The 72,089-nt window shown below is 44.7% G+C and overlaps 1 protein-coding gene across 1 annotated transcript; it reads left to right on the plus strand.

The window, feature by feature from the left end:
- The first annotated feature begins 7,935 nt into the window (after window positions 1-7,935).
- Window positions 7,936-52,851, plus strand: Ubl3 (ubiquitin-like 3). The gene is given in 5 exon segments (NM_001015030.1): window positions 7,936-8,749; window positions 45,672-45,780; window positions 48,189-48,275; window positions 50,903-50,980; window positions 51,245-52,851. Coding segments are annotated over 5 exon segments (354 nt in total). The 5' UTR covers window positions 7,936-8,722; the 3' UTR covers window positions 51,298-52,851.
- Window positions 52,852-72,089: the final 19,238 nt, after the last annotated feature.

The following is a 72,089-nucleotide window of genomic DNA, read 5'->3' on the forward strand; positions in this document are numbered from 1 at the left end:
AAAAAGTAGCCAGTGCTCATAACCAGTGAACCACCTCTCCATCCCCAAATATGTGTTTCGACTCAACGGCCCAAACATATGTTTTTCTACTTTTAATTTTCTGTTTTCCTTTTAAAAAATATTAATAGATGAATAAAACTAGTAAGTTACCCAGCATCCCCATCTGGTAAATGTTGGTCAGGTTTGAAGGTTGGATCTACACTCTGACTCATGATATTCTCTTGTTTGTCTGTCTGTGTGTCTGTCTGTCTAAGCTCACTCCAGGTCCTTTCTTCTCTGTGGCATCAAGTCAAAGGGTGGCATCCTGATCAATTAATCATCTGTGAATCTTGCCAGAAAGATGACCCTGTAATCTGATGGGCAGGCTCCTGGCAGTCAGACCAGATGCTAAGTGAGAAGGTAATCAGCTCTTTCTATGACGGCCCCGTGAGCCAGCGAGGACCGGTTCTTTCCTGAAGTTTCTGTCAGTGTGCTGGAGAAGGTGCACGCTAACTATGTTATTCAGTTTAGGACACATGGTCGTGAAATCCACACTCGTGGGCTCTTGCCCAACAGGCCTGACTCAAGAACTGAATCAACCATGACGGATAGGCCACGCTTTGGTTGTATCCACTTCCCAACTGTCATGGTCTCTTTGTCAATGGCAAACCTCCAAGAACAGGCTGGAGGGTTGGAGAAACATATCATTGATTCTCGATGCAGCTCTTTTAAATATTAAAACAATTTCAGTAGCTTTACTGATGTATCCGTTCACTCGAGCTCAAGCCAGCTTCAAACTTGAAACCCTCCAATCTTAGCCTCCCCAGCACTGGGGTTGCAGAAGGATATCGCCAGACTTAGAACTTGGCAGTCCCCCTTGGTGAATGAAAGACAATAAAATCTGAATGTGCGGAATAATGATGGATGACAATTCTATCAATAAAAAATAAAGTTAAAACACCCACAAAACTACATGCCACAACTGGGCTGGAGTTTACTGGGTTTCAAGAGAAACACAATTAGAACATTAGTACTAAGGAGAATTTAGTTGCCTGCACTGAGCAGGATATGCTGCTTACACAGAACTGGAGAATGTCTTGAATAGATTTGGCATTAACATTTTTTTTCATGAAATAACCCTATAATTGTGCTATGACAACGAACACCAGAAATACTGATCATTGTGTCTTATGATGTTGATTCAGTGGTGAGTTCTATACTCCAGAGCATATTTGTCATGATTTCATGTAAAGCTGTGCAGTAACTCAACAATTCCACAACACCATAGGGGGCCTTCTGTCTTTGTTTCTCAGACCATCTGAGAGAGAACGTGGCTGCGTCCGAAGAAGTCTTCCCTTCCTCCTTAGTTAAGAAAGAGGAAGATGGGAATGATGTCATCTCTAATCTTTCTTCCTCCATCAACAACTGCTCCTTTGATGATCCCGCAGTGTAGGCACGCCAGGAAGAAGTGCATTGTGGGACACTGGTACAGGACAGAACACAAGCCATCCTCTTGGAGTGCCTCCTGGTTCTTGGACCACCCATTATGTGTTTGTAAAGGTGTCTGTGGCTGCATCCCAGTGGACAAGGAAGAAGCTCTTTGTTCTCCCCTCCACGCTGTATCTAACTACCAAGACATTGACTAAACTAAGTTGGTGTCCCAAAATGCTTCCCACCCTCCTTGCTTGAGAGTCCAGTAAGAGATACAGACTAGATGAAAATTAAAGCCTTCATGTCATGAGGGCATGAGCGCCTTTGTGGGAATAAGCCCTGGGCGCCTGAGAGCAGAAAGGGAGTGAGGCAGAGAACCCTGAGGTACTTAACATTCAGGCATGAGAAAAACAAGCTGGTCGGGAAGGGAATACATGTGCTGAGTACTCAAGCACAAGGGGTTCATGGAGAAGTGGCTGAAACACTCCCTTGCCCCAGTGGCTGCTGGGAGTTGGAGTTGCACCAGGGTTAGGGGAGGCTAGAGGAAGGAGGCAAATCACCAGGGCCTTGGTGATTCAAATGAGCTGGTTGGGTCTATTCTCGGAGAGTAATGGAAGACATCAAAAAGCTTTGATGGGGGTAAAGGACTGGGTTTTCATAATAGCATGAAAAAGGGCTTCCAAAACTCAGAGAACCTCTTGCCTATATGTCTAATCTTAGGTCATTGCATAAGCATGATAGGATTTGACTCTTATGCTGGCTTGAGTCAATGAGAGACTAAAGGATGTTACATGACTAGAGACTTCCTTGGCCCCAGTGTCTTGATCTGAGCCTGAGTTCTGGGCACATGTAGACTGGATCCCCTTGAGCAAGCTCAGGTGGAGGTGACCAAGACCATTTTGCAAGCTCAGATCCTCCCAAGCTCATGGCATGTGATATGTCCACTGGGTCCCCTCACCCCAAGGCACTGAGGAAGCCTTTCTCTGCTCCTCAGGGCATTGCCCTACTAGCTGATCATTTTGTAAAAAACCAAAGGCATAGTGAGGTGACTACTTAAAGGAGTATCTCACAGAAGGAGATATTTTTTCCCCTTTGCTTTTATTTTGTTTTATCTGTATATGTAAGCACATGTATATAGATGCCACAGGGCAATACCAGGTATTTTCCTTAACCACCCTTCGCCTTTTTTCAAATTTAAAGTGTGTGTGTGTGTGTGTGTGTGTGTGTGTGTGTGTGTGTATCTCTGTGTGTGTGTCTATGTCTGTGTCTGTGTGTGACTGGGTGTATGTGTGGGTGTGATGTGAAAGCATGAGTGTGTGTATGTGTGTCTGCATGTGTGGACATGTATTTGTGTACATTTGTGTGATATGAAGAGTGTGTGCATGTTTGTGTGCATGTGGGCATATGTGTATATGTGTGTGTGTATCTGTGTGATATGTGAAAGTGTATGAGTGCGCATGCACGTTCTTACAGTCTGGTGCCTGTAGGCCAGGGCCTGCATGTAGCAATCAGAGCGTTCCCAGGCCGTGCTCATCTTCCCACCTTTCTAGAGGAATGGTTCTCGGTCAGGGGTTGTGGCTCCTCTGTGGGTTGAATGGCCCTTTCACAGGGGTTGCCCAAGACCAACAAAAACACAGATATTTATGTTATGATTCACAACAATAGCAAAGTTACAATTAGGAGGAAGCAACGAAAATAATTGGAAGGTCACTGCAATGTGAGGAACTGAATGAAAGGGCTGCTGCATTAGGAAGGCTGAGAACACCATCTTAAACCATCTTATATAGACCAGGCTAGCCAGCTAGTGACCTCCCAGGCTTCCACCGAGTCTTCCACAGAGGCTTAAACCCCTATACCTGGCTTTTCCATGGGTTCTGAGGCTCTGAACTCATGTCCTTAACCTTTGTGGGAAACGCTTTGTCCCACAGAGCCATCTCCTTATCTCTCCACCTTAGTTTTTGAGACAGAATCTCTCATGACTTCGGAGATCTCCCATTGGCTACTGTAGCTGGCTTGAGAGCCTGAGCTCTCCTTTCCTCCCTTGGTCCCAGGGTCACATGACCATGTGGCTTTTTAATGTGAGAGCTGGTGCCGTAACTCAGGTCCTGCAGCTGCCTTACTGACTTCTCCATTGTATAAACCGAGTATTTCTTTAGTTCCGAGTGGGTATCTGGGTTTGGTGGGCGCATCCAGAAGGGTTCTAGCTCCTGGTGTCTTAGAACAGGCAGTTGACCAGAGACATGAGCTGGTGGGAACAGAACTGGGAGGGGTTATTAGACACACCATGACCTTTTGGAAACTTTTATTGATATGATTTACATATTGAGATTTAAAAAATATATTTACTTTATATGTATATAAAAAACACATATTTACTATTTATTTTATTGAGATATGATTTATATATCCAGGGATAGCAAGGGTTGGAGCAGGCCCAAGCAAGGACATTTAGAAACTCTCAGCTCTGCTGTATGAGGTGTTTTTACATCGGCTAACAGAGGCTTTGGGGGCCGTTGGCATGGCGAAAGCTTTTCCACGCACCCTCTGTTCACCTAACTCTGTGTGTTGCTTCACGAGTCACGTGTCTAGTTAGTGATCTTAAACCCCCACCCAGGGGTGTGTGCAGCTTATCACCTGACCCGTATCACAAGGCACAGGTCACCTTCAGACAATCTGGAGTATCTCTGTCACTGTACCAGTGGCCCCTGCCATTTCTAGTCGGCCTTGGCTGGCAGGTTTTTCTCCTATGCTAATTTTGTAGCCTGCATGTCAGGCCTTCCGGTCCTCATTCTCCACCCTGTTCTCTGGCCTCACTTTCATCCAGTTTGCTTGGGAAGACGCTTAAAGGATAAGTGTGAGGAGAGACGTGCTTTAGACTCTATACAAGGCACCTACCTGTGATCTTTTGGAAACTTTTATTGAGATATTTACATATCAAGGTTTTTACATATTTGCTTTATATATATATATATAGATATATAGATATATTATTTATTTTATCGAGATATGATTTATACATCCAGCCAGTTCTTAGTAGTGAGAAGGTCTGCCCATAGCTAGACACACAATGGACTATTAATTCCCCTTAAAAAGTAAAGGGAAAGGGGTTGGGGATTTAGCTCAGTGGTAGAGCACTTGCCTAGGAAGCGCAAGGCCCTGGGTTCGGTCCCCAGCTCCGGAAAAAAAAGAACCAAAAAAAAAAAAAAAAAAAGTGAAGGGAAAAAAAAATATCACCAGCTCTAACAGGGGTGAACCTTGAAGATGCCAAAGGAAACAGGTCACTCACAGAAAAACAAGTGTTCTTTCCTTTCACCTGAGGTACTGAACAGAGTGGGAAACCGTAGTCTAAACGGAAGGCAGGGAGTGGGGGAGGGGAGTTGGTCAAAGAGAGGAAAGAGAAGAGCAGAGGTGAGGAAGGCTCTCCCACAAATGAGGGAACCGACTTAAGGTCACAGAACTGTCCAGCTAAGAAAAGGTTACCATGATAAGTTTTATTTATACGTATTTATTAAACTTCATTTAGGTGGCGGTGGTGCTCACCTTTAATCTCGGCACTCAGGAGGCAGAGGCGGGAAGATCTCAGATTGCCGCCAGGTTGGTCTACAGAGCAAGTTCCAGGACATCCAGGGTTACACAGAGAAACACTGTCTCAAAAGCAAAAACAAACAAGAAAAACAAAACAAAACGGAAAACCCACTACCACCACCACCAAAAAACCCTTCTCGGACTGGAGGGATGTGTTTGGTTATGAGCACTGGCTCAGTTCCCAGCACCCACAGAGGGTGGCTCACAACTGCCTGTAACTCCATTTCCTGAGACTCTGATGCCCTTGAATGGCTTCCACAAGTAGCCACACCTCTCCCTCTCCCCCTCCCCCTCCCTCTCTCCCTCCCCCTCTCCCTCCCCCTCTCCTTCTCCCTCTCTCCCTCTCCTCCCCTCCCCTCCCCCTCCCTCTCCCCCTCCCTCTCCCCCTCTCTCTCTCTCACACACACACACACACACACACACACACACACACACACATTTTTAAAGCTTGAAAAAGAATTTCTAAAGTGCACAATCAGTAGTTTCTAGAATATTCCCAGTTTTGCCCATTTTTGTTTGGTCTTGTTTGAGACAGGGCCTTGTTGTATAACCCTGGCCGCCCTGGTCCTAATGTGCAGCCCGGAGATTATGGGCTTCCTTCACCATACCCAGCCGTGACCATTGCCGCGACCCAATTATCTAATTTTTTTTTTTATCTCAGTGACCCTGTGACCCCGCCGCAGACAACCCCTTTCATCTCTATGAATTTACAATTTACCGTAGCTTTTTTTTTTTTTTTTTTTGACGGGCCCACGATGTCATCACCCATTCTTAGAAGGGCCCTTAGGGATTAAAGATGAAGCTCCCCAGAGGAGCGGAAGAGCGTCAGAGAGGCAGAGGAGCACCACAGACTCCTTCGTGGCAGAGTTAGCTCTTTGGTTTCTTGTGAGGTTAGTTTTTCCCTATCAAAACTGCTGTGTCATTCCTGCCTTCCGGGTGATGCTGACAATAGATCGGAGGCACCGGATGATGTTACCCTTCCCTGCTGTGGACAGGCAGGCTGCTCTCTGCACCCCCTCACTTCTCTCTCCACAGTAGAGGCGGCAGAGCGGAGAAATCCCTTTGTGTTCGGCAATGCTCCTTCATGCCTGAATTATGTCAGGAAAGGGTTCCAATGAGTTTTGCTGTTGTCTTATTTGAGTAATTAGGAATGCAACCAGGTTCAGAAAGCTTACTTTTAAAAGACGGGGACCTTATACAGAAGGGGCAGGGGCAGACATGCTGAGGTCTTGGGCTCCAAGTAGGGGTCATTACATCCCTGGCAATGGGGCTGGTGCTTCATTCTGCCAACTTTGGCTTCTTGACTTTCATTAGCACTTAGGTCTGGCAGAGTGGGGATGGGGGGGTGGAGAGTAGGCGGGGCACGGGGAATTAACCTGGTGAGCATTTTTAAATGGTAATCAAGTACTTCTTCAGAATCTGCTGGTGGATTGAAGAGTTCCAGTTGTCTGGATTTCCAGGAGGATTGGTGGTGGGGAAGGGTCCTGTGGTTATTCAACACACACACAGAGAAACTACATTAACAGACCATAGAACCCACAGATGCTGAAATATGGAAGCCGCATTGGAGTGAGCCTGGGCCTCTGTTTTCCTCTACCTTTGGATTCTTAGGGAGTTGGGTCTGTGATACAGGGCCCTAGGAGTGCATGGAATTTCTTCAGTCAGGCCACCATTCAAAAGACAGGTAGGTCCTCTTAAGTGTCCTGTGAGTTCCCATCCGATGAGGACAAGCGTGACTGGGGAGATGGTCATGGGGAATGACACAGGTTCCTAGACAGTGAGCTCCGTGGGGATAGGGACTGCATAGCTCACGTCTGAACTCTCAGTGGCTGCAGAGTGCTTGGTGCATTTGTGTGCCGAGAGAGAAAGAGGATGAGTAGCAACAATTCACGTCAGAAGATGTGTGCTATTTACAAAACGATTTCTGTGCCATGTATGAAATCATCCACATAACAGCACCCGGACTTTAGCCCTGGAAGGTAGGCAAGGCTGCTTGATAGGTGAGGTCACAGCTGTAGGTGGGTGTAGTAGTATCGTGTTGAAACTGCCCTTCCGAGAGGTCTGAGATATGATTAAGGATCAACTGAATACCTGTGGTTTCTCTATTCTGATCCGATATCTGTGGCAGACATATTTTTCCACCTAAATCTTCTAGCACCAGCATTATATTATGCTGTTTTAAATTCATAATACAATTACGTCACCGGGTCAAAGAGGGGCTAGGCTGGAAGTAGGTGAATCTACAGGTAGTCTCTGCTACAGACTTTGCATGATATCACTATTGTGACTAATACAGTTTCTGGTCATTTCAATTAAGTAGATTGTAGCTTTATGGCCGTGGCACTTCAGAAAACGTGTGTTCAAACATTGCCTCTGCTTCATGAGAGCCTTGTTTCTGTTGAACTTCCGTGGCCTTATTGGAAATCAATGATTGCTTCTGATCTTCAAACTGTCATGTTGAGGAGACCTAAAGATTAACTCACTCAATAAAATGGTCTGAGATTGCAGGTTGTGGAGAACTTGCAATAATTAAAACGCATGCTTCTGCACCATGGTATGTCCTATTTTAACAGTCTACACAGTGCGCGAGGGACTTCTTCGTGCAAGTTGTTTTCCTCCAACAATCCGCGTAATCATGGCATTTCTGGACACAGGTAGGAACTGACTGCAGGGCAAGAGCCTCTAAACTGGAGACAAGGAAGCTATTGCTATGCAGGGAACTGTTGCTATGTGGGGGCGTGGCATTGATGCCCGCAAGGACGCCCTGGCGGCCCCTTCCCCTCACCTGCACGAACTACATTTCCCGTGATGCTCCGAGAGGGTTCCGTTGTGACGAAGGGAACAAGCGCAGACGGGGGCGGGGGAGAGGGGGCGCTATTCCCAAGTCGGCTCTCAGGCACCAGCAGCCGCCACCGCCGCCATGTTGGGCTGAGGCGATGACAGGAGGCGGCCGGGGCGTGTGGGATTGAGGAGTGGAGGAGGAGGCGGAGAGTCAGGGCTCTGAGGGGGAGCTGTTCCCAAGCTAAGGGAGGAGCCCCCGGAAGACGCCGCGGAAGGCAGCGAGGCTGAGGCGGCCGGAGTACGGACGCGATGTGGCCCGACCCGCGCTGCTGCGCTGAGGCGCCCGCGGCCTGAGCCCCCCGGCGCTGCGCTCGGTTCGGCTCGGCCCGGTTCGGCTCGGCTCGGCGGCCGGCGAGGTCGATGCCCTTGAGCGCGGCTGCGCGCAGCTCGGCTGTGCGGCCCCGCGGCGCGCGCTGAGCTTCTCGGCGGCCCCGGCCGCTCTCAGCTCGGCGCTCGATGTGTAGCCACATAGTTATCTGTACACTTCGTCGCCGGGGCTTTAATGAGGACCTGAGTCGCGAGCGCGAGTGAATCACCGCCTGGGCCGGGGAAAGAGGACGGCGCATTTAACCCCCTCCCACCCCACTCCATGTCCCTGTGTCACTCGGCTCTGTCCACCTGGCGCGGCGGGTCCTGGAGCTGCTACTGCTGCTGACGATCGACTCCCCTCGCGCCTCTCGCCCCAGAAGCTCTTGTGCTCCCACGTAACTTCTACTTTTTTTTTTTCCTTTTGAGAAAGCTCAGCACGAACCGATCAGAATTGTGAAGGGTTTTTGTTTTTTTTTGTTTTTTGTTTTGCTTTTGGGTTTTCCGAAGCTCCAGCACTTCTGCTCTTGTTTTTGTTTTGTTTTCTGCGTAAACCTCTGGCCCACTCTCAAAAGGCAAGATGTCCAGTCATGTCCCGGCGGATATGGTAAGTGAACGATAAGTTCTGAGGTTCGGATTGTATTGTGGTTTCCAATCTGATTTAATCGGAAGACGACGCTGGCGTCGGGGCGAAGGTTTCTGGGGCCCGGTGGGGGGGAAATGGGGGCACTTCTGGAAAAGCCAGTCTACTTGGTTTTGGAGAAGTTGGCTCTTCTCCCCTCATCCGCCCCCCCTTCCTTTCTTTTTTTTTAGGAAGCACTAGTTTTTGTTGTGGTTTTGCTTCTTCTTTTTCTTTCTTTTCTTTCTTTTTCTTTTTTCTTTTTAAACCGCTGGGAGTCACTGGTTCGGTTGTGTTTTCTAAGTCGCCAGAGGCAGGGAAATGCAGTGGAAGCGGAGGAAATTCCTTCCCGATTGCTAGAAGGCTCTGAAGGCTTGGATTTAAACGCTTCGAGAAAACGTCAGGGGCTGTGTGGGCACAGCCGGGGACGGGCGCCGTGCTGGATACCTAGGGTAGGAAGAGGCTGTCTAGCTCAGCGACAGACAAGATCGCTCAGACGTAGGTGCACACTTGATAGTTTCAGAGACAGCGGCGCACCTCTTCGGAAAAAGTCTTGCTGCGAGCCCTTGGAAACGTCTAGCCGAACAGCTATGACAATCCGAGCTATTTAAATGTTTTTTCAATTCTAGGCTGATCGCGTAAGGGATCCATTTTTAATATAGATATTACAAGGTTTCTTGGAACCAAGTATTTAACAGTTTTGCATTTTAGGTTCTTGTTTGTCTATTGTTTGTTTTAAGCCAGTTAAGCATGTTTATTGAGCCTGCATCACTGGGCGTTGAGAACTGGAAACAAAAAGTGCTCTTGTTTATTGAGGCTTTTTCCTTTGGTTTCTAAATGTTAGGGTGTGAGTATGTTGACTGGCAGTTACTGTGTAGCCTTACAGTGCGGAGGGGTGGGTTTGTGGGAGTGTGAAGTGACACTTTGCAGTCCTGAGGGCAGACATAATGCAAGTTACAGGGAGATGAATAATCCTGTTTCTGAAAGAATCGAAGTTAATGTAATCATGCCCACTTATGTCAAGTTGACATTTAAATGTGTGTGAATTACAGTGCGAACCCAAAATTGAACTTTGCTAATGACTGCATTTTTAAAATGTCAGATATTTCTATGGAGGGATGACCTGTTTTACATATGTTTAAAAGAAAAATGACCCTAAATTGTGTATTTTGACCTTGGTTTAAAGGTATTTTGTTTGTTTGATTTTCCACTTAATATGCTATTCAAATGCAAAGGAACCACTGGGTCTGCCTCCCGGGTGGCCACTCTGCTTGCAGCCTTTGCTTCCGGAGTCTTTAAACTCGGCTCTGTCCTTTTAGCTGTTCTTCCTTCTTGATGTGTGCAGGGGGAACGGTCTCCTGCCTGCCTGAGTGGCTGCCAAGGTTCTCTTTCCACTATTCTGGAGTTGCCTGGAGAGGTCTCTACACAGAACTGCAAATGCTTCTTCCCCTGTTTGATGAGTGATCTGTGGGCTCATAGCCTCGGGCAAAGATTTGCTCTTTGTAAAGCCTCCATTTTATAGCATCAGCGCAGTGAAGGCTACACCCACCTGAGTGCCATCTATTCTGTCAGAGAAGTTGTAATGGAATAGATGTGTGTAGTTAAAGCAGTGCCACTTTCTTTGGGCCCACTGATAAAGAAAAAGTGGGGTGTAGAGCACCAACCACACATCGAGGTGATTTTGGGGATGCCATCTCTTGATGACTGGAAGCTGTGTTGGGATTGGGGGACTGACGTAGGGGCAAGGGTTTTATTAATAGCCACAATTAGAAACTACAACTATTGTCTGTTTGAGATTGTGTGTTAAGGCCTTGATGACTCAGTGGTGCTTTGAGATCCCTGATTAAAGGTGATATGCAAGGGCAAAGCAATATTATGTAATAAACATAGAATGCCTTGTGATGTGCCTCAGAGGTAGCCTGTGCAGACTTCCAAGTTCTAAGTGGGTTTTGTATCTTGTGTTCATCTTGCTGGACCATATGATTGTTTGAGAAAATCCTTTTTAAACAACTATTTTCTATTACTTAAATTTTAGTTTTTCTGTCAGAAGGATCTTTGTTTGATAAGTGTGTAGAATTCTCTCTATATATACATGCATACATATATGTATGTATGTATATACACATGCACGCATTCGTGCATGTGTGTGTGTGTGTGTGTGTGTGTGTGTGTATTAAATACTGCCTCCTTAGAAGTTGTTCATAACTAAACTCCTCATACCAAAAACTGACAATTTGAGTTTGCTTTGGTGACTTGAAGTGAGGATGGTTTATTACTTTTTGATTTTTGAAAGCCATCTCTTCAGGAGCAGAGATGTTCCCACTAAGAAACATTTCCTTAAGCCTGACTCTAAATTGATTAGGATATGATCTGTCACAGGGTTGAACTTAGAAGTGCAGAATTGCCTTTCTGTTGGGTGCTGTAATATGAACCTTTCAAGTGCTATTTAGAAACAAATGTTCTGCTCCTTTACGTCTTAATGGTGCTCATCAGCCCTGGAAACATCCTGCCCAGGAGGTGGGGCGGGGCACTGATGTTAGAGCCCCTGCCCTGGTTCATTTGCGGTAATTCCTTCCAGACGGATGATAATTGCTAACTCAATTGACATTTGGATAAAGTCTTCTTATGGCTATGATTGTAGCTCATTTTGTGACTGGTATTTTAACACTAGTTTTAATTTTGTGAGTAGGAGTCACTAAAATTTACTTTCTTTACTGTAAAAACATACTTTATCCAGAAGGATAAAATGCGTCCGTGATTTGTTGCACCTTCTATACAATAATTCGCAAGGAGCCTTCTTTTCACCATTCTGCAGTGTACACACACACACACACACACACACACACACACACACACGTATGTTCTAGGAACATGAGTTTATTTACAAGAGATGCTGATTTTTCTTTGTGGATAGTGATAGAGTTGGAAACACATTTTACTAGTATCTCTCCTACGTGTGGAAAAAATCTGAAAATATTGGAGCAGAATTTTATTAAATACATCATATTTAAACAGTAGTTCCCTTTATATTTTGAAAACAGTTCACAATTTGTGGTCTTCCTTGGGCTGTAGCCATTGTTTGTGTCTTTGTAGTGACATGTGGGTGATAGGACTTGAGAGGGAGACAGGTGGAGCCCATGATGAGGACTCTGAATTGGGAAAGGTCTCAGCATGTAGGCTATGTTCATAAAAGTGTTTCTTCCTTTGGGAGACAACTTAGGACTTTGGACTAGAATTGCACTTTATGGCTTTTGGACATCCGTTACATCAAACCCTATCTGCTAAATCACCTGCGAGCCGGGTGTGCACACCTTTAATCCCAGTGCTCAGGAGGCAGAGGCAGGCAGGTGCTATGAGTTCAAGGCCAGCCTGCTTTACAAAGTAAGTTTTAGGCTAGCGGGAGCTGTACAATGAGAGCCTGTCTTAAAAGCAGAAAGGTGGAGACTGCAGAGATGTGTGTAGACGGTGAGGCGCACTGCTCTGTAGAGCAGCTGGTGCTCTCTCTGCTTGATCAACAGTTCGTAGTCTGGGGGCAAAAGGTATGGTGGCAATTGGTTTTGTCAGTACCTTTCATATGCTTCATAGAATACTTTAATTGTAATGCTTGGTTTATTTCTTCTAGTCAAGAAAGAAATATTTTTGGAGCCCTCTAGTGGGCAGGAAATAACTAAAATAAATTTCCTTTCAGTGTGACCTTTGATGGTTTCCTAAGTTAACATACAATGATGGTGAGGAGGAGCCAGGCCAGGCCAGGATCCAGAAGGCAGAACTGTCACCATGGGGAAAGTATTCTGAGACGAAATGCGGGTTCCTTCCTTGCTTAGACTCCATTTATCCTTTTCTTTCTCCTGCCACAAACACCGGTTTTTCCCCTGTTGAAGCTGGGAGAGCCCTTCAAGCTAAGGACCTGAAGAAGCGTGTGACTTGGTAATAGCACATAGTCAGCAGCATCTCTGTTGAGTGAGTCTCCGGGTTGTTTATCTGACTGTGTGTGATACTCAGAGTTTAGCCGGAATGGATTTTAGTTTGTTTTAGGCCCATGTCTACTTCCTTTCTCAGAATGGTCTCCCCTGTGCTTTGGTGTTGGTCTTATACTTGGTGAGGTGTAAGGACAAGTGTCCTAGATCTGTTATGTCTTCCATGGTGTTTAAATCAGAATTGGTGTTTTAAAACTGTTGAGACATTTTGACTCATGAAGTAGTACTGTGTGTGTTACTTAGAGGAAAGGAGAAGTGTCCCACACATGCTAGGAGGTAGGAAGTTTATGCTGCCTGCTTTGACTATTACTTTGAGTATGGAAAACACGCTGTTAAATATTAAAGCCGGGATGTCTTTCTCTTAGTGATAAACGGTGCTACTCTTCATAACATGGAGGGCATATATACTCTCTGACTTTCTTCATCAAAGCCGGGCTGGCACCCTGGGCTGGCACTGGGGTTTGGTGACATTTTCCCAGTTCATGAAGGTTGTGTTTTGAAACAACCCAGTGTGATCCTTTTGAGTTGCTACTTTGTTAAAATAGGATGTAGTGTGCTTAGTTTAACTTTTCTTGTTTCTGTCTTTTTGATTTAAGTACTGGCTACGTTGCCCAGGCTAGCTCCACACTAGTAATGCTCCTGCCTCAGTTTAAGTGCTGTGATTATAATGTGGGCCACAAGCCTGTCTAGCTGAGTTTTGATGGCTTAGGGCCAACATTTTGAACGCTGCCGACTCTGTTCTGAGTTTACTGCAAAGACTGTAATTGCACAGTTCTGTATGTAAATGCCAGGCCCTGCATTTTCTGTCCTTTTTGGATCCCTGGTTTATAAAATGAAGTGAGGCGAGTCAGTCAAAGTCTGAGAATAAAAATATTAGACCATTCTTGCTGCCTGTGTATCTTCTGGCCCCATAGTGTGGGTGAACTTTCCTGCCCCACCCCCACCCTCACCCCTTTCTGCTGTCTAGATTAACCGTGAGTGGAGTTTGTTGAGGAAGGTGTAAGAATTCTGGGCTGAGACCAGTAGCAGCACCTAGGGCACAGATGCTCAGGGGTTGTGGCTGCCCCGTGGTGCTGTCCACCTAATAGAGCTGCTATGGCTTCGTATTGAGATCTGAGGGGCAGAGCTGTGCCCTCAAAGACTAAATCCCTGCTGCTCAGAAAGATCCAGTGCTGTGGAGAGACCATTCCAAGAGCATGTTTAAATATTGCCTATCTGTTGAAAGGGCTTCTCTGCAAAAAAAAATATTGCCGTGAATTTAACTTATCAGAAGCAAAAGGCAAAATTAGTTTGGGAAAAAAAAGCATCCAGTAAGGTTCAATTTTATTTAATTCACAGTTTTATAAATTCAGTTTCATTAGGTAGCTGACTTCTAACATAACGTAGTTGCTAGTGGAGTGCAAAGCTAGTAGGTGACAGAGATATCCCGCTCTGGGTCGGCGCCTCTTCGTGAGCTAGGCTTTTCTTCATGCCCTAGGAAAGCTTTTAAAGCCCATCAGTAATCCTGCTACAGGGAAGCTGAGGCAGCACGGTCACTATGAGTTTGAACCTAGCCTACCTATGAGACCTTGTCTCAGAAAACAGAACAAATAAAATAACAATAATGAAAGAAAGATCAATGTCAACATAAACTTACCTTCCCTGCTGGGAAGCTTATTTTAAGAACAAGACAGGCATGTTCAGAAACAGCACTCTTATTAACATGCTAATATTTTTAGTGATTGCAGATTAAAATAGATTCATACTTAGTTCATAGATAAGTAACTCAACATTTTACTCTATTTCTTTAGTTCTGCGAAGTGAGTAGTGTGACTTAGAGATGGATGTACACATCTGTGTGGATGGCATAGTGCAAAAGCCAGTGTAGTAAGAGACCAAGCTTCCTGGGTGTTTCAGCTGGTGTTTGCCTGCCCTTCTCTGTTTATGGTTGCTGGCTGAAATTTGCTGGGGATGTAAAAATTAAGCTTTTTGTAGACTAATTCACATTAAGAAGAGCAGATGATGTCTGTGCAGATTGTTCAGGAATCTGTCTTCAGTAAAGTAAAATGCCCTGTTATGTTGTCCTTAGTTCAAGGCCTCAGTGTATCTTTGGTTGCCTAGTGCTCTGTACACCCTAGGTTCAGAGAGAACCATAAACTTGAGGTCTCACAGCTAGGAGCACTGAGTCATGAAAGGGATTTGGGTCAGATGGCATCATGGTGGGCATTCTTTGCCTTCCCCACCCAAGCAGACAGACAGACACTGCTAAGGTCTTTGGGCACATTTTCCTACTGGTGCCTTAGATTCCTTCCCAGATCTTTGAGTCACTGCTAATTGATCAGAGTTGAGATGAGAGCCAGGTTATACAGCTTTGTGGCATGTTTGGTGACATTGGCATGGTTTTAGAGAAGCCTGCTTAGAGAAGAAGCTGGGCTGGGGGCTTCCTTTAAGTGTATGGGGAGCACCTTGAATCTTATATTTACCTTGGTTACACAGTAGACCTTCCCTGTATGGTGCCTCTCGGAATGCCTCATGTACACAGCACATAGGTTGCCATGTATGCTGAGTGCTCCCAAGCCTCTTGCTTCTATCCTCAGACTGGAGTGACTTATGTACAATGGAGACTATTGACCGAGTCAAACCTACTAGCAGTTTTTAATGCTCTCTCTTCTCTGAGCAGTATTTCATGACTGGGTTTACTTTTTGTAATGACTAGCTTTTGAGGAGAAAATGTTCTTTCTGGTAAAGAAGACTGTTGAAGGTCAGCGTTATATCTCAGCAACACTTTATTGTGTCTAGACAAAATATTCTCGTGATATGCTTGATTTTCTTTAAAAGTACAATTTTGCTTTAGAAATATTTGGGATTTTTTATACAGTCATAAAACATCATATATACTTTGTAATGTAAACTAATTCCAGCAGATGTCAGTTACTTAACTAATTGTGTATTTGCAAACATCATTTTCTTTCACTCCTTGCTGCTGTAAGTCTAGAGAGCACGTGCAGGGTGAAGGAGAGGGGACTGGGAGAAGTGGGGAGAGGCCTAAGCGCTTTAAGTCCCCACCACACCACTGCCACACTAGGGATTGAGTTCCCAAGGCCTGACTGAGTCTTCAGGGCACGTTCAGACCACAGCAGGTATGTAAACCTGTGGGAAACAGTGGTATTATGACTCTTGTCAAACGTGACTTCTGTCTTCTGAGTAGTCCTTAAAATAAAGTTCTTAGGAATGTAATTGTTGTGACAAAAAATAGGTCAATTATTGAAGTCATAGATGGGAAGGTACCAATTTCATAATTAAAAAACAAAACAAACCCCTTGACCTTCCAGTTGAATGCAGCTATTTCACTACACCAGGTTACCAGGGGTATCTAGATAGCCCAGGTTAGCCTGGATCTCCATCCTCCTGAGTGCTGGGATTAGAGGCATGTGCCACCACTCATAGCTGCTTTTTCTCTTTTAAAAAAGACTTTATCTTGTGTGTGTGTGTGTGTGTGTGTGTGTGTGTGTGTGTGTGTGTGTGTCATGCCATGCCATGCCACATGCTTGCCTGGTATCTGAGGAAGTCACAAGAAGGCATTGGATCTCCTGGAACTGGATTTACTGATAGTTATGAATGACAGTGTGGACGCTGGGAATCAGACCTGGGTCTCTGCAAGAGCAGCAAAGTGCTCTGAGTCATCTCTCCGGCCCCACATTTTTCAGTGTGCTAGCTTATTTCTCACATCTGACGCTTGCGATTTTGTTCATGGAAAAGGTTAACAATTTTAATTTCTTGTAAAAATCTTTGGCAGATCTAGGTGTCAGGGTTACACTGACCTCATAAAATGATCTGGGAAACGTTTCAGAATTTTTTGGTAAGATGTTGTGGGTATTGATTTTATCCATAAATGTTCCAAGGCGTTCACTAGCAGGACCAGCTGTTTTGTTTTGTTTTGTTTTCTTCGGAGCTGGGGATTGAACCCAGGGCCTTGCGTTTGCTAGGCAAGCGCTCTACCACTGAGCTAAATCCCCAACCCCCAGCTGGGGTTTTCTGCAGATTATTGGTGACGTTTCCTCCGCACCTGCAGTACTGTCTGCAGTGCTACTATGTCAGGTTTTGCTTTTTCAGGGTTCTGATAGGTTAACTAAATTCTCTTTGACTTGAATTTTTTCAGCTGGTGATGTTCGTGATCCCAGCTTTTCAGTAAGCTGTGTCTCCTTATCTCGGTGATTTCAGGAGCCCATCTCAGATTCCTCTTCTGCTAGTTTCTAGTTTATCTTTTCCCTTCTACTCTAACAGAATGTACTTGCTATTCTTCAGTCTGTCGTCCATTGCCGCGGCCCTCCCATCTTAGTACATACATTCATTTGTGTAGGAAAACTCCCTTTAAAAAATTAGCTAGATCATGTAAGTTTAATGTATGTTCTTTTTATTGTCACTTAATTCAAAACATTTTTAAATCTCAAAAATAATTCATTGTTCTTTAAGATTTCCACTGTGCTGTTTCTGTTGACCATGGATCACTTAGAAATGGGTTATACCCCATTTAAACATTGGGGATTTTTCTACCTGTGTTCTTGTGATTCTGGGGTTCCAACTCAGGCCTGTGGAATGTTAGGCAGCCACTGAACTCTTCCTTGCTGTTGACCTTACACACACACACACACACACACACACACACACACACACACACACACACACACACCCCAACATTCAGTTGAAAAAAGTACACTTTCCAAGTTTGTGGTGACTCTGTGATCTTTCATTCTCTCAAGCCCTGCCTTGTGCTTGTGAGGCTGGGTTGTTGCCTGAGGATGCATTCCTGGGGGTTCCACCTCCCATGGGAGCCATCCTTACAGCCACGATTGTCTTTTCACTGTCACGCTTTGCTCTGTGACTCTTTTTGGTCTTGAATCGAGTCTGAGTATCACCCAGTGGGCTTTGCTGCTACAGCATGATAGCCGATTCCTGCCTTCTCTGTGTCTCTTTTCCACTCCCTCCATCAGTCCTTCCTGTTTCTTGTTTCCTGTTAGAAACATGTTTACTCCCCTCCTTAGTGTGTTTGTTATCAGTCTTCTTCCTGCTCTGCACTGCTTACCCCGGAGGTCACCATGCTCTGTGCTTTACTTGGGCCTTCACTCTCAGGAAACAGGAAGGGCTTTCCTACTTCTTAGTCCCATCTAGTCCTCCTTAACTCTTTGGTTTATTTTAAACCAAAGATACCATTGTTGTTGAAAATAATAGTAACAGTGGTAATAGCAGTGATGCTGTTGTTTAGAAGGTCAGCACTTAGATCATCCTAATGGTTACACTCTGGGATCTAGATTCCCAGGTTTGTATCTGGGTGACTTTCCTTTCACTAAACAAACTACTCTCAGTGTCGGTTTTAGTGTAATGAGGTCTCTGTCGTGCAAACATGTGCATTTCCCTACATCTTTAAATTTAGGCTCTGTCGCTTGAGCACCCTCACACCCTCAAGGTAGTTCCCAGGGCACGCGCCTCCCTCCCCGACCCTTCAGTCAGCCTTGGTGCCTCTCACTGTTTTTATGGTTAGTATTTCTCTTTGCTGTCTTTGGTTTTAGGCCTTATGATTTATAGAGAGCCTTTTCTGGTGGTTACTTAGGAGTTGGTAGATGCTTTCCTTGAATTTGCCTTTGTCTTGCCACCTTTTGTCACTTGGACATTTCCCTAATGTGCCTTCTTTGTCGCTTTAGCTAGTCTTAACCCCATGATCCTTCCTCCTCAGCTGAGTGCTGGCTTCACAAGCATTCCTATGTAAATACACATACACTGTGTGAATTCAGTTGCCTTCCCTCTTAGACCTGCCATACTGATGTTGGGTCATTTCATGGTTTCCACTGGTCCCCCACCCCTGGGTCAATTCAGATATTTTCTGCTAACTTCTCTTCTGATTCATTTATCTTTTCTTTCCAATATTCAGTTACTGGGTTTTATCTTGGAAATCCTAAAGTGCATGTAAGTTCAGTTTCTCACTCTGTTTTCTTGGTGTTTTTGTATGTGTTTAAATGTTTTTGTTCTCTTGTTTTTTATTATCTGATTGTTTTTCCTTGGATGCTGATGAAAAAAATTGTAGATCTGACGGACAGTTTCTCCAAGCAGGAGCTCATCTGCTCACTTAGCAATTAGAGGCATCTTCTCACAGGGACTTCTCTGTGAGATACAGCATGTGACCAGATTCAGCTTATTCTCATAGCCCTCCATCTGGTGGAAGGTCTGAGTTGAAGTTTGACGCATTTACCAAGATGCTTCTTGTTGGTAAGTTCTGGATTTCAAGTATAGTGAAGCCAGATGAGAACCCTTCTTAGCTTTGTTTTTAGCCTCTTTGTGCCTTCCCAACTCTCTCTGTGCTTTATTCAGCACATGTTTGGAGGACAAAGGCATCAGGCTTGCTATTTGAGGGTCCCTTTTACCTGGAGTTCCTTATTCCTGGGTAGTTTGGTAATATAGAATCTCAGGGTCTGTCTTTGCCGGTAAGGTGGATTAAGCTCTCTCTGGCTGGCACCTTTCCTCGTGCCCAAAGAGGATGGCATCTTCCCGTACCCTTGCTTCTGCCTTCTCTCTCTCTTGTCTTCAAAGAGCCAGGTTTTCGGAGACAGGGATGGTCATGGTATGTTATAGTCGCTTTTCAGTGGAAAGTTGTGCTTCTGGCTTTGGTTAATACTAATTTAAAGTGATCTCATTTTCTTCCTCATAAATTTGGGCAACAAACATTTTTAGATGCTACTCTGCTGGTTAGAGTCTGTCAGTGGTTGGAGCCAATTATTTTCCTACAAGTCTCTTAAAACAGTTCCCTTACATTGCCCTTCCCACCTTCAGCCTCCATGAGATTTCTGTTACTGTATGTCTTGCATCCTCTCCCCAGATTTGCTTTTTGAAAACCTCTCATTCTCTGCCCGTTTTGCTTGACAGTGGCCAGTCTTCATTCACTGGCTAATGGGACCAGGCTCCCCGCCAGGGAAGCATTCAGGCTTTGGCAGTTAGGGTTATGGTCCTGTCTCATATCTTACAGTTTGCCCTGCTTGTCCACAAATCTTGTCCTTTCCTGCTTTTTCTCTTTCCGTGCAGTCTAGTCATCTTTTCTGCCTAAAATTTGCCTCCCCTTTCTTTTGTGGTGTTAGTTTCTCCATGCTATCCAGTGTCATCAGGTACCACACTTGGTATGGCACTTGGTTTGCCGATAGAGACAGCCCTTCTAAGCTGTTTCTTTGGAGAGACAAAAACACCAGTGTAGCAGAATGGTTTTTCCCTTTGGAATAAAGCATAGAGGGACAGTACTAACATCCTATCCAGATGTTGGCGTCTTTGGTTCTGATGGCTCAGGGGTATGTAGGGAGCAGTCACAGCATTACCTACTGGGCAAGGCTGCATGAACAAAGTTGTCCACAGAGAAAAGGCAGCTTGCTAAAGGGTGGGAATGTTACTCATTGGTCTAGAATTCAGAGTAGGCACCACAGAATCAGTTGCTCTCATAAATATTGCTACCTCTATTCTAGCAATTGTAACTATTGCTGTTTTCTCACTGGACAAAGTGTATTCTGAGGACAGAGCTGGCTTGTTTTTATATATCCCTGCCTGTGCCTAGCACAATACTGTTAATCCCAAAGATGTGAGGACAAAGACCACAGACCCAGCTCATTGTGGTCATTTAATAAAAGCAAGCTTTTTAAAAAAAATTCCTGTACACTGCTGGCAACCCCTAAGGCAGGTTTGAGAGGTCAGCATTGGATGTGAGGAAGACAAGGTTTTTTTTAGCTTGGGTAGGGGGTTTACAAATGGGGGATTTGAAAGGCAAACTATGTGGGGTTACAGGAGCCATACATAAACATAACAAGTTGGTTATGATGACCTTCTGAAACAGACATGGTTGCAAGGTGGTTGGAACAAGGTAGTCATAGTAACAGGTTGTCAAGGTAGTTCTAACAACCTTTTTTAAAAGGAAGGTAGGGTTGCAATATGGTCATTACAACTTCTTGAAAGAAAGACATGGTTGCCGATTTCTAGAATAGGCAGTATAGAACCATTTGTAGTTAAGGTTACAAATGGGACAGTCCAATCCTTGAGGAACAGATTTAATCATAAATAGGGATGAACCTAGTTTGTCTTTATTAAATATGATGGCTTTCTAGCCTAAGATGGAGACTGTCTGGTTACCAGTACCTAGTACAGTACCTAGCACAGAGAATACTCGGAAATGTTGACTAGCCCTGTAGATCGGTGCAGTAAGCTAGTCACCTGACACTGTTGAGGACTACTAGTGTGGCTAGTGTGCCAGAGAACCGTACCTAACTGAAGAAGTAGATACATGTAGCTGATGGCTACTTTGTCAGACAGGGTAGTAATACACTACCTTTTCAATAAAGTGAATGAACCTCTGTGACTTTAATGTGCGTGTGTGTGTGTGTGTGTGTGTGTGTGTGTGTGTGTGTGTGTGAGAGAGAGAGAGAGAGAGAGAGAGAGAGAGAGAGAGAAGCTAGATGTTTCATTGTTCTCTGTGGTCAGTTTAGTGGAGTAAGGGAGACTGATAAAGCTGGTATAATCAAATCCATATCTTGTTAATAGGTTAAGGAAATGGTAAACAGAGTTTCATTAAAGATCCTTTTCCTACCTAAGTCTTTTTGCCTCGTGTAACTTTCAGCAATTAAATACAGTTCAGTGAGCAGGGATTATTGATGGGTTAGCACTAGTCCAAGTGCTTTATACATGGTAACTTCATAAAAGTTTCCTGCAATTCTCTGAGGTAGGTATTGCTCTATTTACAAGTAAGGAAGCTGAAATGGGACTTTTAAGCAATTTCCTGCTACATGATGAAGCCAGGATTTAACCGCAGGCCTGGTTTCCAGAGCCTGCTGGGACTCAGGAAAGGTGTACAACACTATTTCTTAGGAGGGATAGAGAGGCTGGCAGGGTGCTGTGAACCATGACCTCAGGTGGGCACCTGAGTGGGGAGTGCTGAGGGCTGCAAGACATAGTGACAGCCTGTCTGGAAGAAGGAAAGCAAAACAGCATGGGCAGCACTCGTCTAACACAGATGCAGCAGCTACAAGCTCTACTCAGGATCTTTAGCATTTGGTCAAGCTCACTGCACAGAGAATGGCCAGAACTAATCTGTAGGGTTTAGCGCTTTTCATAGGAAAGGCGTTAGGATGACAGACTGAGAATAGAATGGAAAATGGCTCACATGAAAAAGGCACGCATAGTTTTGAATGTTGAACACAATTTCAAATAATAGGAACCATGAGTGGCAAGCCAGTGTGTTGCAGGGAATGGGGAACATTGTTCTCCTGTGAAGAGGCTGGGCCCGCTCTTCCTCCTTGTGGGTGGCTCACATGTGCTGGCACTGAGAACTTCATTAGAAGTTTTCCCCAAAGCAAGAGTAGCCTGTGTCAGTGCTGTGAGTTAGGAGACCTTGTTAGGCTTTAGCCAAACAGTGTAGACAAAACTTTGTGGGGCTCTCAAGAGATTTATCCTTGTAGCTTCCTGTAGAAAAGTTTTGGAGTGGGGATGGCAAAAGTGCTTATTGTCCATGAGTTATCCCCTGTGACAGGTCTCAGATCTTGCTGTCCATTCCTTGACATTAATGAAGGTTGATGATTAATTCTGAGTGAAAGGGCACATCCTTGGATTCTCTCTGAATTGTTTCTAATTTGCCAATATGGTTCTTTTCTAACCTTTTGTTTCTTTACAAAAAATGATGGTCTTTTTGGTGGAAGAATAATTTTGAAAAATGAACATAAAAACTGACAAAATACATGATTATATAACCACAGTATAATTATTTTTAAACCATCCATAATTCCCTAACATGTCTCAAAGTCATCAGTATTACTATTATCCGATTTCAGATACAAAGCTTAGATAGTCACTTTCATATACAATTTTCAAACAAAGGCTTTTACAAATAGAACACTGAAGGATGTTTGTAAATGGCTTTTGTTTTATGAACACTGAGAAAGGAGAAGACCTTACACAAGAATTTTTGAGTTCTGAGGTTTTATTTAAGTCTTGCTGTATGAGTATACAAACTGTTACCATACTAGCTGTTAGTGTTGACCACAAACATATTTGTAACATACATGTTGTATGAAATAAACACTTTTAAATTATGGTAAGGTTAATAGCTACAAAAAGTGCATCATTGTTTAGAAATAGCTCTTGGTCAGAGAAATAGCCTTAAAATGATTGATCTGCTTTCTCTGAGAACTCATTAGGCTTCTCTCTTCCTTTTTTATTGGCAGGGAAAGGAAGGAAGCAAACAGTGTTTATTCTCTGGTCAAGTGACCTAACCCTCCTCTTCCTTTGCTCTATAAGAGATTAGCTGAATAATTGATGTGAAGTGTCTCTGAATTCCTGTGGTATGAAGGCTTTACAGATATTAACTTTCTCTTCCTGACTGAAAGGATGTGTGTGATAGTATCCTTTCTCCCTCCGTTTAAATTTAGATGTCTTGATGGTGAATAAGAAAGCTTGTGAGTGATAATCTGGGGTAGTTTTCTTATTTTCCTCCCTTGCTGGAACTAAGTGGTGGTGTAGTGCAGCTTCTGGGCAGTGTATTTACACATAATAAATGGTATACTAGGAACCTGAGCAAGGACCTAAGATACAGTTTCTCGGTGATCCACATTAATCTACCAAACTGGCAGCTGGATCAAATCATTAAAGAAACCTTTGTTACCAGTTCAAGGTAGAACTAGTAGTTATGCCGTCTAACCCTCACTGCTTGACAGGTCTGTCATATTCCTGCATCAGATATCATTGTGGCTCTTTGACAGGCAGAGAAAGTACCTTTGTATGTCTGGGTCTGGTTGCTGTTTATCCAGCTCAACCCTTATTTGGTTTGGAATTGGAGAAGGTTTTAAACACATACAAACTCATACATTCGTGCATACAAGTACGTGTGGATTTGTATTGAAATATTCCATTTAACAAACCTGATTCTAGTATTGATCTGGTGATGTGACTTTAAAAAAGGCATCTATGGGGTTGGGGATTTAGCTCAGCGGTAGAGCTTGCCTAGCAAGCGCAAGGCCCTGGGTTTGGTCCCCAGCTCCAAAAAAAAAAGAAAGAAAAGGAAAAAAAAAGCATCTATAATTTCGCTATGCTGTGAGACTTGGAATACAGATTACTGTAAAAAAAAGTAACTGTAGCATTGGTGGGGCTTTTGTTTTGGAGAATCACAGCTTGCAGCCAGTAAAACTTCCAAGAGTTCTACATCTTGGAAGACAAGATAGATGATTCCACTTTACAGCAGTCTCTGCTCTCCAACAGCAAAACCACATTTATAAAGCACACTCCTAGAGGTTTTTTGTTTGTTTGTCTTGTTTTGTTTTGACACATTTGCTAGTATTTTACACAATAATTTAAAACCGAGCCCATCACAAGACCTTTGCAGTTATAGTCTGGAAAGACAGCTTCTGTAAGAATGGTTGCTTCCGGGCTGGAGAGATGGCTCAGCCGTTAAAGGCTAGGCTTACAACCAAATATTTAAGAATGGTTGCTTCCCAAGTAAGTACCCCACAGGCAGCATGGTCAAGGCCAAATAGCTTTGAGAGAAAACAGGAACTGTCCATAAAGTAAGTAGCACAGTAGTAGCACTAAACTCCTTACTGATACAGACGCTGTTCCAGTGTTTACAGACGGCCACACAGTTCGAATGCTTTCATTCATATTTCATTTATGGATCATTCATCCTAAGTCAACCCTGCTGACAGTAGGGGAAAAAAAATTCCAAAAAAGCTGGCAGGGTTCCCAGCACAGCATTCTGAAAGTGTAGTAGAAATACCCTAAGTGTCTATCTGGTAAGGACTGGAGTCATCGTTGTGTAATAAACGATGTTTGTGTGGTTCTGCACAAAACCTGCTAACTGTAGGTGGATGCCACGTTACAAGAGAGTAGATAGCAAGCTTTGTGTGGCCTCCATACAGTAAATTCAGCCCTTCCCTCAGAGGAGGGACTTGTAGAGACGGCCCGCAGTTCTCTCTTTGGACCTGCTTGGTCAAGAGTTGTTTAGTAGTTTGAGGAACCCATCTGAAGCCTGCTTGTGGGTCTAGAGGTCTGCAGGCCGAGGAAACAGCACCACAGAGGGGGATTAAGCCTTTAGATGAACAAAAGTCAAATTGGGGGTTTCGTGTTCAGTCGTGTATTGTGTCTATTCTTTGGCTTCTGGCACTCTCAAATTTACTTTTCCCCATTCCAGGATGCTAACAAATTCAGTGCCAGAATTCACGAACTTGGGTGTTTTCCATGTTCCCTCCTCACCATCCAGCTCCTCTTTGGTCTCTCTCTCTCTCTCTCTCTCTCTCTCTCTCTCTCTCTCTCTCTCTCAAGGAGCCCCTTTCCTGAGGGCCTCATGCAGTATGACACAGTTGATACAGCTGTTGGGTTCTTAATTACACTGCAGTGACATTGCCATTGCTCCTGTGCTCCAGGACAGGCCACACACCATGTCATCTGGGAACTAAGAATAATATTCTTTAAATATTTATTCAGCATGTATTTAATGGAAGAGGAAGAAATTGATTTTCTTTTAATAACATTTCCATGCAGAGGCAGATGCCTTCCTGAGTCTTTTCTACTTGCCAGTGTGGGCTGGTTCTCTAACGTAGGCGAGACAGTTCCCCCAAGGTGTGGCAGCGCTGCCTCCTTTTTATTTTGTGACTTTTCTGTAGTAGACATTAAAATTGGATAATAAAATGTATTCTATAAAAACTCAGTCTTGGGACTTTGGCTGATTGCTATTATACAAGACCAGTGTCTCCCAGCAGTGCTACACAGGCTGTCATAAAGCTGTATTTGCAGACAGTAGCCCACTTGAGCTCTCTGTCACCAACTTCAAGCCATTAGTGCTGGTCCTGACGACACAAATATCAGAGAGGATGTGCTTGCCTGAATTTGACTGGCTATTGGTCTCCTCTCCTCTACCCATGTGCAGTATTTGGCCTGGCACCTCAGAAATAAAGTTACCATCATCTTTCATTGTGTACTTGCTGTATATCTTACTGTTACCCAAAGAACAAGAGTTTGTGTTTCATCTTTAGCACTTTTATATTGCTGCCATGAATTTCTTTACTACTTTATGTTTGCTGTCTGGTAAAATGCATTTGTGTGTGTGTGTGTGTGTGTGTGTGTGTGTGTATGCACTGAAGTATATAACTGGTGAAAAACTTCATTGCTTGTAATATTTAAGGAAATAGGTCACAAAACCTGTAGCAAAATTACATATTCTACTTTTAGAAACATCATAAATGGGACCTCAAAGATACTATTTTTCTCTTAGAGTAGGCCTAGTTACTCAGAATAGAAGTTAATCTTGAACACATGGGTGCTTTTATAATTGTGAACCTAATTTCATTAATCAGAGAAATGTCACTAATTCTGTGACGTCTTTTCTTATGCATGCTTTCCTCAGGTGGTTCCAGTTCACCTCCTCCAGCATGGGAGTATTGTGTGTTGATTGAAGGCTCCTTTATTTTCACTGAAACAGGCTTAAGCAGACTGAATTTAAAAATAGCAACTTAAGTTACTGACTTATAACTTCTTATATTTTATCAAAATATGTTTGCCTTTGGCTGATAGTTGGTTTGTAGCGTTCTTACCAACAGTATTTCTCTTTGCTTTCCCAAGTCGGCATGTGTGGGTCTCAGGGCCTGCAGTGTGGACTGTGCATTTACCTAAGCTTTTCACTTCCGATGCCCAGCTCCTCTCCAAGTTTTCGCTTCCAGAAGGCTGTAGCTGCCATTGGAGGACTGGTCCATGGCCACCTGGCTCAAGTCTTGCCTTTCCTGCCACATAGCTACAACGAGCGAGCGCCATGTTAAGAGGCTTCTTGTTCAGTGTTCCCAGTGAGTCTGTGTTAGGTGCTCCAGAAAAGTCCCAAATGGATGATTGATATTGTGGGAAAATAATTTATTTTGAAGAAAATATGATAATGTTTTTGAATGTTAGACTGTGTTTTGATTTTCAGGTAATTAGATTTTTTTTCTGTGACTTGAATGCATGCTAGGGAGGTGCTCCACACTTACATCTAGACATAACTTTGGAGACATTGCCCCTTCATAGTCCAGGACTGTTGACAGGAAGGTGAGTCAGCTACAAGCTGAGGAATAAGAAGCGTTGGTGTCCATGAGGTAGCTAAAGCCTTGATACCCAGTAGTACAGTGGTGATTGCATGTGAGGCTTCCCCCCCCCCCCCCAGAGCTGGGGACCGAACCCAGGGCCTTGCACTTCCTAGGCAAGCGCTCTACCACTGAGCTAAATCCCCAACCCCTGCATGTGAGGCTTTAACTGGTCTTTTTTCCCTTCAAGGGCCAGTGAGATGACTTAATGGCTTAGGGTGCTTTTGCCCAATCCCTCTGACTCATAGAGTAGAGAGAGCCAACTTGTGCTAGTTATCCCCTAACCTCCATGCGTGCCCTGACACATGCCAAAACATAAATAAAATGTAATCTCTCCAAAGTCTTAAGGACTCTGGGAGGTGATTATGATGGCAGAGTAGATCATTAATAATTGCTTGTAAATTGGCATTCCATTTACCCTTGGCCTGCAGCACTGCATACACTCACTGTGCTCATAGCAGTTGTGACGATCCCAGCTTGTTTACACTGACCCAGAAAGCTCAGGATCCAATGCCTAATGGAGTAGTTGGTTGTGTTGTGTTGTTTTTCTGGAAATTACTAGAAATCAGTAGGAATTGGCAGAGTGCTGAACCCTGTCATCCAGCCTGGCATTAAGCATTTTCTGATTTTTTTTTTTTTTTTTTGAAAAAGAACACTGTAAGGGTTAGTGACTTAGTCATTCTTGATATGACAACTGTCATTAGTGGGATACTGTTTTTTCCTTTACAGCAGTTTTTCCCTTTGGATGCCATGTATATAATTTTCTGACATAGAATGTGGTTTTGTACTTTGAGTTCACACCAATTTATTCTGGAATAATATTTCTAATAGTTTTCTAGAAGTCTTTAATAGTTTACAAAAACGGCAGACTTTATAATTTTGTGTGTGTGTGTGTGTGTGTGTGTGTGTGTGTGTGTGTGTGTGTTAAAAAACACCTGACTGTGTGCAAGCAGAGGCCAGATGGTGGGATTGTCTAGTGTCTTCTGTCACTCATTGCCCTGCTTCTTTGAGGCAGTCTCCTTGAACAAGGAGCTTCTGTCCCTGGCTCTCCTGACAGCCAGGAAGCCACAGTGACCCACCTGCCTGCCTGCCCCTCACAGCTCAGTGTCACTGGGAACATAAACATGCCGTGAGACCCAGGATCTGAACTCAGGTCCCCGTGGTTGCGCAGCCAGCACTTTTAACCACTGAACCATGTCTCCAGCACCATTTCATCATCTTGGATGTTCGCTTATTTCAACCATTCTGTAAAGCAAAGAATACAGGGAGTCCATAAAAGTACAAATATGGGGAAATGTACAAAAGGATAAAGCAGAAATTTGAACTCACAAATCTTACCGGCAATTTTCTGGTTTGTGTTTTAAGGTAATTATTATGAAATGAGCATTTCCTAGGATAGGAAGTACTCTTTAAAGCACAGTTGCTTCCCCTCATTAGGGAAAGATGCAAGTCACCTGGCTAGTGCCTGGCACATGGTCGGACAAGTACTAATCACATGTGAGCTCTTAGCAGAGCGACAGCTGAGATTGCCTTGCTTCTGGCCAGTCTGCAGGTACATAGTTGTCAGGCTCCCTGGGAACACAAGTAATGGGGATGGGAAACTGACTTTAAAAACCAGCCTGTTTCCTTTCCACCTTCTTGGGCCTGACTGTGCCCTGAGGAAGGTTAGTCTGCAGTCCTCGTGTGGCAGCTTTCAGCTCTTATGCTAAGGGAGATTAATTAATGCCTTCTTTCTACCCATTTTGCCTCTATGAATATTTTTCTCCTTTCCTATTGTACTGGCTAGTTTTGTGTGTCAACTTATCACAGAGAACGGAGCTTCAGTTGAGGAAATGCCTCCATGAGACCTAGCTGTAAAGCATTTTCTCAATTAGTGATGGGGGGCAGAGGGGGGGGGCAGCCCATTGTGGGTGGTGCAGTCCCTAGGCTGGTGGTCTTGGGTTCTATAAGGGAGCAAGCTGAGCAAGGCAGGGGAAGCAAGCCAGTGAGTAACATCCCTTCATGGCCTCTGCATCAGCTCCTGCTTCCTGACCTGCTTAAGTTCCAGTCCTGACTTCCTTTGGCAGTGTGAATGTGTGAGCTGAATAAACCCTTTCCTCCCCAACTTGCTTCTTGGTCATGATGTTTGTGCAGGAATACAGACCCTGACTAGGACATCTATCTTTTATTTATTGTATTAATATATGTTTAAACAAAATTAAGCCAGTCTCCTCTCTTATATATTTCCTCATTGTATAGGTTTTAATTGTTTCACATGATGTTAAATAATCATAGTTTTAAGATACTTAATTTCATTTTGGGTAAATCTTGAGGTGTCCTTTTACTTTCTCTTCTTTACTTAAAAGTTAGCTATTTAAGAAGTTCTAAAATTCAGGATCTATAGTTATTATTAGTTAGGGTTAAAATGAAAAGCATAACAAAATCCAACTTTAATCATTTTTTTTCTTTTTTCTTTTTTTAGGAGCTGGGGACTGAACCCAGGGCCTTGCGTTTGCTAGGCAAGCGCTCTACCACTGAGCTAAATCCCCAACCCCTAATCATCTTTTTTTGATACCGAGTTCATTGCCTTGCATATACTGACCGGCACTTTATAATACAACACTAGCCTCTGACATTCAAATTCAAATTTAAAAAATTTTGCAATTTTAACATTGTCTTTCCTTAGTTGATTTGATAATAGTTTTTTACTTTTCATTCATGAACAGTAAAAAAACAAAAAACAAAAAACAAAAAACCCTCCCCTCCATTGGAGTAACTCATAAAATAATCTGATCTTTAATTGTTTGTTTCTTTGCTTTGTTTTGTTTTGTCTTTCAAGACAGGGTTTCTCTGTATAGCCCTTGCTGTCCTGGAACTTGCTCTGTAGACCAGGCTGGCTTTGAACTCAGAGATCCTCCTGCCTCTACTTCCTGAGTAATGAAACTAAAGGTGTGTGCCAGCACCACCCCCCTCTGATTGCTAATTCTTATGTTCAGAATTTTAAACGCTTGCCTGTTCCACTTACAGCACAGGGCTACCCATTAGTTAGGTCTCTGTGTTCACTGGCATAGTGAGTGGGGGTTTTGACTGCATTCAGTCTATTGTCTGCTGACTGTTCTCATCAGTCAGTCTCTAGAACCAGCAGTCAACTACTGCCAGGAAAAGGAACTGGAAAGAAACACTGACAGTGTGTGAGCCCCTTTTACTGTGGGACTCATGTGTTTGTGTGCTCATTGACTGCCTCATTTAATCTTGTGTACTTATGTGTCATTTACATGATGGTACTCCAACAGTGTGACAGATTGACACCGATCAGAAGGTTGGCTTGACTTCATATGTTTTATTTTTATTGCAGTACAATGCTTTGTCAAATTGATACCATATGGCTTTTCTAATCTCGTAATTTAATACATAATTTAATACATAAATTAACTCATTTATATGCTCTTTTGTACTGTTGGAATTTTGTGTTTGTTTTTTTATTTATAACTTTTGTTGAGATGCTATGTAGATCTGATTCGGGTTTCTTTTCCACAGTCTCACGGTATTGTTTGTCAGGTTCCTTGCACAGTCTTGGGTCCCTTGGTCTGAGTTTCCAGGCTGCCCTGCTGACACAGCAGCAGAAGTCTTTGAAATGGCATCTTGCTTCTCTTGTCAGCACCAAGCACCCAGCTCCATGGGGAGGTCTGTCCTGGCTTCTCCTGTGGCTATTGCTGCTGTAACCCTGAGTGTGGCCACCTTCCCAGCTGATGAGAGTGCTTCTTTGATGGCTGATTTTTGGCTTTCTCTAGATTTTTTTCTGGAGACCCTGATTACAGTTCAAGAGTATGGTCTGCCATTTGGGGTTCATTTGGTTTGGTTTGGTTTTCCCAGTATCTACAATTGTAAGCAAGCTATGTCCTTTCAAATTAGACTTACTATGAAAGCACACAAAAAATATTCAAAAAACAGTTTGGAAGCAGTGTTAAAGCTTCATAGCACTCTAGGCTTCAAAGTAAAGGACAGTATGATAGTTTATATGTGGGTGCTCTGGAGAAAGGAGGTGTGAGGCCGAGAAGGCAAGTGGCCCTAAGTCAGGCTTGAAAACACTTGTAAAATTATGATGTGACACTTCCCTCTCCTGCAGTTGCGTGCATCTACCCCCAGTATGACTCTGAAGGACTACAGTCGGGCAACTAAGTTTTTGTGTTGTTATAGGATCCTGATCTTAGAGTCTTTGTACATATATGCAAGAAAACATGATTAAATGATTTAGTGTGTTTAGATACTATTGAGACTTTTTCCGAAGCCATTTACTTATCATCAGTTTGAAATACTTCCCCCTCTGTGTAATTTAAAATGTGAAAGCGTCCTGTTGCTTCAGATTGTCAACAGATGTGCTCTTGATGGCCAACACCATGGCTAAGCCTGTTACCAAGCAGTTTTGCTCCTGGAGACTTGGCAGTATCTGGAGAGAGATCTTTACGACCGGGGCTTTGGGAGGTTGGAATGGAGCATCATCCAGCTGCAGGTTCTGTACATCCCACAGTACTGGAAACAACCCCGCAGTGAAGGGCTTCCCCATAAACCGCTTTAGACTGAGGTCGAGACACAGGTTAAGGATGTAGGTGAAGACATAGAGCTGGAGGGCTGATTATGCGGTTAGTTGGCAGTGTTTGCCTAGCAGGAGTGAAGTCCTGACTGTGAGTCCCAGCACCCTACACATTGGGTAATGGGATACCTGTCATTTTGAGGATTTAGGAGGTGGAGCCAGGAGGATCAGAAGTTCAGGCTTACCCTCAGCCTTATAGAGTGAGGGCTGCAGTCCATAACCTCAGTGAAGCCGGAATTTGCTAACCAAAACGAAGGGTAGCGATCTTGTATAGTTATACATGGTAGGCAGTGTTACCATTCCTGCTGTTAACGGCACCAATTAAAATACTTCAAATATTACTAAAAGTAGTTTTTGAAGCAATGTACTGAATATTTGAAGTCTGGTGAGTTCTTAAATAAATCCTAAATTTGGGGTTTTCTTTAAAGCTTATTTGGTAAGTTGTGCTTTCAGAAAACATTTTCACTAATTATTTGTCAGTAACTTGAATTGACATGTCACTGTTTAAAGAAAGGAAACACTGAACTGTGTTTTTCTTATTCTACAATGTGTTCCCGCATCCAAGGATTCTCTCTAATATGTTTGATTTAATTCCTTGAATCCTAATCATGAGATCTGGGGAATACCATGGAATTCAGAGAAGTACCCCCATAACAGATTAAAAGAGTCTGCAAATGATACTTTGTATCTCATGATAAATAATGTCCTTTTTTGTGATGGCCATGTTGTAGCAAGTGAGGCCACTAGAAGCTTTTTGTCTTGTGTGAATTTTCTAGCCATGTATGCTTCATGAAGGTGTTCGCCTGAGATGGTCTAAGGGACTAGCGTTGAGACTGTGAAAATGTAGCCGGTAGATCCTTAAGAGGACCTTATGTGCTTACCATGGGAACACAGTCACTGAGACTCTGGGAGGCCTGCTCTGCCATGGTAATCATGGCGTTTCCCTTCCTCTCTAAATGGCCCCAGGTGGTTTTATTGACGCACGTTAGGGAGGATGAGCAGCTGCTGCAGTTCTTGTATGAGCTTTCGTGAGGATATTTATTACTTGCGCTGCCACAGATACTGTGAAAAAGGTGGGGAGAAGAGTGGAAGAGAGCAAAGAACTGGGCACTCCTCGGGCATCGTGATTCTGCCCTCCAGGAGTTTGCAGTGTAGTTGTGGGGGTTGTGTACATGCAGACGTAATTCACACTCAGGACTTTCAGGCCTAAATATGTGCTAGACCTTGAGGGTCTACTAAAGGGAGAAGCCATGCTCATTGATGCTGATTACTCTTCACATACAGATCTAGACTCATAGCACTAGGAAGATGTAGAGTTCACAGTAAGTTCTTTTTTTAATCTTTACAGTACATAGTTAGGTTACATACATGTTTACAAGTGCACATGGTTAGCATGTAATGTCAGTGTTGAGATGGTGACGGTACCTTGCTTTGCTCTAGCACAGAGGTTCTCAACTTGTGGGTTGCTACCTCTTTTCACGGGATTTTTCATATCAGATATTCTGCATATCAGATATTTACATTATTATCCATAACAGTAGCAAAATTACAGTTATGAAGGAGCAACAAAATAATTTTATGTTTGGTCACCACAACATGAGGAACCGTTTTAAAGGATCACAGCATTAGAGTGGTTGAAAACCGCTGGTCTCACATTAAAATTGTTCTTTTTTCACTGTCTACCCAGTGGGAAGAAGAGCCTCGGGAGGCTCGGCTAACCCCGTCACACTGACATCAGTGCACAGAGAGCGAGGCTCGGCCAACCCCATCACACTGACATCAGTGCACAGAGACATGCACATCTTTAATGCTCGATTCTCTGATCCCACACATGCCTTTCCCTCGATGCACATCGAGTTCTGCCTCTGCAGTTGTTGTAGAAAGAGAACCTTGCACAGGATTTTCTTTCTTCCTCTTTGACTGAAGAAATGGAGTTTTGGTGTTGAAGCAAAACAGGAAGTAAAATATGAAGAACAGGAAAAATATGTTAAATTTTTTTTCTTTACAGCTTATTTGGTAAGGTGTGTCTTCAGAAAATATTTGTACTAATTGTAAGAAAATTGCAGGGCTGGGGATTTAGCTCAGTGGTAGAGCGCTTACCTAGGAAGTGCAAGGCCCTGGGTTCGGCCCCCAGCTCCGAAAAAAAGAACCAAAAAAAAAAAAGAAAAAAAAAAAAGAAAATTGCAATTGATATGTCACTGTTTCAAGACATCAAGACACCAAGCTGTGGTCTCTTTCTACAGTGTATCATGTTCCCTCACATAAGGGTTTTTTTCCAGTGTCTTTCTGTAATTTCTCTAAATCTGGAGGATACCAGTTAAAATCAGAACAGTAGCCTGTAGGAGGTAAGAAGACTAGGCTTTATTCTGACAGGCCTGGCAGCTGATAGTCAGGGTCCTGTCTGTGTCAGGGCAGGTGTTCAGGGTCTCCGCAGGTGCTGAGGGACCTGTCTCTCTCAGGGACAGTCAGTGGCATGCAGCTGTGCCACAGCAGCTGGTTTTGAGCAGGCAGGAATCCGTCCTGATCCCAACAGCCTCCTGGATCCTGGAGACACTCTAGTAATCTAAGTATTCCGTAGAAAAGGTCCCTAAACTATGATAGGATTATATCCTTTCCAGAAAAATGTCTGGGAGTAAACCCCTGGAAAATGACTACTTAACACCAGTTTTAAGTTGTTATCTTTATAGAAAGTCCCCAGCCTTTTTCCAAGTAGAAGAGTTACAGACAAAATGGAGCTGTCGGTCACTGTCACCAGCAGTTACAACACATACTCTTTAACCTGTGTGCCATCTCCCTCCCCCATTAGTTGTTTTTAATTTGATATTTCAAGAAATCTAGCCTGTCTTGTCATTTTGCCCTGAATCATTGGATAAGAAATCCCGAAGAAGTGAAAGTCGGTGTGATCTCTGCTTTGTTATCACAGTCAGAAGAGAGGACAGCAGGCACAGAGCTTGGAGGTGCTAAGTCACCTAAAGCAGGATGGCTGTGCGGGTGTTTTCAGAGTGGCCACCCCGTGGCGTTTAGCCACTCTTGAGGGTTATGGTTTCCACATGTGTGCCAACTCTTGCTTGCCCATCTTTGTGACTGTAGCCATTCTGGTGGTATCCCCCATTGATAGTTAAGAGAATGTCTATAGCTACAGCCTGATCTTAAAGAGGCATTTCCTCAATTGAAGCTCCCCCCTCTCTGACTCAAGTTTGTGTCAAGTTGATTTAAAATTAGCCAGTACAACTATTGATCTTTTCAGTGTGTTTTCAGTGCTGTTTACTAGAATTTAAGATCTGCCCTGCTCATGCATTTAGTTTATTACATTAGAAAGAATCATCAAGTAATTGGAAGAATTGGTCATTAAATATCTGAAAGGTAATAGAATCCTAGTTTATAATTGTAGTCAAAGTCCAGTTACAGCTGTCCTTCTGTGTAGTAGGGGAAATTTCAGGACCCCCTGTGGGACACTGAAAAATCTGACGAATCCTATGAAGTGGCGTGGTCCTTGTCTGTAACCAGTGCATTCTGCATGCACTGAGATCCCCTGTAGAAACTTGTGACAGCCAATGCACAGTGCCGTGTAAGTAACTGCCCTGCAATTGCCTAGGCAGGAATGACAAGGAAAAATGGGCGTTTAATACAGATGTAATTTCTTTCTATTTTGGTCTACAGTTGGTCCTGTTCATGGAGGATTGTTCAGGACTAGAAACTCCATTTCTCCTGTTACTCTCCTGGGCCAGTTCTATCACACACCTCCATTTTGCAGCATCGTTTAATTCTTCTCTTCTTTGGTCTTTCTCTGGATGTCATAAAAACTAGGTAATAACCAACTTCCTTTGAAATAAAAATGTTATAGCTATTTCTTTTTATAAACAAACACCTTTCCTACATCATTCACAAAATGTACTGAGATGATACTAGGTACTGATGTGTCATGCTTGCTAGCGACCTTGGAGTGGTTTGAGACAGGTTATTCAAGGGAGATTTGAGGATCCCAGTGTGATCCACACGTGTTATGGCACCCTCAGAAAGATCAGATTACTCTGACCAAGGCAGGAGGAGGTGACATCCCTAGTTTGAGGCACACTCTGATCTCACAGTGTGTGAATATTTGGTACTTCCTGAGTCAGGGTGGGGGTTGGGGACAGATTTCCAACTGTGCTGTTGTTTGTTCCTTTGTTGCTTTGTCAGAGGGCAAACCACTGGCCTACCCTCATCCTACATGAGTAGTTAAGCTTGAGGTGCTGGCCTCCATGTCTGCAACTTAAGGGGTCAGTCATCAAGTGATTGACACAGCATCCCTACCCTCACCCCCACCCCCATGGTTTCTGTCAGAGACTCTGTTCCTTTTCACTTGGAGAACCGTCTTCATCGTTCACTTTAGCTTTCATTATAGGAAATGTGACTTTCACAAAGTCTAATGGACTCTTCCTGTGTTCTCTAGACTTCCCTTCTCGGAAACCATCTGCTGCTTTCACTCAGCTTTGCCTTAGGATGAATGTTTTTGATGCTGCTGTATTTGTGGCACGTATAGCTTATGATTCTGAGATCTTTAAACTGATGGTCTGAAGCAGCCAGCTCTGCTCACTGCACCAGTGTTCATGCTAGAGAGTACCGTTAGCTCAAGAAGCCTGCGCAGATGCAGCTTTGTGCTGTATTTTCCCAAAGATTGTATTTAATATTACATAGTGACATTGATGTGTCCATTACTCAATTATTCTGTTCCTGTTTGTATCTTTATGAGCCCTCCTGCTGAATAATTTGTTATACCAACCCTGGGTATATTTGGATTTTAAATTTTAATTAATGATAATAAATAAAATGCCATTGTATTAAATTTAGAATTCATGAGTGTTCCACAGACGTTAATTGATAGATGAGAACCTCAATATTAAGAGCCCATGAGATCATAGCTATCAGGGCACCACTAAGTGACAGTATCACTAGTCACAGGTTGATGCAAATTGTCTATGCAAGCTGAATAGGACTGCAGAGTCCAAGCAGCGTGGGACAATCGCTTTCTTCATAGCCAGATAGAACTACTTCTTCACAAACAGAAGAGCTTGCCAGTACTCTGGGGTAATGAATTGACAGACATATTGTAAAGAGTTAGATGATTTTTAAACCTTCTTAACTTCTCAGAGCAAATTGTCTTCTGTCATCACTGTGGTCTGTGTCAGAGTGTAGAATAGTGAGTTTGTTTTTACCTACTTATGTTTAACAGCAAAAGTAGTCGAAAACATGGTTTCTTGGTAATTTCTAGTAGATTTCTTTCTAGTTACACGTGTCACTGAACTGTCGCAGATCCTGGCTGTAATCTGACGTGCCCTGGTCTGTTAATGGTTTGTCCTTCCAGTCAGAAGCTGTGGTGGTGCTGCCTTTAGTTCAGTGCTAGGCGGGAGAGGCAGTGGGTGAGTCTCTTCAGTTCCAGGACAGCAGAGCTACATAGGGAAACCCTGTCTCAAAAACCAAATGAAAATGCCTTCTTTTTTTTTTTTTTTTTTTTTTTTTTTTTTTTTTTTTTTTTTTTTTTTATTTATTTATTATATATAAGTACACTGTAGCTGTCTTCAGATACACCAGAAGAGGGCATCAGATCTCTTTACAGATGGTTGTGAGCCACCATGTGGTTGCTGGGAATTGAACTCATGACCTCTGGAAGAGCAGTCGGGTGCTCTTAACCGCTGAGCCATCTCTCCAGCCCAAATGCCTTCTTTTTTTAAGGCAGTGACTGTATGGATTATTTTCAAATGTATAATTTCCCCTATTTTGATCTAATAATAAGATTTAGTCACAAATAATACAGTTGAAGGCCCCTCATCTTTAGAATCCATGGAATATGTGAGAATTGTATTTGGTGCCACCAGAATTAAGTCTTTAAAGACTGATTTTTGAAAACTGATGTGCCAAAAAGCTAAACTTAAACTTTTCTAGATAATATCCCTTTTCTGATCCTCATTTCTGTGAAATTCTCCTGGCTTCCTCTTACATCTCAGCACCAAAGCTTGGAGCTATCACTTACCCCACCCTAATTTGTCCTCTCCTGTCACCTGTTCTCTCTCAGATTTTGTCCACTGTTGATCACTCAGTCCAGTCTGTTCTATACATTACCAAAGGTTTAAAAACTCACCAGTGTGTTCTGAAATTTTGTTTGGAAACTGCCTTAGTTGGGGTCAGTATTGCTGCGGTAAGGCACCGTCGAAGAGGAAAAGGTTTATTTGTCTTATGCTTCTGTATGGGGGCAGGAACCTGGAGCCAAGAGCTGATGATGCAGAAGCCATAAATAGGTGACGCTTACTGGCTTGCTCCTCATGGCTTCCTCAGCCTGTTTTCTTATGGAACTCAGGACCACCAGCCCAGGGTGGCCCCACCCATGATGGGCTGGACCCTTCCCCCATGACTTACTAATTAATAAAATGCCTTGCAGGTCTGGTGAGATAGCCCGGCAGTTAAGAGTTGTCCTGAGTTCAATTCCTGCACCCACATGGTGGCTCACAACCATTTGTAATGGGATCTGATGCCCTCTTCTGGTGTGAGTGAAGACAAGAGCACTCGCATACATAAAATAATTAAATATTAAAAGGAAGAAAGAAAATGCCTTGCCTACAGCCTGATCTTTGGAGATATTTTCTCGATTAAAGATCCCTACTCTCCAATGACTAGTTTGTATCATGTTGACATAAAACTAACCAACATCACATATAATTTTGCCTGGCTACAGAAAGATTTGGAGATGAGGTCTTTCAACTGTTGTTTCCTGACTAAGTCTAGCTATGAGATAACCCCTCGTGGATTGGAAAGCAAACATAGGCAAACCACTTCTTGTTATAGTAACTGGCGTAGTCTATGTAGGGTCATCGTATTAACTTACTGTCTAAGTTGAGGTATTTTAGGTAATTAAGGCAGACGCTGCTCAAGAGTAGGGACACGGTGTGTGGATGAGTGGGTGTGTGGATGAGTGCTGGGGACTAAGCCGAGGACCCACTTGACAGGCAAGTGCTCTCCCACTTGCCATGTCTGCACTGCAGGGTGTTCTTTTTAGAAGGAGCAGGTCCATCTGAAATGATGACAAAAGATACTGTTATTAAACACACAAGCCAGCACATAGTAGTTGAAGGTCATTATCAGGCATTATACGCTTCACCTAATTGTATATGCTACACGTGTGTGTTGCTGACAGCACAGTGACTGATTTATGGCAGTGTCACCACATCATGAGGAATTTGCCATGCTGCTGCCTATGCTCTGACTTTCTGGTGGCAGGACCTCACTGCATGAGTGATGGGATTTTCAGCTCCATTGTAATCGGTGGGACTGCCATTACCCATGATTGTCTTTGAACGAATTGTTACATCATGGGTGACTGTTTCAAATAGGTGACTTATCTTTCCTGTTAGGAAAATATGAGGAAATGGTTCAGACTTGGTGCTATAACCACTGCTAAGAAAGAAGGTATTTTTGTTTTTAACAATGAAAAGGAGAAACAGTGCTTCCCAGCGGGCAGGAGTCCTGTTGAAGTCCCTGCCGCCATTAGTAATATAGGGTTGGTTTGCAGTAAAGGAGTGTATAATTTAGAAATAAAATAATGATTTTTATGTACAATAAAATAATATACATAGGACACATATACTGAATAATGATTATATGAAACTTGCCTGGGCATCTCTAATAGCAGGTCTAGGTTGTTTTAAGTATAGTGATTTTAACTCAGTGATTTTAGAAAGGTCTTACTCACAGCCAGTGTGGCTCCCCACTCTGACTTCTTCAGTCTCTTGGGATTACGGTGGCTGCTGCGATCTGCTTATTTGAGTATGTTTTAAAGGTGCTTATGTAAAAAAGCAAAAATTGTTTTCATATTAATGTCATAGGCAACACATTTGAAAACAATACATTTCCATTTTAAAGTGCTATTTGTGCCCCACTGCCTCCTGAAGTGGCTGAGAGCAAGGCCAAGGTACTGTGGAGTTTTGATTGTTTTTGTTGGTTCTTTCCCTCCCTCCCTCCCTCCCTCCCTCCCTCCCTCCCTCCCTCCCTCCTTCCTTCCTTCCTTCCTTCCTTCCTTCCTTCCTTCCTTCCTTCCTTCCTATATCCAGCCTAGTGCTTTAATACACCTTCATGTATCCTTGTAAGGATCAGTCTTTAGTGCCCTAAGGACCTCCCTCCTGGGAGATTTTGGCTTATGAAAGATCCTGAGAGGCAGTACAGACACTTTCTTAGGGTTTTATAATTAGTTTTTAAATTGTAGTAAAACAGACATAAGACAGATTTAGCCATGTATTGGTATTAAATACATTGTTAATGGTTGTTTTAAGGAAGCACATTTATCAGCTTTCATAGGGAATACTTTCTTTTTCTTTTAGAATCTATTCCCCTGAAGTTCCATGGTGCAGAGAAAACCAGGAATAGTCTTTCATTTGTATATCACAGATTAAAGAGTATTTTGTGTCAGAACTCATTCTCTATGCTGAGAGAAAAGCAAGTCCTCCTGCTGGAACTAAAAAGACTGAAGTAAGGTATTAGGGAGCCCTAGGGGAGTGGTTAAGAGGGGCTTTGCCTCAATTGAGAAGGAGCAAGCCCTGGTCTAGCAGAGAAACCGGGTATCTGTATTGTGCTTTGCTGTTAATGGCTGGCCTCTCAGGACTGTAGTTGTCGGTTCCTTCTTGTCTGAGCCTGAGAAATTCTGAGACTACTTTCAGACCTGAAAGTCCATGCTAAATAATTGAGGGGGTCGTCGAAGGCCTGGGATTTGATGTAGTACTGAGAACGTGGTAACGATGGAAATAGGAAGGGATGTTCACACCTCAAAGAGAGTAGTGCAGAAGATCGTAGTAAAGGTACAAGACCAAGACAAATTCAAGTGTGACACTCTAAAGCTCTATCAGGTGTCATTCCTGGATTTACCTGGGTACCTAGGTGACTGGAGCTGGACAGATGTAAAGGTGTTGGGATGCAGCCTGCTAGAACCATTTGGGAAACCTCAGTGCTGGTCGAAGCCTTTGATTTCCTTTCCTGGGATTTCAGGCTGACTTACGCTAAAAAAAATTGAACTGCTGTTGTTTTTAAGAGGAGATGGGAAGCGGCAAGAGAGGTGTCACCTTTTTGAAGTGTGTGAGAGTGTAGACTGGAGAAAGCCTCTTTCTTCCCCAAGGGCCTCTACTACTGTGCTCTTGGCAACTCTCTTTCTCCTGCATTTACTTAGGACCTGTAGTGCCTGCTTGTCAGGGACAGCTGTCCCGGATGAACAGCCCTTCTTCTAGTGAGGCTGGGATGGAAGAATCCTCTTTAGAACACAGACTTCCCTCGATGGAAAGCCAGTGTCCCTCCCAGGGCAGCTACATTAGTGTCAGTCACATCTGTTCCTCAGATGGCAGTGTGGAAGAGCCTAGTACATCCATCAGAAGCAGCCAGTAGGTATCCTGTGAGCAGATTTTAAATGAGTAGCTTAGAGTTGGGCCTAATGCAGTACAGAAGCAAAACTTGATTTCAGAGACATGCTTTATAAGTTTGTAATATTTGAAACTTTAACTTTTGTACTTTTATAGTAATTTGCAAGACTTTCCAAGCATAGCGGATAGGAAAAGATAGTAAAATACTTGTCAGAGAAGACTTAAGTTGGCACACACCTGCACCAGGCCAATGAGACCCTACCTAAGAGGAGGCAGAGGCCTGAGGAGTTGTCCTCTGACCACCAACCCTCCCCCCAGTGTATGCAGTATCAGTATTCTCATAGAGTTTGAATTTTACCAAAGTTCCCCAAACTTATTTCAAAATAAAAATGCATTGTAAAGTACTTTAATGGAGCGTATTCTGTAGTAATGTTTAGTGACTTGCTAGGCTGATTATAGTATTACATCAGTAATTTATGTTAAGTAATTAGCACTTACTGTGTGATGCATTAGAAACTTTATATTTTGATATTTTGTACTGTGTATATTGATTCTGAACTGTACTTACAAAAACCCTGATTTCTTTATTCTGATAATAGAAAAAATCTATATGAGAAAGCAAATAACCTTGCTGTTGTTACCATCTGATCATCCTCACAGCTTCATAGCTTCTGGCTTGAATTGTAACTGGGATTGTTTTAAATCAATAATTTGTTGAATGACTCAGAAAATATAAAATACTGTTTGGTATATGGTTCTGGAAATACACAGTCCAAGTAAATGGGGAAATGTAAAACCTCCTAGGACAAGTGCTTCTCAGCCTTCCTAATGCTGCAACCCTTTCATATAGCTCCTCATGCCGAGGTGATCGCCAACCAGGAAGTTATTTCGTTACTACTCACAGCTGTAATTTTGCTGCTGTTATGAATTGTAATGTAAATATCTGATATGCAGGATATCTGATTCCCCAAAGGGGTTATGACCCACAGGTTGAGAACCGCTGGTCTAGAGGAATTTGTTGAAGCTGTTCTGATCTTTTCTCGCACCTAGGAGTACACAGGTGTTTCTAGAATGACTAAATGAGTTTCCCACACACAGGGTTGATGTGCAGTGTATGATTAGAATCTGTATGTGTAAGGCGCGAACAGACTGTAGAGACTTGGTTCAGCAGGTGTCAGCATGCTTCTTCATCGCTCGGGTCCTTAGTCCACTGAGGCTGAGTGAGCACTGCAGGGGTGGGTTTCCTGTGGGTTAGATGTTTTTTTCACAGATGCTGTAAGTAAAGAAGCTTTACACATAGTTTTACTGCTCCTTTTCAGTGGGGAACATAAACACTTTCTTGACTTCTCAGTTCTTCCTTGAGGTTCTTTTCCAGTTCTCTTCCACAGGGTAATTTTGGTATTTCGTCTGCAGTGATTAAGCTTAGAGGCTGGGTTATGCCTCCCCCTGTCCAGCAGACAGGAGCAGTTTGGTCACAGCCAGTGGAGTCCAGCAGAGCTGTGCACTAAGATTTAGGACGTGCATGGCTAGGGAGTGCCAAGCGTTCCAGGTAAAGGAACAGGCTTTGAAGCAAAGTGGAGAGAGACCTTAGTGGTTTCAAGGAACCCAGTTAAGATGCCTGTGCTTTGATCAGACAGAGTGATTCTGGAAAACAAAAGGCAGGGCCATGGGGACGAGCGCTGGGAGGCACGCCTCTACCCCACTCCCACTCCCACTACTGTGTAGTGGGGCTGTGGGCAAGGCAGATGGTTAAACAGTGTGACTGACGTGCAGGCTCTCAGTAAGGTGCACACTGTGGGCCTTGGCTCTCCGGTCTCTGCTCCGTGCTCTTCGGTTTGTATTAAAACTCATTCAGTAGGTATTTATCGAGCATTTCTAACTTTATATCCTGTCAGCCCCTTTCATGGTCGCTTATTTACATGTTTCATGTCTCCAAGACTATGACGTCAGTGATGGAGAGATGGCCAGTACTTAAGCACTGTAAAGAGGACCTTAGTTGGCCCTACCTAGCACACACATCATGTGAGTCACAGCTACCTATAACTCCAGCTCCAGGATACCTGATGCCGCTGGACTCCATGGGCTCCAGCACCGATGTGGACATACCCACACAGAACTCAAGTGCATCCAGTTAAAAATAGGTTAAGATAACAAGTCTTTTAATGAAGATTACACAATTCTGCTTTCATAGTAGGTTTTCCTAATGCAGACACAATGCATAGCGTGTTCAGATATTTGAGTGAATGGATAAGTAAACGAGTTTGTTAAATTCCAGGTTCTTATATTTTAGTACTGTAAAAATATTTAGATAATCCCTATTTTAAATCAGTCTTATTCTCATCCTTTGTTTCTTTTGTAGTACTACTGAACAAAATTCAAAACCTGCATTTATTAACCTTCTATTCTAAAAAAAGGAAAGCCACATGTCTGTTTTCAATTTCCTATATTGCCCTAGTACAAACTACTAGGACAGGCTTGTATCTTTTTCTAAATTAAGTCGCTATTTTAATATATTTTTAAAAATATTGTCATCTTTGAATGGAAATAAGAAAAATAGTCAAAATAGATCCTTGTTAAATCCCATGTTAGTTTCTAAGAAGCTGGGCACTTGTGTTGGTTATCGTTTGGTGGGGGTTTTTTGAGACCATGTATTTCCCACATCACCCAGGATAGTCTCCATGCTCCTGCCTCATGCCCTCAAAGGTGGGTAGAACTAACTGTAGGCTCCACCGCAATGCCTAGCTGAAGAAGAACCTTTTTATTTTGAAATAGTTTAAAATTCATAAGCACACGGAAGAAATTACAGAAATGTCAGGTTTCCCTAGTGATGGCATCTTACATAACAATAGTATCACAACTGGAATTAGATGTTGGGAAGAACGTGCTGTCCAGACCTGCTCATGTCACAGGGTCACACACAGATGTGTATTTTGTGAGCCATGAAGCAGTGGTCACAGTCACCTTGCCTCAGCATGTAGTACATCTGCCACCTCCTGGGAATTCCGGTACATTCTGCTCCGTTCATACCAAGTCGTCCTCCACAAGTGTACAAAGGACGTCATGTTTAAGCTTTAGAAAAGTCTTTACTTCATTGCTGTGTGGAGGAGCCTGTTACCTCAAAGAGGGTTGTCTGTTTCTGAGTAGACTCTTACTACAATACAAGCCTGTGTGGCTAGGTGCTTGTCTGAGTGATTGGAATTCAGGGTTTTCTTCCGTTGCCCTGAACAGCCCCATACTATTTGGCTGCATATGAGGGTCTATATTCATTGGAAAGCTAGGTCAGATGTGTGTGTGGTCGCTGTAGAAGTGGCTTTACTTTCAGAATATCACTCAGTGACAGCATGTAGTAACCATGGCACGTTGGGAGCTCTGATAACAACCCACATGTCCATAGAACTACCCAGAAGTCATCACTTCCTGCTGTTCTACCTGCTATACAGGTCAGTGTGGTATCAGTAATTCCCGGGCATGGCTTCACACCTTGCCTGTGACCTTTCCTGTTTGCATCTCCATGAGGATTCTTAAAACCAGAGCTCAGATTTTGGCCAACCAGCTGGCTAGACTCCCACCATGTGCCAGACACAGCAGGTGCTTCAAGCATGGAGTCACTTTGTCAACTCATGCATACTTTTGCTGTTATCATTTTGTTCCTAACTTCCTGGAAGAGCATAAGCTCCTGGCCTTAGAGTTGGCATTTGCTTTCCTCCATCCAGAGCATTTAGAAGATTGAAAAACCATACGCATAGTCCCGACCGAGCCTGCCTGGAACTCGACAGGATAGGTCCTAAGGATGTAATAAAGATGCAGACCGGTAGGGGGTTAGTAGGGCTGTGTCAAACAGAAAATGTGGTCCACCCCTAAATATTAGACAGTAATTATTTTATGATGACACCATAAACATAAAGGGCAGATGTTTCTAGTGTTCTGAACAGATAATAGACAACTGATTTTTTTTTTTTTTAGCTGAAAAATGTATCACCAACTTAGTGGTTAACCATGGTGCAATTTTTAAAAACGAAGTGGCTGAGAACTTGGAGTAGGATGTGCAGTTATGTATTGTAAGAGGAATAATAAAAGAAATTGGTGTTTTACCCAGAAGGCTTAATTTACACTCAATGAAGAATCTTCAGATGATACCAGGAATATCTTATAACTTAGTGTTAAAATGTTACATTTCTATATCCATATGCATAGCTCTTCAAAAAAAATTAAAGAACAGTTTGAGTTCCCAGCAAAATTAAGAGGAAGGCCCAGATTTTCAATATGTGTCCCCTCTCGCATTTTAACACCCACCAGAGTGTGTGTCTGTGGCTGGTGACAGTTTTTTACTGTTTAGTTTTGAAGAGGAATGTCTTCTTAGGAACATCTTTGCAGTGTTGCAGGGAGGGATGCTGGGATTGAACTAGCAGTTTATGTACGCCTTGTAGACTGCTGTCTGAGCTTGCTCCAGGGAAACACAGTTTCTGCATAGTGCTGCTTGGCGCACCCTCACTTGGATGGTTGAGGCCAGAGTATTTCCTATTTTGAGGCAGTGCTTGGATTTGGCTTGCTGAGAATGCACAGCCTGAAGTGCAGTGCTAAAGCCCGGGTTTGGGAAGGGATATTCCCGCGTGAACTTCTTCACTATACTGTGACTCGTCTCTCTTCCTAGAGTAAGCTTTTTTTTTTTTTTTTTTTTAATGTAATCTCAATTTTTAAAGCACCACTAAATTCTTACTGGATACATTAAAAGCTTTTTACCTGCAATAGTGTTCCTTTTTCCTCCTCTGTTGAGTTATGTGTACAGTTAGAGTACAAGTTCTAATTCAGAGCCCACGTCTGTTCTGTCTGATCAGAATCCAGTTGATTGTAGATTCAGGCTGAGGTTTATTCAGTGTCCATGTCTACTTGCAGATTAATTTGCGCCTCATCTTGGTGAGTGGAAAGACGAAAGAGTTCCTCTTCTCCCCAAACGACTCTGCCTCTGACATCGCAAAGCACGTGTATGACAACTGGCCCATGGGTGAGTGCCAGCCACTTTATTCTTTGTCCCTGACTTGTTTCATATGTTTTGATAAAGTACTGAGGGCGTGAGACCCATGCTTGCTGGGTCATGCCCTAGATTTTGCCTTTCTCAAAAAAGCAGCGAAGGAGCAAGGGATGCGGAGGCCATGTTTGCCTTAGTGCAGGGAGAGTGTACTCAGTGCACATCCACCCCATGTCAGTCAGTGAACTATTTGTACCAAAACCCAAAAGGAAGGAGCCGATCTTCACAGAAGCAGCAGGGCCCGTGGGCTCCTGTGCACAGTCTGTTGGAAATGAAGCTTGAGGCAGACTTGACCGGCAATTAGTTCATACTGCATGCATTCTGTGAAGAAGGGCCAGGAAGAGTGAAGTCTCCATGAGTTCTGCTTTTTGATGCACCACAGTGAGCTCTCGGAGTGTATGTGGTAGCTCCTCCCCTCTCTGCTGCCTCCCTGTCTAGGAGATTCTTCAGTGTGTCCTGAATTTTCCCTTCCAGAGTGTGCCCATAGTGATTTCCCTGGCGTGTGCCATTGGCTAACACTGCTATAGTCCGTCTCCTTTAACTTTTTCCAGTGCAGAGGGTTGAACCCAGGGCCTTGCGCATGCTAGGAAAGTATTCCGTCACTAAGCTGTATATTCCAGCACTAAGCTGTATTCCTAGCTCCATTTTTTCTTTTTCTTTTTATTTTATTTTTATTTTTTTTTTTTTTGGACAAAGTCTTGCTAAATTACTTGGGCTGCTCTCAAATCAGGCAAACCAAATAGCAGAACTCCTGCTTTAACCTGGAATTATAAGCATGTGCCGCCACGCCATGTCTATAGAATATGTTTAGCAAAAGCAATTGGAACTTTGAAAGTTGTTTTAGTTCCTTAAACTAACCCAAATAATGATAAAGGTGAGGTGCCAGCGTTAAATGCTCCATGAAGAGACTTCCCATCTGATCTGGAAGTTGATCACTTCAGCTCGATGTTACTCGCTTTGAAAAAGGTCTTTAAGTCCTTCTTTCCCGAGTCTGCCAGATCTACTCAGCATATACTAGAGCACATAAAAGGGCTTCTTTTATACAAACTATTTAAATTAAAACTTTAGATCTAAACCATATTATATAATGCACTAAAAGTCAGTAAATAAAATGTTTGTTAGAGCTTGTAAGGGAAAAAAAATAGTAAATTCTGGATCAGTAGAAGAAGGTCTTTGGGTGCCCTGCACCTGAGGAAGGGGCTGGCTGGCAGGTAGGTGGACACCTTGGCTGTCTGGTCTGCTAATCACGTCAGTGACACTACAGAGTCCTCCTAAGCCGTGTTCTGCAAGTGTCTCTCTGGGCCTTACAGAGGGTGAGGGCAGATCTCATAAGGCCGTGAAAGATAGTGAAAATGTCTGGCCTCACTGTGCTTTTCTCAGGCTTCAGATCCTCTTAGAATCCTAATGTCTTCCCTAGATGGATTAAAGTTACTGTCACTGTGTTTACAGCAAAGGAATGCCTGGCCAGACATTCCCCATAAATGCTATAAGTGATGGTTCTAAAGGCAGCACGTGCAAAGTAATTTTGGTGAAGCAGAGTGGCTCACCTGATCCTTATCTAGAGGAGAGGACAGTCAGAATCCCAGGAGGAGAAGGGGGCTGAGAGGGGACAGGTGTGGGGCAGGTGCGGGGAACTGAGAGGACAGAGCCGGCGACTGCACACACAAGCGTTGTTTTGAACACTCCGTGAGACAGAAGCAATGCAGGAGAGGCTTTCCTCCCTCTTCCCATCACTCTGTCTTCTGGACTTCTCTGTCCATCTGTTATCTCCCCCTCAGAGCAGAGCAGAGCCTACTAGGAAAGGTGAGGAGGGAGTCTCGGATCTCACTAACCCCAGAGCTTCAGTTGCTGCAGCACCATGAAGCTAATGGGAATGGAACTGTGGGCGGAAGCTCACCCTGTCAGAACAGCAGTCTGTGGAAGCCTGTTTTCAGACGGGGTTCTGCAGGAGCTGCTGTGCCACCCATATTACAGCTGGTAGCCGTTTGTCTCAGGCTCTGCGAAAGACAGCATGGCAGTGGATCCCAGGCACCTCAGGAAGTCTTTGAGGAACTTGTTGAGCACACATCTGAACAGTGCAAGCCCTGGAACATTATAGTATTCCATTAATTACTGATAATGGAAATTGATTTTCAAATGATAGATTCCTTTACCAAGACTTAGACCTCTGGCTCAGTGTTTTCCTTAACGTCAGCCTATAGCTTGGCGCTCTGATCTCTGAGGGGCGAAGAACAGCTTTTGCAGCTCTTCGTTGCTACTTGAGGAAGGTGGAAGGAGCAAGGGCTGCAGAGCCCGGGCAGGGACTCGGCCACACCCTTCCTGGTGGCCTCTAGAGTGTGCTCCGCTGTGTGGGCCTGGGTCTAACCAGTTCTCCTTTCTTTCAGACTGGGAAGAAGAGCAGGTCAGCAGCCCGAACATTCTTCGACTCATTTATCAAGGCAGATTTCTACACGGAAACGTCACCCTAGGAGGTAATCAATGTCCCTTTGCCAGCTTTACTCCGCTGCTTGTTTTAAATGACAGTGCCTTTGTGGTTTCTAAAAGAGATAACTTGAGACCCTGAGGACCCCAACTCTGGGTGTGCCTTCTCCCTGGACAGAAACTCTGGAGGATGGTCTGGGTGCGCTACTGTTACATTAAAATCATCACACAGACTAGGTGCATTTCTGACAGCAGGGTTTTCATTTATAAAACGAGGGCCTTTTCAGTGGATTCGGTAACCAGCTGCTGTGGACACAGCCATCTTGCCAACGGTGAGGTCTGCGGTCCGTTCTTCCCCAGGTAGATGGGTTGCTGTGTGGCTACTGAGCGGTTTTGTGTATCCGCACTAATAAGCACGGAGCGGATGGTTGGATGTGATCAGATCCCCGTCTGGGTTGCTCCAGGCTTGCATGGGACAACAGAGGCCACAGTGCAAAGCTCATTGTACATCAGAGCTCGGGACCTCAGGGCTGGCAGTGTGGCCCTAGTGGGCTCTTCAGAGCTTAGGCCCCTGTGGAGCTGGTTTGTTCCAGCGTTATGTTTGCTCTAAAAGCTGCTGTAGGTTTTAGACATGTAAAAACTAACTGCCATTAAGGCAGAACTTGTCTGCTTCCTGCGCTTTGTGTAGTTTTGCCTACTTAGAGCAGCCCTCTGTCGGTGAGGCGAGTTGACTGTTACCCCTCTGTTTTGTCATAGATCAGTCATAGGGCCACTTTTCTTGTTATGGGTCAAACAAGATCTTGAATTAAGATTAATAAAAAAACAAGCTAATAAGCATTAATTGGCTTTCCTCTCTTGACTATGAGAGTGACTGTCCATCTCCCTCTGAACACTGGTTATTGAGCAGCTCCCACGAGCCCTGGTGTTTCCGTGTCAGGTTAAAGGCCACAGGATTTTTGTTAAAATCAAGATGCTTCATTCTCATTAAATTGCAGATTTAAAAAATTTTGTTTTTAGAATAATCAGTAAAATGACTCATCTCAAGACAATTGTATAGCTGTCAGCCTTTTTTGGAAGCAAATTAAAGCAGCTCTCATGCTTCAGATAGGTGGTGTTGGGCACAATGGTACTTGGTCAGGCCAGGTTCGAGCACTGCACAGTACAGTGCTGCTGGCTGCTTGGTTAGGCTCCCTGCTGGCGTTCTGCTGGCTGCCTTCTCGGCTGCAGGTTCCCTTTGCTTAGGAGTGTTACAGGGGCGCACACAGCAATGGCAGCTGGCTTCAGTGTATGCATGGCTGCTATGGGAGAGCTACAGGCTTGCCCAGTAGCCTGTAGTTAGACTGAGGACCTGCAGCTACAAATGAAGGCAGACAGTTGTGTTGGCTTTTTTTTAATAGAATAAAAGTATTTGACAACAATATTTTAATATTTTTATTTTATTCCTGTGAGGGACAAGGCCCAGGTATGGAGAACAGAGGGCAGCTTTGCAGTCAGTTCTTCTGCTTTCCCTGGGGTTCAGGCATCAGGCTTCTTTCTGAGGTGACCTTTGCCTGCTGAGCCATCTCACCAGCTCGGAAAAGAATGGCCCATGGTGGGAACAAATGATGTCCTTGTCATAGGCAATGTTGAAACAGTGGGGAAGGGGGACATAGTGAGGCACAGGCTCTGGATAGCTTTCTGTCACTGTGGGCACACATAGTAGGAGGCCAGGGTCTCTTCAGCCTTTGCTCCTCTCTCCACCCACTTTGTAAGACTGGTCTCACTGTATATGGTGCCACTTGGCTTAGCACCACTGAACTCCAACAGCCCTCCTGCCTCAGCCTTCTGAGTAGTCAGACTAGAGGCCCGCCCGTTCACTCCACCTGTCATTATTGAAATGCTGTGGTTTGGTCAGTTTCAGGTTTAAAATTTTGGTCATCGGGTCTCTTTGGACATTCCTGGGTCCCCTTTTTTGAGGTGTAATCTTGTTAATCTCATAGAATTTCATTCTGCTAAAGGAGAGGCCCAGGGAACGCTCCAAATGTATGTAGTTCAGAGAGAGTGTGGCATGGCTAGAGTGCACCTGAGGCCAGCAGCATGCTGTGCAAACACTTTGCCTCTGAGTTACCAGGCCAGCTCATCTAAAATACAGCCCGTATCTCTCCAGGGTGACTTCTGAGCTCAGACCCAGGTGGTTGTTGTGTGTACAGGAAAAGGTGAAATCCTGTCTTCTGGATGGTGACTAATGTGTAGAAAAGTCTTCTGAAGGAAGGAGCCCCAGTCTGGCTTCTCCTCCACCTTCTGCCATGCTTGCTGTTTGTTACTCAGTTGGGTGCAAACGAGACGTGCCAGCCTCACCTGCTAGATGGCGTTCAGTATACCTGTGAGTCAGTGATGGTGACACTGACAACTGGCAGTCTGTAGGCAGTATATAGAGCGTGACCTGAAGCCGGGCTGCAGAGCAGGCGTGGACGAGGTCATTGCAGAGGTGACTCTGCTTTCTCTCACATAAGACAGGTTTGGCGTCTGGCCAGTGGCATAACTGGAGAGTCCCTTGGAACTGTACCTTCCCTCTGGTGAGGGAATGTCTCCCTATAGAGGAGCCAAGGTCGGCACTCACTCAGAAGCATTTCAGCCCTGGCTAGTGATTTAACAGAATGATGTGTCTGTGACAGATTGTCTCTTCTTTTTTACATAGCATTAAAACTTCCTTTTGGCAAAACAACAGTGATGCATTTGGTGGCCAGAGAGACCCTGCCAGAGCCCAATTCACAAGGTAAGCCCCCCAGAGGGCACCCCATTTGAGCCATCAAGACAGGCATTCATGCCTGCTTCCACTTAGACATTTGGATGGTGGACAGGGAATGTCGTTGTTTATGAATTGAACCTGTGGAGCAAGTAATCTGACTGTTTTTGAAAAATGCCAAAAGTTAAACGACCCTTTAAAACAAGCTTCGAGCAAAACCCAGGCAGTTCGACTGTGCCTCTGCCTTTTCCTGAGACACAGTTTAGCTAACCGGGGCCGGCCCTGTTTCCTCAGGTCAGAGAAACCGGGAGAAAACTGGTGAGAGCAACTGCTGTGTGATCCTGTAACATCGTCGCCAGCGCAGGTGTGGCAGTCTGTTACCACTGCGGGGACAGAGGAGACTCGGCAGCTTCCGACACCTGTGGGACAGTCGCCCGCACATCCAGACTGAACCACTCATGAGCTCTGTGATCTCTCCTCACAAAGTAAAAAGAACCAAGAACATTTCCAGTCTGGTCCTTTATTCCTGTATCTCTTGTCTGTGTTGAGCAGTCTGAAATGCACAGTGGTCTCCAGGGGAAATAGCAAGTCTCTCAAGTCTCTCTCTGCAGAAACCGCCTTGCTGCCACAAAGACTCCTCCACAGAAGTCAGAAGGCGAGTGCTGCAAGTTCAATTTGCACTAAAAACATTATTATTTTCCTCATCAGCGTAATCTGCACATGTCTGTGGCGCCCAGACGTTCTCCTGTGTGGAGTTCACCCTGGAGGACGCCCATCATCAGTGCAGTTAATACCAGGCCAGTTGGACCGGGGAAATGGGAAGGAATCTAACATGCTGGGTGAATTCTACCAAAGTCAGCCACAGTGGCTGTCCTCGCAGGATGTCAGACTGGGCATGACTCTTGTCACCACAGCAAATGAGAAGCCATGCCTGCTGCTCACAGCACTCTGTAGAGGGTGCCCCTGCTGCCTGCCCACCGAGTCCTCCCCACAGGGGGCTCATGCAGACAGCACAGAGGGGCCGCAGTGTGTCCCTAGCCTTAATGTGGAGGGGCCAGTGTCTCGGTGCCATCACTGTGCAGAACTGGTGGGAAGCCTCAGCGGTTGTGTACTTGAGTATCAGAAGATTGATAGCTTGCGCCACCATCACTCATTCGAACCCTGCCGAGTGTACTCGCTCACTAGAGCAGAGGGATCCTTTTAAAGTCTCCAGATGCTAATTTTGTTACTTTCTGTAGTTTGCATTCGGAATCAGTGCTTGCAATTGTATTAAAATCACAAGCTGAGTTTTAAGGCATACATGATCAATAGCGCCACTCTTATTTTTACCAATAATTTAAAGATTGAGATGCTATAAATAAACAATTTGCACAGCACTAAAGCATGAGCTAATTTCATCTAAACCTGTAAAAAAAAGATTTTATATTTTTTTCACTGGGAAGAAATCTTCCTGGATGAAATTACAAATATGTGTAGATTATATTTAATAAAAAAGACATAATAAAATATCTAACTGTAGAATGCAAATATAGATTGGCGTGTAGCATATAGACCAGTATTCCATATCAATAACTTTATCCAGCCTTTTAAAAGATGAAGTTGCAGACTACGTTGTGTTCTGTATTTAATGAGGGTTCTTGGCCCTCGGCAGCATTAAATGTAAATGGTCTCTATGGTCATCTTTGTTTAAATGCAATCAGGTTACTTTATTCATTGTTAATGCTTCCATGAGAAGGCTTTATATGCAGTAGATCTACGAAAATATTGTTCATACTGATCAGAATTAAATTTGTATAGAGCAGAGTTTTAAAATGAATGTAAATAGCACTAAACCTTTTCTTTCTGCAGCCTGTACTTAATAGATTTCTTCTGTAAACTAAATAAAAAAAAATTGTAGTGCATTTTGTTGGTGATTTAAAGGTCAGCGATGGTTTAAGCATAGTCTCATCTATTTTGCAGTTAATTTTCTACTCTCCTGAGGCTTCTCTGTTGCTACTTGGGAGTGCCCCAGTGTGGCTTCCAGTCAGCTGGCTAATGTGGGAGGCCCAGCACTGGGGTTGTGTGTTTGTTATCCCGAAGATGTTAATGTGGAAGATGTTAATGGGGCAGGTAGCCATGGTGACTGTGTTCTTTAGGAAATCAAACCTGCTGGTTAATCATTTTTTAACACTTAGATTCCCGATACTCTTCCCAAAGCTAAACACTTTGGGTCCATTGTGACTGCACTTCGGACAGTTAATACTCACAGTTGGCTCCCTGTGTTTTTTTTTTTTTTTTTTTTAAAGATTTATTTATTATATATAAGTACACTGTAGCTGTCTTCAGATACACCAGAAGAGGGCATCAGATCTCTTTACAGATGGTTGTGAGCCACCATGTGGTTGCTGGGAATTGAACTCATGACCTCTGGAAGAGCAGTCGGGTGCTCTTAACCGCTGAGCCATCTCTCCAGCCCCTCCCTGTGTTTTATCTGTGTTCCCGTCCCCCCTTCATCACCCTTCAGTTTCAGCCACCAGAGCTCGTTAGACAAGGAATCAGCCAGCTCAATACCTCATACCATAGTTGTACCAAATTTAAAAGGATTAAAATTAGAAGTAAAATTCTATACTGAAAACACCAAAAGTTTACTAGTGTATACGTGGAAACAAAGGACTCTTCCCTTAAAAAACAAAAAACAAACCTTAGACTACTGCTGGCTGAAATGGAATGGACCACACTCGAGGCTCATGTGCTCAGCGTGACTGCTCTGCACAGCGAGCGTCTTTTTGTTAGGCCTGAGCATGCTGTCTTGGTTAGAATCATTGGCTCGCTCTCCAAGGGAAGTTGTATCTGACGCGCACATTCATGCAGAGGATCTCTGTCCTGACGTCATCTTGACCAGTGCTGCGTCCATTTCTGTTAGCCAGTAGTAAGCATTGCTCAACATGGAGAGAAGTTAAAACTTTCTCACTTGTCAGAAAATAGACCTTTTGAATGACTTCCATTTGTAATTTGGGGGTACTTTCCCTATTCTCTATCTTTCTACTCCTTTTTTCCTTTCCAATTTATGTATGACACTCGAAGTTCAGCATGGCTTAGCCTGTGCTGTCTAACTTGGGGGCAGGGGGCAGCCAATTTACCACACTTTGTCCTCATTGGTGAGCGTTGTGGCATCCCCCCCCCCCCCATCATTTTGTTAGCCAGACACAACCACAGGCTGTCACTCGGCACCATTTCAATGGCCAAGCTGTTCTTGGGCACAGGCAATAGTCCATCAGCTGTGGCTCTTAATGTACCCCACTCCCTGGGGGCTTTTCTCAGAGGACTGGCACCCCATACCTTACAAAGTGCTGTGCAGAGGGAATCATGAACGGAACTGAGAGACAGCGACTGCTTCCCTGTCGGTGTGCATGGCCACAAGGTCCACTTTTTAAAAATTCAGAATAAAAGTTTGGAGAAAGGACCATGGGTCCTGTCACTCACGGAAGAGAAAGGAATCGGGTGAATGCACCGTTAAACTCTGTTTCCGAAATGTCTCCGCAAGCAGTTGGGGTTGCTTGCAGGCGTCTGTGCAGATACAGAGCTGCAGTCAGGATGATGGTGATGAGGCTGAGACTCAGCCTGCTTTTACCAGTGCTTCTTCAGGCTGGTTGGCAGTTGGTTGCTGAATCGCTGGGGGCGGGGGTAGTTGCTAGAGCAATTGAAGCCAGAGAATCCAGCTCTGCTGAGGGACTAGCCACCAGCTGAGATGGAGGAACCTGGTGGGGAGCTCTGCAGAGGGGGGCAGTGTCCCCCAACCCCTTCCCCATCGCCCACCCCCCAAGTAGTCTTCTCTAGGAGGGTCACTTACTGAGGGTCTCACTAATTATCTCAGGGCAGTTTCTGGACTTTGAAGTCTCTCCAGTTTGTTACTGTTGCGTCCTTGAATTTCAGGTCCGTAGAAACAGCTACGCTTTGAGAGTGAGCGACATCAGGAAAGTCGATGTTGTGGCCTCGGGTCTCCAGCTGTTTGGTAGCATCTCTGCCCAAGAATGTATATGGCAGCCCTGTCACTAAGCATCAATGTGCTGAACCAGGATAGTCACCCTAAATTTCAAGAGAGCAGCTTGCAGAAAGGCTGGAGGACATAACATGGATGCATCCAGATAAACATCAGAAGGAAGACCAGGATGAGACAAGATGGGAGAACGGACTCTGTATTAGCAAAGGCCTAATGACTCAATGAGATGTAGCTGGCCCAGATAAGATGGATGGTTTGGCTCCAGGTTGTTTTTTAACACAGGCCTAGCTGGGTGTGGTAGCTTGTGCCTTTAGTCCCAGCATTGGAAAGGCAGATCTCCGTGAATGCCACACCAGCATAGTCTACATAATGAGTCCCGCCAAGGCCTACATGCTGATGCCTCCTTGTCTCAAAAAGTGTAAATCAATTAAATGGGACAAATTTTTAAAAATGGGCTCAGAGAGTGGCTACTTGGCAAGGCTCTGGGCTCATCCCAGCGCTGAGAAATTAGACTGTGTCACTAATCTAGATTACTGCTGCTGGCTGCCACCCAGCTCCACATCAGAAAGAGTTGAGCAAGGCGCTCCAGGTAACATCAAGGTTTGATGACTCAGAATCTTGCTTGGCCAAGAGTTCTGAAAATCGTTTGGAATATTTTATTTTTATTACAGTTATTTATTAGGGGGAAGGGAAGTTACCATCCCCACCATGGGATTCTGCTGTGAGGGGTCTACCAGAGAAGGCTACAGGGATGTGGGTTAAGCCAATAGAAAATTTTTGTAAGCTGGCCAGCAACTATACTGGTTACTTGGGATCTCAGTGTAGCCCATGCCTTTCTCAGGATGAGCTTTTAAGGGCACACACACACACACACTGCGTCCTAGATTGACATATTTAACAAGAAGTCAGAAGCAAAACATAATGTTAGTACATTTAGAGACTTTTCCAGAACTTTGGACTATGATGAATTAGGTCTTCATCTTCATTTGGGTAGATAGTGCTGTCTGCATGTGGTTATGGCCTGAACACTACTTCTGTAGTGGCGTTTGCTATGCCTGGGAACCTGTTAATAGTTCCTGGGGCTCAAACTCAGGATGTCTCACCCGCCTCTGATTAGCTCTTGAACTGCTAATGCATTCTGTAAAGCTTTCAAAACCATGGTTCAGCTTGTTTTGACCCAGAAGCAAAGGCAGGTTGCTGGGGTTTTGTAGTAAACATGAGTCAGACACATGCCTTTTACAGTCCTGCTGGCTGAGTTCTCACCTCTTCTGTAGGGAGGTGGCTCTCTGGTTTGGCACAGTGGGAGGACCTTAGCCAAACCTAGAGGCAAGCCCCTTCCCTTCTGTGTAATTGGCTTAGCAGCGAGTAGAGACCTCACCATGACAGATTTGGTAATGAGGGTTATGTTGTGGGAGAAAGTTTCTCTGGAGACCTTGCAAGAAATATTTGTCCCTGGATGAGACAAACACACTGGACTCCTTGCAGGCGGCAGGGAGCAGACCTGTCACCCTGACGCTGCAGGGTAGATGGAAGAAACTCCAGCAGAGGTGTTGATTTTGCTAAGTGATTTGCCAAGAATTCTTGTAGATGTTATAAGCTGAGAATGTTTTCTTTTTCTGCTAAGGGATGTCCCTGACGATAACGCGTGAACCACCCACATCGTTTTTAGACCCATCACATAGGCTTTTAGAATGCATTATATTTGAGACAGGATCTTGTGTAGGACAGGCTTACCATGGTCTACACAGCTTCTGAGTTGCTCTGACTAGAGTGGCAAGGGAATTCGAAAGGCCAGATACACGGACCGCAAAACCGGGATCAGGGTGGACTGTGCACACTCTGATGGAGCAGCACCGGCTATTACTGCAACCCAGAAACTCAGCCCATCCATTTATAAATCTGGATGGTGGATCTGAATGGTGGAGGTGGGTTTACTAGATACAGATGAACAAGTAGGTTTAGCTAATGTCAGTTGGAGGTTTATGTAGGAGAGGGGTCTCCAGCTACGGGCATCCAGGAGGAGGAAGCTGTGCTCGATCGCTTCTGCACACGGCATTTGCGCTCAGATCAGAGGAAGACATTTCATCCCTCTGAGCCTCACCCAGGGATGGCTTTGCCAATCCCATAGGTCTGGGGGATTTGGGTCTTTGGTATGATTATATCCATGGTAACAGCAGCACACTCAGGGTTTCCTCCAGGCCTCCACTCCTCCACAAGCTGGCCTTGAACTCAGTATGTAGCCAAATCGACCTTGAATTTCCGATCTTGCCTTTATCTTGTGAGTGCTGGGATTGCAAACAGGAGTCACCAATACCTGGGCTATGCAGTGCTGGGGATCAAAGAACACAGGGCCTGGTGGGTGCTAGGCAGGCAAGCCCTCTACTAACTTGAGCTCCTTCCCTGTCCCGAGATTTTAATCTTTTTGTTTGCCTGAGTCTCTTATTGATTAAATTAAATTTGAATGCTTGTGACGTAAACTGTGTGTCTTGTTTATGCAAATGACTGGGAGCAGCTATGTATATAACAGCAGTGGAATGGCAGATGCGAACAGGACCAGGCAAGCGACTGCCACAAGCAGGAAGCAGGTGTTTCTGCACCACAGAAGTCTGTCCTTCTGTCCAGCTTCTATCAGCTGTGGGAAGTATAAGACCTACCAGGTACACTCACCATCATGGCTCTGAGACCACAGGAAATCTCATACAACCAAACCCCAAGTCCACAACTTTCCTTCCTGGAACCCCATAGGGCCACAGAACACTTCCCACTCCCTATCCCACCCTCCCATTTCCAGAATCCTTCCCTGTGGATGAAACATAGTCACTACCAGAAACCTACCATGGAGTCATGCCCCGTCCCTGAGGGCAGTGGACCAGCGTCTGGGGTCCACCTAGGAGAGAATGGGGGACAAGAGATGCAAAGAACGGACAGCAAGTCAAGAAGTCTGATCAAGCTGACAATTTTTAATTTTTCTCAGGCAGAAGATATACTGGTAGAAGCAGGATGTGGGGAGAGGTTAGGTAACCACAAAAGAATGTGCCTGGCTCGATGACCAGGATATTGGCTGGGTAAATCAGCCAGCCGGGGAAACAGTAGGGTGGGTTGCTTAGTGACCTGACAACCAGATTTCTTCTATCTATTGAGTTCAAGCAGTGCTGCAGGTTCAGGCGTAGGTATGGCTGCTTTAATCTAACATAAGGCTAAAACACAATTGCTTTTTAACATGAAGGCTGCTTCCACCATCTTGAGGCCATTCCCGAGTCACAAAACAGCGTGTGCATTTCACGACAGTGGCTGTGTAATTAGTTTGTGAAGAACAGAGAGTGGCTAGCCTGTAGGGTATTCCTTTAACCACAGGAGACCGAAGGGCTTTATAGGGGTCCTAAAATGTTCTATATCTTGTGTTAATGGTAGTTACTTATTTTGAGACTGGAATGATAGGTGTGAAGTGTCTACTTGCCAGGTTCTAGGTTCACCTAGGTGACCAGCCCCAGTACACCCGTGAGGCATTATGTAGATTAGGTTAGCTTCTACAAGGGCCTATTGGTGTCCTAATTAAGGTTACTATTGCTATAATGGAACACCATGACTGGGCAACTTATAAAAAGAGGCATTTAATTGGAGACTTGCTTACAGTTTCAGGCTAGTCCATGATCATCATGGTGATGAGTGTGGCAGGTACCTTTACATCCTGATCCATAGGCAGCAAAGGGAGAGACTAGACCTGCCATGGGCTTTTGGAACCTCAAAGCCCAACCCTAGTGACATCTTTTCCAATGAGGCCACGCCTCCTAATCCTTCCCCAACAGTTCTACTAACTGGTACCCAAGCATTTAAACATATATGCCTAAGAGGGCCATTCTCACTCAAACCACCACAATCAGGTTAGTTGAGATGTGAAGGCCTGCCCAAGTGGGTGGCACCATTCCCCAGGGGTCCTGGAGGATATATAAAAAGGAAAAACTGAGCTGAGCACAAACATTCATCCATTGCTTTCTTCTTCCTAACTGGAACACAGTGCGACCCGAGCAGCTGCTTCAAGCTCCTGCTGCCTTGCCTTCCCTGCTATGATGGACTGTGCCCTTGAACTCGAGCTGAAATCAACCATTCCTCCACTGAACTGTTTTTGTCAGAAACTGAGATAAGGCTATAAATTAGATCTCAATAAAAACAAAGCAAAAGGAAGTATTTAATAAGCACCCTCCATATGTCAGGGAAAAAAAATACTGCTTCCTCATCCTATCTTCAGACATCTGGATTAGGAAATCACACGCACGATCTGCAGGAAGCAGATCCCCTATGTTCCATGCAGGCAGACCCTAGCCCAGCAGTTGAAGGTACTGAATTAAGAGATTTCTGCTGCCTGCTGGCCTTCAAACTAGGACATTCATTGCCCTTTTCTTCCTTCAAGCACAGCCTAGAGCGCAGGCTCTTCCTAGATATGTCCTTGTGGACTGAACATTCACCATCAGCTGTCTGGGCCCCAGCCTACTGGCTGCAGACCTTGGCTGGTGTATTTTCTGGGCTGCTTTATTGGGTTCTTCTACTGCCCTTCCAACCTATTACATTCTAATCCCTTCCAACTCCCCAACAGTAGGTAGGAAAGAAAGAAGGTTGGGGGAGGGGAGTGCATAGATCTCTTTTAGCCAACAAAATAGACTACTTCCTGTTGATTAGGGGCAGTGGGTTCCTAGGGGAAAGTCCAAACTTCATTGTCATAGCATTCAACAATCCAGTAATATCAAACCAGCAAAAACAACAAGAACCAGCAGCAGCAGCAGCAGCAGCAGCAGCATGGGGAGCAGCAGCTTCCATGGCTCCTCTCGGTGCTCTCCCATTTATACCCTCTCCGGAGTCCCCAGAATCAAATTATTTGCAGCTGGCAAAAATCACGCCCCTGCTAGTGCATGAGGCAAATCATAATCACCTGCTGTGAAGCGGCTTCTTACCGCATACCTGGGATTAAAGCAAAAACATATTTACATAACATAACTTGTTTTTAAAAACAAACAAAATTCTCACTTCAGACTCTGGGCTTGCCCACCTCCATAACTGTGGGAGCCCTTTCCTTCTAACAAAACCCTTCCTTTGCACACATCCCATTAGTTCCGTTTCTCTGGGGGATTCGGACTAACACCCAAAGGTACCAAGAACTTAAAGGCTTGGCAGTATGCTGGAGGGTATGATGTCATCAGAGACTTACCTGATTGGTTCCCCCTCCTCCCACTCCCCATCCCCCAGCTTTCCCCCTCCTCCCCTTTCTCAAGTTCTGTCTCCTTTTGCCTTCAGATTGCTAGAGTTTGAACTCAGGTCCAGGATGGACATGGGCTGGACATAGAGCTACAATCCATGCCTACTACCCTCTTTTGTATGGGTCCCACTTTCCTTTTCCCTATCAGGTAAAGATTGTGCTAAGTCTTCACTACAGGTTGCCTACTGTTGATGGTGAATATTAATGGGGAGGGGGGTTCTACTCCACCTTAGACCGTTTAGCTCCCAAATAAAAGACAAAAAAATCTTTATATTTACTATGGGCCTTAAAAGCAGTAGAGCTGGGCAGATATCAACCCTCTACGCTATCTTGTCTACTTCCTCGTCAGTAACCCCCAAGATATCATTTGCCCTGTTCTGCCTGGGTCACTCCTACTCCAATTGCTGCCCTCATGGCCATGCTCTCACAATCTGCCTACCCCATAGCATCTTCTCCTTTCTCCCTTCTCGTGGTCTCTACCTCAAACCCCAAGCCTGGGAACCGAACCCCCACCTACCTCTCTTCTTCTTAGCTACCAGCTGTAGGCATCTTTATTGACCAATCAGGGATAAGTTGAGGGGCAAGATTACATAGCATCACTTGGTGTACAGGAGGATCTCCTCATTCCTGAGGGCAACCAGACCTTGGGGGCCAGTATTTAGCATTACAATACATAGTAACAAAGCAAACTCTATGGTCTACTGGATAACTGTTCTCTCTCTCTCTCTCTCTCTCTCTCTCTCTCTCTCGCTCTCGCTCTCGCTCTCGCTCTCGCTCTCGCTCTCGCTCTCTCGCTCTCTCTCTCTCTCATCAGTAGCCCGGAAACATTACCAAAGTGCTGCAGCCTTGACTAATAAATGGCCTTTCAAAACAGCCATTGCTCCTTTCAACCCAAGCCTTAGGGGAAGCCTTAAAGACCCCTAGTCAGATGAAATGGTCTCCACTCTCAGGAAGCCAGAAAACAGAGCTGAGGAAGCGGCCATTGTGATAAGCCACAGGCTCTCACGAGAATACAGTGGGTAGACACAGAGCCCGAAGTTAAGAAATCAGGGCTGAGTGACCCGCACTTGCTGTCTAAGCGAAATCCTAGAAACAAGGGCAAGTTGCCCAACTCAGGTCATGGCAGCGTTGTTCACAAAGGCGAGGACAAACCCAACACCCATCAGTGAACTGACAGGGGGCAAAAATATGAATGGACACAGAGCCTGTGGATAGTCAGCCTTAAAGAGGGAGGGAGGTTCTGAAATGAGCATCAGTGCTGCCGAGTGAAAGGAGTCAGGGCCAGACGCCTACAATAGTAAACACACAGAGAATGGAAAGCCAACATTGTAGCTGTCGCCATCAAACAGGGGGAGTGGAAGAGGGAGGTATTCAATGGTTGTAGAACTGTAGACAGGGAAGAAAAGGTCATGTAAACGAAATGGTGATGGTAATATGATATCCTAAATGTATGTAATAAATACGAAAAATGCTAATAAAAATGTAAATGGTCATCTATGTGTTTATCTAAGTTACAGTTCCTTTGCGGTGCAGAGACACTATAACCAAGGTAACTCTTATAAAGTAAAGAATTTAACCAGGGGCTGGCCCAGTGGCTTTAGAGTCTTGGTCCATTATCATCATGGTGGCAGGCAGGTGTGGTGCTGGAGACATGGCGACATCTATGACCTGATCTGAATGGAGTTGGAGGGTAGGAGATGGAACTAGGCTTGGCTTGGGCTTTTGTAACAGCAGAGGCTACCCCTAATGGCACACTTCCTCCAACAAAGCCACACATCTTAATCCTTCTAATCCTTTCAAACAGTTCCACTTCCTGGAGAATAAGCATTCAAACATATGAGGGCATCTTATCCTCAGTGTTGTGTGTACTTTTTTCATACATAAAATATCAGGGCTGGGGATGTAGCTCAGTGGCACAGTTCTCACCTAGCACATGGAAGATTCTGGACTCTATCCTAGCATTGTCCAAAGAAATTCCTGAACTGAGAAGAATAAGGATCTGGGGATGGGGGTGGGGCAGCAGAGAAGAAAGAGGGGCATTGTGGGAATGGAAATACCAAAGCCCCTAGTGTGAGGGGTGTGGGCTGGCCAGGAGACGACTAGCCCCTCAATATGACCAGAGCCTGGAGGGTGCGAGAGCAGGAATAATTAAGAAAGCAGAGTCTGGGGCTGGAGAGATGGCTCAGTGGTTAAGAGCACTGACTGCTCTTCCAGAGGTCCTGAGTTCAATTCCCGGCAACCACACGGTGGCTCACAACCATCTGTAATATACCTTAAATAAATAAATATTTTTTAAAAAGAAAGCTAAGTCTGGATAGCTAAGCAGGGACCATAATGTGAGCAACCTTGGACAGTGATCGCAGCATCTGGAACTTTTCCCAAGACCATTGGCATCTGTCAGTATCACCACTGTGCTCATGAGTGAACCTCAACCATCATCTTGGCAGAGGACCCCCCTCCCACATTTCTAATCTGATGAATTATAAATTTCTTTGTTTTTTGTAGAAATTTGGATTATAAAGAACTGAAGGCACCCAAGGTTCCAAGGCATAGAAATGTTTTGCAAAATGCACGGGGAGGACTTTCTGTTCATACAGAGAATTCAAGTGGATAACAGGCAGAACGACATTTTTTTTTTTTTTTGGTTTTTATAACGTTTTACTGGTTCTTTGTGAATTTCACATCGTGTACCCCAATCCCATTCATTGCCCTCCACCCTTGTAACCTCCCCAAAAAGAAAATTAAAAATTAAAAAGCCAACGCCATCTTGCTCTGGAAGTTGCCACCTGTCACTGTGGGTCCCACTGCATATTCTTTTGCCCACACTTTTACTGGCAAATGTCCTTTGCGATGAGTCATTGATCTGGTTTAAGGCCTCTGACTTCCACTACACTATCAATACTGGATCTTCACAGGGATTCCTCTCGAATGTCCTGTTGCCGGCCTGTGTCACGGAGACCCTGCGGCTTTGAATCTGCAGGTCTGACCCCTGCACATGTTCCAGCAGGTCACAGATGAGGTAGATGTTGGGGGATGGGCCAACTCAAAGCTCTGGATCTGGGCCTGGGTGGTGGCTGAGTTTGGTCAGCCTGCCAGCTCTCCCAAGCCCATACCACTGGGGCCGGCTCTCGCAGAACACCCAGGTGAGTGACAGCTCTCCTGCAGCCAGGTCACCTGTGCTACCTTGCTGTAGCTGTGAGGAGCCCGGCCAGTTAGTGCAGCCTTTGGACATCAACATGGCCTCAGACAGCAGCCCAAACCGTAGATGTCCTCTTAGCCTTTGGTGGTTGGTGAGGTCAGTTCCTTTTAACGTGACTGTAGCCATTTTGTATTCAGTCTCCATTTTGCTGATAAGGTGAAATTAAGTTTAGGTTCTTAGGCACCACTTCCCAGAAGCAATTATTCAGAGCTGACACTGAAGAATGCTTCTAATAAGCCAAAAAGTTATGGTTGAATCACTTGTACCCTGTTATCTCACTGTTCTGAAATTCCCCTGCTCACCACCTGTCCACCACCCCTCTTACCTCTCACTCAGAACCAATCAGCTTAAAGGTTAGCTGATAAAACCTCGTCTAGTTAGCCAAAAACGCTGTAGCACTTCACCGCTTGCCTTTGCACTTTTGAACCCGGTTCTTCTATGAAAAGCCTGCCCCGAGAGCAGACTAGTACCTCAGCTAGGCTTCCAAGGCCTTTCTGTGATCTGGAACGCTGAGTATTAGGGTGTGCGTTCAATAAACTACTCTCGCTTAACTGAGATCGGTGTTAATATGGTTTGAGCGGCGATTCCCAGCCCCCAACTGTGGTAGCCTTGGTCACGGACGTTGGCACAGACTCTCTGTGGTAGGGCCACAGACTCAGACATGGCCGTCAGCGGCAGCTTGGGACCAAACATCGCCATGGTTTCAGGTCACAGCACAGGCCTCTCACTCAGGCTCCTTACAGTTCCTTCTCTCCTGACATGCACAAACCGCTTCTCTTCCGCTCCTATCTCTCTGCCACATACTTGCTCACCGTAGCACTGCCTGCCCTGGCCTGCACCTAGTTTATTTTTTAAGACACGGACTCAGTATGTATGTAGCTCACGCTGGCCTCGAACTCAGAGATCTGCCTGCTCTCTGTCCCAAGAGCTGGGATTAAAGGCGTACCCTACCATGCCAGTCCAGAGCCATATTTCTTTCTTTCTTTTTTTTTTTTTTAAGATTTATTTATTTATTATATATAAGTACACTATAGCTGTCTTCAGACACACCAGAAGAGGGCCTCAGATCTCATTACAGATGGTTGTGAGCCACCATGTGGTTGCTGGGAATTGAACTCAGGACCTCTGGAAGAGCAGTCAGTGCTCTTAACCACTGAGCCATCTCTCCAGCCCCCAGAACCATATTTCTTAACCTTGGGTTCATATATGGGTTTTCACTTTAGCTGGACTGATAAAGGAGACCTAAGGTGGGCAGGTCTCTGTGAGTTCCGGTGCAGCCAGAGCTGCCTGTAATGTGGCAAACAGTTTTGGGAAAAAAAAAAAAAACAACAAAAAACAAAACAAACAAACAAAACACCCAAAACACCCAAAAAGCGTCTCTGTCATTAGAAACGTCTTTCCTATGACCTTTCCAGGATTGTGGAAAGAATAATTTTGAGGGTTGGGGGTTTAGCTCAGCGGTAGAGCGCTTGCCTAGCGAGTGCAAGGCCCTGGGTTCGGTCCCTAGCTCCAAAAAAAAAGAAAAGAAAAGGAAAAAAAAAGAATAATTTTGAAACGGAAGAGGTAGAAGGCGAGGAGGAAGAGGAGGAGAGACTGGTGGTAATTACCTGTTCTTGTGGCTCGGAGATCTACTTTCCTGTGCTGAGTGCTGGGATTAAAGGTGTGCAGTCCACCTTTAATAATCAAATCTCTGGTCTTTGATTGTTGTAGAGATCACAGGCCCGTCTAAGTTGTTTCTGTTGCAACTGATTTTTTTTCCCCCCTGGGTGCCTGGACATTGGACATTTCCTAGTTTGTCTTGGCATAGAAACTTCAGCACCAAAATTCCCAAGAACACGAGGTATACCTTCAGTCTGTGGGTTGAATTCTATCTGGAAGATTTGTGTGCGCGTGTACACACACACACACACACACACACACACACACACACACACACACCCCTTCCCTTCTTCCTCCTTTCACCACTCTTCCTCTCTTCTGTTGCCCTGATAGACACTGGATTCCTGGGCTAAAGCAAACCCCCACGCCCCAACCCCGTCTCAGAGTTCCTAGAGCCATAAGAGCAGAGGCCACCAGACCTGTCTTTTGTACTCATCCTTGTGTCTTGTGACCCCCTTACCAGCCCCTTCTGTCAACCCCACCCTCACCCCCTTACCCCACCCCCACCCCAGCCCCGCTTCTCCTCCGGCCCTCTCCAGCCCTGTGCCTGTCTGGTCTCTCTTCTGCTCGTGTGAACAGTCCCACAGTCTTCACCCGCACTTCCTCTCAGTTTCCGTACTGCTTTTCTTTTGTCAGCACTTTGATTCTCAGCTGACGTTTAGGGCTTTGATCTTTTTTTTTTTTTTCAAACTTACATGCCAGTTCTCTGATTATAGTGGTCTTGAAGTCAAAGAAATGGAGTGGGCAGAGGGGAGGAGGGGAAGCCGCGTGTGCAGGCTCAGGCTCTCTGGCCAGAGCTGCCCCCCTGCAACCTCCGCTGGTTTGACCCAGGAACCCCGCGTGTGGCCTAGCTGGAGGAATGTGGCTAAAGTCACCACGTGGGCTTGTCCTTGGGCTTCGGCTGATCCCCTACACGTTTTCTGGTAGGATGCCCCTTCAAGGTTCCCTTTCCACCATCTTCCTGCTCCTCTACACATCCACCTGCTCACATCACCCCTGACTCCCAGGAAGTCTTTCAGAAGTCTTTGTCTCATTTTGCCAGGCGGGAGGAAGGGGAAAGCCTGCTGCTGATGCCTACGGTTCCACACAGTTATTTAATTACTTGCCTCTTTAATGATTTTGATGGCAATATGTTAATTACACAAAACAGTAGGTTTCATTGGGAGATTTTTCATTCAAAGCACATATAGAGAAATGTCCTTTGATCCTATTCAGTGCCCCTCCCCCATTCCTATGCGTCTTGGGGAGCCAAGAAAGGCTCGAGTGACTGTGATCCGCCCTGAGAGATGGGTATCATTGACCAGGGCAAAGCCTTCCTGTGGGATGGACATTAGGAGGGTATACAAAACAACTGTAGTGATCTGCTCTCAGATCACTACTACTTCTCACTGGGAGAAGTCTGGCTGGTTCCTTGGACGACGGGTGCTTCCGTTTCGAGTAACCCCATTCTAATCTCCATAGTGCCCCATCTGGCTATTGCCAGTCTCTCATTACCTTGCACTCAGCTTTCTCAATGCTAACCGTTTAGGTGGCACCCAGCCTGGGTCGAGTTGTGGAAGAGGTTGTAAGGATCTGAGGGCAGGAGACCCAGTTTCTACCTGTGGACTTCAGCCATTCAGTACTGCCGAACTCTGAGTTCACGTTTCATTACTCTCCTTTCTGCCTATGGATTCTGCTTCAAGCCTGCACCAGTCTTAATACACTGTAGGACCTCTTGTGACAGACGAGGCACACATGACATGTCCAAAAAAATATATCTCAAAGTCACTTTCTGAAATGACCCTTCTTTAGCTGAGAAATAAGAAACAGTCTCCTTTTTACACAGTGGGTTCTGGAGGGTAGCTCCTCAGAACCGTCCCGTGAAGATCTGATGCTTTTGTTCTCCCGACGCCTGCACAGAGGGCTCCCCTGACAGATGGCCCCGGGTGAGATTTCCACTCTCAGCTAAGTGTGCGGAAAGCAAAACCGCGTGTGAAGCCTCCATTTTGCTGCTCAGCCAGGTTGTGGTTTCTGGCTTGAAAGCTGTGACTTCCTCAATTGCATGTGACTTCTCTGTGTGACACCTGCTGACTGTTACAGCGCTTTGGCCAAGATGGGGGCCTGGTTTTTGGTCTAACCTTTGTTCACTAACTAATGCACACTGCTGACTTCTTTCTGGTTAAGCTTGGGCCTGATTGGGGAGAGCTCTTGGGGCAGCGTCTAGGAATTTGGCGGGAATTTGATTTTGGGCTGGGACAAGGAAGTAGGCTCAAGATCCTGATCATCTTGATGAGCCCCTGAATCCAGGACTTATTTATTGCCTTGACCTAGAACTAACCTTATTTCTTTGCATGTACTCAGAATGATATAAAAGCAGACAGGAGAAAGATAAACCCGCTTCCACCTCAGAACCTGCTGGGGTCATGCTACAGTGTTATTTAACTCTTTTTATTTTAATCCTTGCTCCTTCCCCGAAGAACCCATAGACGGATTGAGCTGGCTTGGTCACCTGGTTTTGGTGTTAGCCTTCCCTATCTGTAGGTTCTGTACCTCAGCCTAAAAAGGAGACATTTTTCTCTGTATAGAGTTTATAGTTTTTGTTTCCTCACAGTGAAGGGATTAAAGTCCCTGTTCATGCTCGAAAAGTACTGTACCCCTGAGCTAGACCCTCAGTGTGACACTGTAGAATCTAAGCATCACCTGTCAATAAAAAAGCTGATGGCCAATGAGCTAAGGCAGGAAATAGGAGGCAGGATACTGGCAGGAAGAGAGGACTCTGGGAAACAGGAAGTGCCTGCACTCATTCCTGGCCGAGTTAGCCTCTGGCTTTTCCTCGTCCGGTACCCACCTGCACCAGGTCCTTTAACTCACAATTAGCGCTGTCTCCTTCCCCACCTCAGAGCTTCTCTGTACATCTGTGGTCATCATATGCATGGAGACACAGGACAGAGTCAGGATGCTTTTCTCTGCTCTTCTGCTGATCAGCCGTGATACCAGCATCGCTTCATCCACGGTTTCCTTAGCTCCGAAATGTGCAGGTTGGACCAAGGAGTACAATATTCCTTTCCAAGACTCCAAGGAAAGCCCCGCCCCTCATCAAGAGCCTCACTGCTCATGAACACACGTTAGTTCAACTTCAGCCATGTCTTTGTCTGGCTGCCTTTCTCCACAAGGTTGACTGCACACAGGTGAAATGGCTTATTCAGTTGCTGGAAACAAGTCCCCACCGCCAGCTGATCCTTACACTGAATGATGGATGGGGGCTGTTACCTTTCCTGTCACACGGCTCCTCCTCAGAGCCAGCCTGTGCTTTATGGGTGGAATAAACAGCTTACATATGTTCCGTTACTGGTTTGTCTATCAAGCCCTTCTGGCCATAGCGAAGGCCGATTGGTGACAGAGCAGAGAAAGAACTCAGTGTAGGGTCCAAGGTCAGCGGCTGGACAGAGTATGCACCATGATGGGTTCATTGGAGGCCCTGCTAATCCGTGCCAAAGGACAGAAGCTCATGAAGCCTGCAGAATGATTGACTTGGCAGAACACTTCGGTCATTGTGTGAAATCTGGCCCCACCCCTTTCTTCATAAGACCAAAGATAGAGGCTTCCCAGTCCTGCAGTCAAAGTTCCGTGGGAAGTTCACCAATGGCCTCTAAGGATGCCTCCCACGGTTGGGCCCCATCATCTTGGCCCCACTCTGAGGAAGAGACATTAGTTCCCAAATGTGAGGAAATTGGGCCTAATTACGTTAAATTTCACAAGTTGATATTTTTGTGTAGCAGATTTCTCAGGAACTTATTTTTTCATGGTGTATTGCATATTAATTCTTTTGCTGTTAATGTGACTGAGTAGCCCGGGCAAGGTTAGTTGTTTTTTTTTTTTTTTTCCGGAAGCTGGGGAAGGTTAGTTTTATAAAGAAAAAATGCTTACTTAGTTCGCAGTTCCACAGACTCAATGGCATGGTCCCGATATTGGCCCGGCATCAGCCAATGACAGAAGTACAAAGGAAGAGGGAGGGGGCAGGACGAAGACCGGAGGTGGGAAGAGAGAAGAGGGGAGAGAATAACATCTGATATCCCCCTCTCACCCCTGAGGGTGCACATACGTGTAACAACATAAACACGGGCAAATGTTTATATGCATAAGATTTAAAAACATTAATTTTCATTTAATTAATTTACTTCGCCATTCAGGCCTTGACCCCTTGTATTTAGCTGTATCCTGGAGCTGGCGTGCTTCCCACTTTATTACTGGGATGCATCAGCTTTCGCAAATAGCAACCTTGACTGCACCTCATAAAATATATGAGCCTCTTGGGTACAGTAGGTCATCCTGCACAATGCGAGAGGAGAGCTTTATCCGGTCACCTATGGCGACACATTGATGTCACCAGAGGTGACAGTGAAAGTGAGGTAAGGAGCTCAGAGAATCAAATTCAGGAGCTACTCCCTGGAACGGAAACCACAGGCCACCACCACCCATGCTGTCTCTGCTGAGATCCTGCTGGTTCTCATCACAAAGCTGTGGATTTGCTAGGACTACATGTAGAGGGTCTCCGGGTAGGCGCCTTCAGCACAGAGATCTGTTGCCTTTAGAAGCTGGAGACAAGACGTCTGCAGTGCTTTTTTCTTCTGAGAACCACCAAAGAGGCTCTGCTCTGGGCTTCCCTCCAACCCCCGAGGCTAGCTGGCACTTGACAGACGCCTATCTGCCTTCACGTTCATTCTACATCTCCCTGTCTGTATCCAAATCTCTTTTTATGATACCAGTCATATTGGATTGGGATTTACTGTGACGTCATTGTAACTAATGCCATCTGCAGAGGCCCTGTTTTCAAGTGAGGGCCTGTTGGAGGTACTGAGGGTTAAAACATCAACATATCAGCCTAGAGCCCAGGACGCACTTCAGTCCTTAACACCCACCGTCTGTATCAGTTTCTGTTACTGTAATAAAATACCCTGACCACAAGTAACTTAGAGATAAAAGCATCTCTTTTGCCTTATGTTACAGAGGACTAAAGTCCATTATGGCAGAAGCATGGCCGGAGCAGGAAGCTAAGGAACCTTACTTCTACTGCAAGCAAGCTCAGGAAGCAGAGCGTGAACTGGAAGTGAGGCGGGGCTATGCACTTTCAAACCCCACCCCCTTATATGACGCACTTCCTTCAGCAGGGCCGCGCCTTCTACCCCTAAAATCTCCACCAATCAGAGAACTGAGCCTGTGAGGGGCATTTTCCACTCAAGCCAACACACCTACTGTGCATCAGGCATTTGCTAGATGCTGAGGGACGCAAGAGAAGCAGGTGAGCAGCCCATGCACTACTTCCGGTAGAGTGACCTGCGTCTGCGTGTACAGTGAGCAGGACTGCAGACATGTGAGTGAGGTTTTCCAGGAACACCAGGAGTGACTCTCGAGGAAATGGCATTTCAAGGCTGGGTCACTAACCGCCACCTTTATATTATGTTTAAGGAATACTTAATTAGACTGTATTAAAAGTCAGGTGCCTGAGGTGTAAAATTATGTGGTCAGAGAGAAAGGAGGTATCTTACACACTGTTGGGGAGAGTACGGACTGATGCTATCTCCATGGAAATTAGTATGGGGTTTTTCAAAAGGGCTAAAAATAAAACTGTTATATGACCCAGCTATAACACTCCTGGGCATTTGTCCAAAGTACCCCGTACCAACACACTACAAAGACACTTGCTGCCCTCCTCACAAGAGGTGAGAAGGGGGACCAGCCTAATGGCCATCACGTGAGGAACGGAGCAAACAAACAAAAACAACTAGGGGTTATTCATCTGTAAAGAGGAATAAAATCGTGACATTTACAGGAAAATGGGGGGCTGGAGAGATGGCTCAGCAGTTAAGAGTACTGACTGCCCTTTCAGACCTGAGTTCAATTCCCAGCACCCACATGGTGGCTCACAACCATCTGTAATGGGATCCGATGTGTGACTGAGAGAGTGACAGTGTATTCACGTACGTAAAGTAAAATAATTAAATAAATACAGGAAAATGGAAGGAATCAGCAGATATATATATATTGGATCTATTCATATATAAATGGTTGGGGAGATAGATCATTTGATACATTACTTGCCCTGCAAACATGAGGGCCTGAGTTCAGTCTTTAGCACCCATGTGAAAGCTCAGTGTAGCCACACAGACCAGTAATGCCAGCACGCGTGGGAGGGAGAGACCAGAGAATCCCCGGGGACTCCCTGTGCTGGCTAAGCCGTGTGTCAACTTGACTCAAGCTCCAGTCATCAGGGAGGAGGGAACCTCAATTGAGAAAATGCCTCCAGAGGAGCCCACTGTAAGCAGACAAACCTGTAAGGCATTTTCTAAATTAGCGATTGGTGGGGGGAGGGCCCAGCCCATTATGGGTGGAGCCACCCCCTGGTGGTCCTGGATCCTGGAAGAAAGCAGGCCGAGCAAGCCAGGAGGAGCGAGCCAGTAAGCAGCACCCCTCCGTGGCCCCTCCCAAGTTCCTGCCTCCAGGTTCCTGCCCTGTTTGAATTACTGCTCTAACTTCCCTCAGCGTTGCACTGTTAACTGGAAGTGTGAGCAAAATTAGCCCTTTTCTCCTCAAGTTGCTTTTGGCTGTAGCAGCAGACCCTAAGACACTCCATAGGAACCAATCTTGTCAAATCTCAGCGAGATTTGAGCTTCAGGCTCAACGAGAGACCCTAATACAAAAACTAAGGTGGAAAGGGAATTGAGGAAGACACGCAATATTGACCTCTGACCTCTACATACAACCACAAGTGAAATTCCTGTTTGTTAGTGCATAACTCCCTAAGATGCTGGGGACAAGGTTTGCTACTCTCTGTTTCTTTGGTCTTTGGCTATAATTCATGAGACGTACAAGTACAAGACCTGGTCGTCATTAGCATTTTATTGTGATGTACAGTGGGATTTGGATTGTTTTGAGTTCAAAATCAACTCCCAGGCTAGGAGGGCCGACATGACTCATTTTGGACTTTGAAAGATGCATTGGTTGTGGCAGCCCCTCCGATTTGCCATTGCCTGTGAGGGATTTGATTGTGGCTTTTTTTACAGCATTTTGGGAGCGT

Source organism: Rattus norvegicus, chromosome 12, assembly GCF_021556685.1.
Source record: "Rattus norvegicus strain SHRSP/BbbUtx chromosome 12, alternate assembly SHRSP_T2T, whole genome shotgun sequence".
Classification (NCBI taxonomy): Eukaryota; Metazoa; Chordata; class Mammalia; order Rodentia; family Muridae; genus Rattus; species Rattus norvegicus.